The sequence below is a fragment of the Schistocerca gregaria genome, chromosome 2, assembly GCF_023897955.1.
Source record: "Schistocerca gregaria isolate iqSchGreg1 chromosome 2, iqSchGreg1.2, whole genome shotgun sequence".
Classification (NCBI taxonomy): Eukaryota; Metazoa; Arthropoda; class Insecta; order Orthoptera; family Acrididae; genus Schistocerca; species Schistocerca gregaria.
Genome location: NC_064921.1, coordinates 468,947,322 through 469,019,410, shown reverse-complemented (window position 1 = coordinate 469,019,410; position 72,089 = coordinate 468,947,322). Strand labels below are relative to the sequence as shown.

At 42.2% G+C, this 72,089-nt stretch overlaps 1 protein-coding gene across 1 annotated transcript; it reads left to right on the top strand.

The window, feature by feature from the left end:
- Nucleotides 1-14,040: 14,040 nt before the first annotated feature.
- LOC126326339 (brachyurin-like) lies at nt 14,041-50,837 on the top strand. Its single transcript, XM_049995633.1, has 7 exons — nt 14,041-14,078; nt 19,874-19,979; nt 31,606-31,771; nt 38,046-38,218; nt 43,134-43,232; nt 43,367-43,506; nt 50,533-50,837. Exons 1-7 carry the CDS (start codon nt 14,055-14,057, stop codon nt 50,704-50,706), a joined length of 882 nt encoding a protein of 293 aa, XP_049851590.1. The 5' UTR covers nt 14,041-14,054; the 3' UTR covers nt 50,707-50,837.
- Nucleotides 50,838-72,089: the final 21,252 nt, after the last annotated feature.

The window sequence follows — 72,089 nt, the reverse complement described above, 5'->3', positions numbered from 1 at the left end:
CTTTCAAAGGAACCATCCCGGCATTTGCCTGGAGCGATTTACGGAAATCACGGAAAACCTAAATCAGGATGGCCGGACGCTGGATTAAACCGTCGTCCTCCCGAATGCGAGTCCAGTGTGCTAACCACTGCACCACCTCGCTCGGTGGTTTCGTCTTAGGGCTGCTACAAATATTTGTTTCTAATCTTGATACGGCTTGGAAAACATCATACGTCGATATGCTTATATAGTATTTATTACAACATTCATCTGCCACGAAAGGAGAGTATGAAAAAATAGCTTACAAAAGAAAAGAAAGGCATATTTTATATCTAAATTGAACAGAAACACTACAGTATACGTACATAAGTAACACTCTGCAAAAGTGTAACATGAACGAATAGAAATATCTCTCGATATACACCAAACTCGCAGAGGATTACAAATCGGAAGAGCACAAATAGAGAGAGTTAACACGCATTGCAGTTTTGCAACTATTGCAAACTGATATTCGAGTGGAATGTTTTTTGCAAATAAATCGCTAACACACTTTCGTTACACATAGTCCAATAACAGTTACTATTTTACATTACGTTTCAAAATAAGCGTACCACTATCAATCTCCTGTGCGGATTTGGTCCACTCGTTCCAAAAAAGTCTCCCCTCGCAAGTGCCAAAACGCCGTTCTGGCGTGTTCCCGCCTAAATTAAGCCCTGTACTGTACTGTTTCATTCACATTTGGACGATCCCCCTATGTTCTGAAGGAATCTCGCCCGTGATGCTTGGAACTTAGTAATACATTCGAAGTGTTACAGCCGGAGGAACTGTTATCATCTTCAAATGAAATAACAAAAAAGTGGAAAAACTGTCTGCTAAATACAAAAAGTCATGTCATTTGATCTGTATGAACAATTAATTTCATTGAAAATTTGCTATAAAACTGAAATTCAGAAAATCTATGCCATTAAGGAATTCACAGAATTATTACTGATTAAATATAGTCTTGCATCCAGTTTTCCGGAGGTAATAACAGCATGGTTCCTATTTTTGATTCTTACTGCAACAGCTGAAAGAAGTTTTAAGAAATTATAACTGATTAAAAACTATCTTAGGAATTCTCTGAGCCAAGAACGGCTTTCAGACTTATCAATGCTGTCTTTAGAGGCAGAACATCTCGAAAAATTAAAATTTTCTTCTACTATGGGTGATAAGTAGACCGCGGATTTTAGGTAAAAACCTATTTTGTTCCTGAGTTCCTATTTGCATAAAAATTTGTACTTATGCGTTTCATGACTATTTACACTTAATAGCGTTAATTCTATAGGACCTAAAAAAGACTATTTCGAGTTTAGTGTCTATTTTTGCGTATTTCGGCTTTAATATCCTAAAAAGTGCCTATTTCATCATATAAGACAGTGGCTCCAAGTTTTTCTACACTATACGCCAGATGGAAAAAAATATTTTCTGCCCAGCGTGCAGCAAGGTGGCTAACTGATATGCGCTCATGCTTCGTATTTGCCTAACACTTCGGTCTTTTTTTTATTTTTTGATATCGCTATCCCTGTTAATACCAAATACTCTTTATAGGTGTTTTATTATTCATATGCAAAAAATATATCACGTATCTTTAGGTTCAAGCCTATTTTTTCCCTAAGCTCCAATTTGCATATAAGTTGGTACTTATTCGTTTCATGACTAACGAAACTGAATACCGTTAGTTCAATAAAATTGCGTATTTCGACGTTGACGCCTAATGTTGCCTATTTCGGCACCAAAATCCTAAAAAGTACCTATTTCGTTAATCTGACATAGAGTTCTTGTGTTTTCAAAGATTAGAAAAAGGAAGTAAACTTAGGGCTTTACGTCTCGTCGAAGGCGAAGGTCGTTAGAGACTGTCTACAATTCCTTTGCTTCCCTTACTACCAACAACACTCGGCACGGTTGAATGGTCATCCATCCATCCATTCACTTCGGTAAGCGAGTGGGAACCGCTGAAAGATTTGAGTTACACATCATAATCGAATGTGGGAGTTCTAAATGTTATATTTGAAAATATTTCGTTCGTAGGATTCTGGCCAGCTGTGTATTTTCGCAAAGAAACGGTTTCATAAGGCCTTAAGCTGAGCACGGATTAAAAAATCACAATGTTAACCGTAGACGCCCACTATAGCTAAATTACTGCCCTTCGCGCATATTCTCGCTGCTGTCTACAGACAGTCCTATCAAACTACTCTGTTTCGTGAAAGGAATTATATATGAATTTTCCGGTTCGAAAAATAATTTGCCAGTAGTGAGATGTTTTCATCTGAAGCACCGGTAGTTTCCATTCGCTTGTTCAGAAGGGATGGCCATCTGTCAGGTGTCAATGTCCAGCAACGAGTACGGTACTTCCCCTACCGCTCCCATGCAAAAAAAAAAAAAAAAAAAAAAAAAAAAAAAAAAAAAAAAAACCAGTCATCGTTCACTTTTTCCCAGCGAAAACAAATCAGTACATTGTGTAGCGACCGGCGTGTTAAGTGTTACTGACGTTCTAAGTGCAAAATAAATTCTGGTTTCTGTGTGAGAATACTACGCCATGCCGAAATCAGCTAGTTCTAAGTCTACTCAAATAAGGCAGTGGCTGCAAGATTTTCCGCGTTATACAACAGATGGGAAAATTATTTTCTGCCCAGCATGTAACAAAGAAGTTAGTTGATGTTTTTCTTAGACTTCTTATTTTCCTGTCACTTAGGATTCTTTTTTTATCGCTATCCTTTAATAATACGAAATACTCTTTATATGCGATTCTAAACTGCATTTCCGTTTTCTCTCGTATTAGGTTCCGAGTGTTAAGAAATGTCGCTTAACTCAGCATGCAGATGGAATCGCACATAAAGCTAATGTTGAACGAAATTCAAAATAGAAGCAAACTCTTTTAACCAATAAATCTGGTGAATTCTCCGAAAAAGAACAAGTTCTGCAGTGATTTGTGCCATGCACTTGTGGCAGCAAACATCCCTTTTCGGAAACTAGAAAACGGTATTTTCAGAGGTTTTCTTGAGAAGTACTGCCATCAGTCTATTCCCGCAGAGTCAACTTTACGTAAGAATTATCTGGATTCAGCTTACAATGCTGCATTGCACAGAATCCGAGAAGATGTTGGAGAATCTTGTATATGGATTTCTGTGGATGAAACTACTGACAGTCTTGGCCGTTACATTGAAAACCTAATTATTGGCAAGCTAGATCCAGATGCTCCATTCAGGGCTCATTTGATTTACTCAAAACAGCTTGCAAAAACTAACCAACGAACAATAGCACAGTTTGTGAACAATGGGCTTAAGGTGTTATACCCAAACGGAGTGGGTGAGAATAAGGTCCTTCTGGCCGTCACTGATGCTGCTGCATATATGATAGCAGCATTTCAACTATTAAAAGTATTCTACCCATTGATGTTGCACGTAACTTGTGTAGTGTATGGGATCAACCGCATAGCAGAGCAAGTAACGCTACAATTTCCTAAAGTAAGTAAAGTAATATTTATGGTGAAGAAAATTTTTGTTAAGGCACCATCAAGAATACAGGCATTCTAAGAACAGCTTTCAGATGTCCCATTGCCACCAGAGTCTGTTGTCACCTGCTGGGGCACGTGGCTGATAGCAGCAGAATACTATAGTACGCATCTCTCGGCTGTCCAGAAGGTGGTTGAAAATATACCGGAGGATGCTGCATCCGTAACTGCAGCAATGGAGTTACTCAAAACGGGATTTATCTTACATTAGGGCTCACTACACATTTATGGCAAGAATAATTTCACAATTAGAAGGCTCAGGGAGACCTATCTACGACAATATTTCTTTGCTTGAAGAAGTCAAAATGAAAATTAATGAAGCGCCAGGTGAAGTAGGGAAAAAAGTACTGGCAAAAATGCAAACGGTTTTTTAGAAGAACATTGGCCTGAAGGAGTTGTGTGCAACTGCCGACATACATGGAAAATCCAGCACTCCTGACTGCAGCATTCCTGTCCAACAAGTCCCGAAAATGAAGTATGCCCCTGTCACATCTGTTGATGTAGAACGTTCTTTTTTAGCATATAAATTAATTCTGACTGACAAGCGCCACAGTTTTTGACTAGAAAACCTCGAAAAGATTTTGGTTATTTATTGTGAAGCCAACTATGGTCAGAATATGTGAAACTACGAATGTGTTAATTAAACCATTGCCACATCTGTTTTACGGAGATCTTTATCTTGCAGGAACTCAAAAATATTTGGAGTTGTGTTCAACATTAATGTTGTAGATTGCTGTGCTCTGTAACTGTGTAAATATTCATTCTCCTTGTTTTAATGACTAATAAGATGTTCATACTGTCAACACTGTGTATTTTACTGTATTTTTATTTTCTCTGCATCATTTTTATTACAGCCTATTTTAGGTTTTATATAGCCTAAATGAATTACTGAAGGAGCCTATTTTAGGTGCCTAAAACACACTTTTTTACTACCTAAAAAAGTCCGCGGTCTAGTGATAAGATTGCCGAAAAAAGGCGAGAAAAGTATATATTTGAATTGTTTGGCTAACTTGGCTCCTAGGAGCATTCATTGTAAATAAATACTTACCTATGTAACCTATACTTAACCAATAAATATTTATTTTATTCAAATAAAGAGTTTTTGTTTCTTTTGTAACAAATCTTTACCATCCATTTGAGCTTCGTCACAGTCGGGTGAAAGGGCCCCGCGATAAATTTTGAAACAGGGCCCATCTTGGCAAGCTAAGCCACTGGTTTTCACTCTTGAATTCCTTTGTTGTAACATAGTTCACACCCGTTTATTCGTTGTCTTCATTTCTGTGGGAGTGTATGAGGCTTCTCGGCTCCTCACCTATTCGTTACATTTACTTGTGACGGTAATACTTTTATGTTCTTACCACATGACACATATTCTACAGGGTGTCCGAAAAGGCTTTCCCTGATTACATTAATTGATAAGTCAGGCTAGAAGTAAGATACAAATATGAAACTTGTGTCGAATTGTTTACAACTATCAAAGTTTTTTTCTGTTTTAGGTTCGCAGTACGTAAGTAGTTCATGAGGTGCAGTGCCCAAGAAGCCGTGTTAACCAATCAGGAGAAGGCACAGTGTGTCCTGTGTTACCATGAGACACCATCACCAACCACAGTGCAGAGACACTTCCAGACAACGTTTGGAAGGAATCCACCTGATGTCAAGAGCATTAAAGCCTGGTAATAGAAGTTCAAGAACACAGGATCGGTTGCTGACCTTCCGAGGTCTGGTCGACCAAGTACCTCAGCAGACAGGGTGGAAGCTGTAAGGCAGTCTTTTCTGCGAAGTCCGAAGAAATCGGTGCGCAGGGCCTCACGTGAATTACAGATGGCAAAAAGCTCTCTCCATGACATTTCACACAAACGTTTATTGCTTCGTGCATACAAAGTGCAAATCGTTCAGGCATTGTTGCCCAATGACAGTACACGTCGATATGACTTTGCAGTCGACAGGCTATCACGTATTGAGGATGGTTATCTCAGACGAATTGTCTTTTCCGACGAAGCGACCTTTTTTGTCAGTGGACTAGTGAATCGCCATAATGTGCGCATTTGGGGTTCAAAACCCCCTGGCGAGGTCATGGAGTGCACCAGAGGCAGTCCAAAGGTGAAAGTTTGGTGCGCGCTATTGCACGATCGAATTATCGGGCCATTCTTTTTCGCTGAGGCTACCCGCACATCTGCAGTGTATCTGGACATGTTGCAACTGTATGCTGTTCCTCAGCTGCTTCAATATCACCCCCATGTCTTGTTTCAGAAAAGACGGTGCACCGCCTCACTGGGGTTTGGACGTCCGTGCCTATTTCGATATGACCTTTCCTGGGCGATGGATTGGTCGTGATGGGCCAACGGTTTGGCCTCCACGCTCTCCTGATATAAACCCCATTAGACTTCTTTTTATGGGTTTATGTCAAGGACGAGGTCTACCGAACACGTGTGCCAGATCTTGAAACCCTTCGGCAACGGATAACCACAATCGTTGAATCGATCCCTCCAGTGATGTTGGCTAATGTGTGGGAGGAAATTGAATATCGCCTAGATGTGCTACGTGCTACCAAGGGTGCTCATGTGGAAGTTTACTGATGTGTGAAAAAAAAACTTTGATCGTTTGTAAACAATTAGACGCTAGTTTCATATTTGTATCTTACTTCTAGCCTGAGTTATCAATTTATGTAATCAGGGAAAGACTTTTCGGACGCCCTGTAGAATCAGTGTATAGCATGATAATTGATAAGACTAAAGAAGAACAGACACGTCAATGACCTGATGGAAAGTTCACAATTTTGTGAAAGAAAAGGGCACCAGGCGGATTTGAGCACGGATCCGCCGCTTTGCAGTTCAACACCGTGACCACACAACAACGATGTCATTGCCCTTGCAATTCGTTCGATGTTGCATATCTGGAGCTTAGACCGTCCACTGTTTCTGTTTTGCTTCTTCATTCACATTTCAGTACACCTTCCTGTTTTCATGCTTGATCTGTGTTCAGTTTTTGACGGACTATCCACTGCATCATTTTAAAGAGAACTTTAAGTAAGTGAATATCCTTACTTTAATATAACTTACGCTATGTAAGCAACGAATATCAGGAAAACAGTCTGGAGGCTTGAATGTTGTACGCTTGGCACTTTGTGCTTGGAGTTACATCTCACAGCAATGATGGGAGCACATCGTGATCTATTTAATGTGTTTACAACCAAAGAAATATTGTATGCAAACTACGGTCGTATGTGTGAGTCACCTGGATTTTGAAAGCAATATGTGATACATATGACCCCTCAAAGTGGTAGAAAGTTTCACTTATTTAGGGAGTGAAATATCTAGGGATGGAAGAATAACTAACGAAATTAATAGGAGGCTACAGAAGGGAGGCAATTTCTACCAAACAATAAAACACCTGATTTGGAATAATGAAGTTTCAGAAAGAGCAAAACTCCTTGTGTATAAGAAATATTACATCCCTATTGTCACCTATGGTGGAGAAACATGGACAATGACAGAAAGGGACTAGAGCAGACTGCAAGCGGGGGAAATGAAATTTCTCAGAGCAGTTAAGGAAAAAACAAGAATGCACAGAGTAAGGAATGTAGAGATTAGAAAGGGCCTTAAACAAGAAAGTATGAGAGAAGAAATTGAAAGAAAGAGATTAAGATGGTATGGGCATGTTAAGAGGATGCATGGGCAGAGACTCCCCAAAATTATGGAAGAACTAAAGATGGATGGGAAAAGACCTAGAGGGCGCCTAAGAACACGGTGGAAAATGAGAGTGAGAATATCTGTAGAAAGGAGAGGTGTGACCTGGCAGCAAGTGGAGGAAGAAAAGTGGTGGGAGGACCGTGCCAAATGGAGAGGACTCATCAGCACCCAGACCTGGCAGCAACTGTAGCGGGATTCGGATATAGATAGATGTGTGCGTCATAGATTCAGTATGTTTCGGATGCTGGCTGAAGTACCACAAAAATAAAAAATAAGAAACAATACCGGTGAACTACATCTTCAGCTCGTTCTACAGCACCCCTCTTCTGAAGCTTAGTACGCACTTTTTGCATTGTTGAGACCCCCTGTCGAAATTTTTGCCACGGGCACTTCGCGGCAGGCTTCTTTGACGTGCCAGACAGAGTCGTGTCCACATCTAGGTCTTGTTCAAGGAAAACAGGGAGTCGAGAGTTGAATCATGCGCTGGACTTCTGAAGGAACCTACTATATGTAAACGAAGCAAATTTGTTGAAGTAGTTTTTTCGGAAAACATTGTATTTGTAGCATAAAAAATAAAACACCACATATTTTGGATTCACATGTTTTCGCGATTGTTCTCAAATGATTGCAAGGAAACTATTGGTTTAAAATATTTGATTATTTCAAACTGTAAGTCTCACACTTGAGCCTGATGATGAGGTGGTTATCTCTCTGTTATTGGTCATATTTATTACGATACTGCAAAGCTGAGTGAGTCATTGGCCGTTATTCGAAGAATTTGGAGTGAATTAAGAGTGCAATTGCATCACTAATCTGACGGAAGTAGAAATTGACAGCCCGAAATTGTCATATTTCTAAATGCATCCTTCAACCAACTGCAGAAGTATTTTGAAATATCGTGTAATCATTCGCAAGAAATTTCTAAATCCCTTTCAAGAACATCGTGCCCATATCTTTATGATCTTTGAAAGGCCTAAATCACTTTCCTGCCAATGGAGAGACGTTTAAAATTCTTCCGTGTAATTTGAAAATGTCCAAACAAATATCTTTCACCCCAACCACACAAAGATTCGTGTTTGCAAGCATGTTTGATTCTACGAAAGCAAAAAGCTGAAAGTTGAGTCATCTGCTGCACTGCTGCAAAACTTTCTTCATATAAACTAAACAAAGCTGCATCACATGCTGAAGCAGATTTTACGTTAAGCATAAAGAACCGAAAAGTACAGGTTTCGGATTCTCATGTTTTCCGCCATGCAGTTGTTCTGAAAAGGTTGAAATCAATTGGATGCCTCTTAGGTGACTTACGTATCCCTAACCAGTTAACCAACCGGAGAGAGGAGAGCTGCACTGTAACATGGAATCTGGGCCAAGTGTCGTTTGTGGCGAATTTCCCCATGATTGGGAGGTGAAGGCTACCTTGCCGCCCTCTCGAGTCAGTACTGCTCTCTCAAGTTTGACTGCTGGCGCTAGGTGGCAATAGCATCGTTTTCACAACTTAGTTAATTCATCGTAATTCAGGTAACTAGTATGAAATATTTATAAATTATACGCACAAACCTTCCACATCAATCAGTGTATGTATTAGTACAAAGCGGTCAAAATCCCTATAGCAGTTCCTGGGATTAACTTAAAACAGATTGATTCCAAAAGGCGACTTCAGTTTACACGGGATGTTCGGAAATTACCGTTACAGACTTCTAGGACTTGTAGAGGGATGTGAGTGCATAACATTTTAAATAGGAATCCACGTCCGGAAACGTACTGTTTCTGTCCTAGGACAGTTTTAATTCCGATGTTTAACTCATCCACTTCTACTTAAGAAGTTGAATTAGGTGTGACGCAGCACAGTTATTAGGTAACAATACCACATGAAACAACGAAATATCAATTTATCACATAAGCAGATTTGTTTGTATTAGCGCTTGACAAATGCAGCTGTGGCGAGAATGATTTCGAGGTTCGAAGCCACGGGTTATTTAGACGATAGACCCCGTAGTGGCCGACCGAGCACAAGGCGTAATGCTGCTGAGACAGTTCAGGAAGAAATGGAGACTGTAGCGGGTTCGCCTATCCGCAGGGAAGTCAGCGCTCGTGCAGTCGCACGTCGCATCGGCATTCCATACACTACTATTTGGTTGGCACTTTGGCATACCTTCCGATGCTATCCGTACAAAATCCATTGCCATCATGAACTGTTACCTGGCGATTTAGTGAAGCGGAGAGCATTTGTGGTGTGGGCGTTCCAAAAGATTGCGGAAGATGACGAGTGGTTGAGTAACGTGTTGTGGACCGACGAAACTCATTTCACGCTCCGAGGGTCTGTCAACGCCCACAGCTGCAGAATTTGGTCTACCGAAAATCCTAGAACTGTCGTGGAAACTCCATTGCACGACGAGAAAGTCACGGTATGGGTTGGATTTACCACATCTACTGTTATCGGGCCTTTTGTCTTCGAGGAAATGCGTGATTCTGGTTTTGTAACTGCTAACGTGACGGGTGAGAGGTACGCCGAATTTTTACAGCATCGCATCATCCCCTGGCTGATAAACATCTTATGGAACGTACGATGGGTGGCGCTCCATCCATATTGCTAGACACGTGAAAACCCTCTTGCGCGCGTCGTTTGGTGATGATCATGTGCTCAGCCGCCACTTTCGTCATGCTTGACATTCCAGGTCCCCAGACCTCAGTCACTGCGATAATTGGCTTTGGGGTTACCTGAAGTCGCAAGTGTATCGTGATCGACCGACATCTCTAGGGATACTGAAAGACACCATCCAACACCAATGCCTCACCATAGCTCCAGACATGCTTTACAGTGCTGTTCGCTACATTATTCCTCGACTACAGCTATTGTTGAGGAATTATGGTGGACATATTGAGCATTTCCTGTAAAGAACATCATATTTGCTTTGTCTTACTTTGTTATGCTAATTATTGCTATTATGATCAGCTGAAGCGCCATCTGTCTGACATTTTTTGGCTCTTGTATATTTCTTCCGTTCTAATAAAACCCCATGTCATTCCAAGCATGTGTGTCAATTTGTACCTCTCTATCTACATTATTCCATGATTTATTCAGTTTTAAAATTCAGTCTGATTTTTGATCACCCAGTACACTACCGTCCATTAAAATTGCTACACCAAGAAGAAATGCAAATGATAAACGGGTATTCATTGGACAAATATATTAGACTAGAACTGACATGTGATTACATTTTCACGCAATTTCAGTGCATAGATCCAGAGAAATCACTACCCAGACCAACCACCTCTGGCCGTAATAACGGCCTTGATACGCCTGGGCATTGAGTCAAAAAGAGCTTGGATGGCGTGTACAGCACAGCTGTCCATGCAGCTTCAACACGATACCACAGTTCATCAGGAGTGGTGACTGGCGTATTGTGACGAGCCAGTTGCTACGCCACCATTGACCAGACGTTTTCAATTGGTGACAGATCTGGAGAATGTGTTGGCCAGGGCAGTAGTGGAACATTTTCTGTATCCAGAAAGGCCCGTACAGGACCTGCAACATGAGGTCGTGATTATCCTGCTTAAATGTAGGGTTTCGCAGGGAACGAATGAAGGATAGAGCCACGGGGCGCAACACATCTGAAATGTCACGTCATCTTTTCGAAGTGCCGTCAATGCGAACAAGATGTGACCGAGACGTGTACCCAATGGCACCCCATACCATCAAGCCTGGTGATGCGCCAGTATGGCGATGACGAATACACACTGCCAATGTGTGTTCACCGCGATGTCGCCAAACAGGCATGCGGCCATCATGATGCTGTAAACATAACCTGGATTCATCCGAAAAAATGACGTTTTGTCATTCGTACACCCAGGTTCGTCGTCGAGCACACCATCGCAGGCGCTCCAGTCTGTGATGCAGCGTCAAGGGTATCTGCAGCCATGGTCTCCGAGCTGATAGCCCATGCCGCTGCAAACATCGTTGAACTGTTTGTGCAGATGGTCCTTGTCTTGCAAACGTCCCCATCTGTTGACTCAGGGATCGAGACGTGGCTGCACGATCCATTACAGCCATGAGGGTAAGATGCCTGTCATCTCGACTGTTAGTGATACGAGGCCGTTGGGATCCAGCACGGCGTTCCATATTACTGTGCTGCAGCCATTGATTCCATATTCTGCTAACAGTCATTGGATCTCGACCAACGCGAGCACCAACGTCGCGATACGATAAGCCGCAATCGCGATAGGCAACAATCCGACCTTTATGAAAGTCGGAAAAGTGATGGTACGCATTTCTCCTCCTTACACGAGGGATCACATCAACGTTTCACCAGGCAACGGCGGTCAACTGCCGTTTGTGTATGAGAAATCGGTTGGAAACTTTCCTCATGTGAGCACGTTGTAGGTGTCGCCCCGGCGCCAACCTTGTGTAATGCTCTGAAAAGCTAATCGTTTGCATATCACAGCACCTTCTTCCTCTCGGTTAAATTTCGCGTCTGTAGCACGTCATCTTCGTGGTGTAGCAATTTTAATGGCCAGTGGTGTATGTACAGTGAAGGCAATTGGTATAAAGTAATGCGAATAGCTTCAGTTTTTCATCTAATTATTCATACGAATTGAGATACCTAAGTGTATTTTTTGAAATGTAAAAAAACCTCTTAGTATAGACTAGTACTGCTTTAAATGAACAAATCTTTAAGCCGATACCGAGATGGTAAGCGAAGCTCCTTTTTACTTCCTATCAGTAATAACAACATGTAATATGTCAGAGTTGTAGCTGTTATATATTTATTCATAGTTTAATTATATACAATGTAACGGTGAGAAGTTGGGCAGTAACTATACCGTCCATTTGCGCTAATAATGTTACTAGTTTTTATTAACACTCGTGATATGATCTATCTACCACGTCTCTACGGCATAAATTTAAATATTAGAGCAAGCATAACGATTGCGAAGTTTCTTTTACTCACAGTTATTCCTAATAGGCGCAATAACCGCAGATCTTCCTTGCTTTGTCGTATTTTGCTAAGCAATGATCAGACATACTGCCAAGTCAGATATATGATTTTAGTCTCCTCTCTGTTTTTTATCAATTACAAACACATATGTTTCCTTACTTCCTTCCGTATTATTGAATTGCCATCGAATATTTCTTTTGTATTGCCTTCACTGATTAACTAGTTTAAGTTTTTATCTCTTTCCATCAAATAGAGTTTAACTGTTTATACCATCGATTTCTCAATCAAGTAACTCCTCAATTGGCCTCACAATGGCTGAATATGCGCTGTTGGCCAACAGCTCCCGGCAGACTAGGACGGTTACCCATCCAAGTATTAACCAGGTTCAAAAATGGTTCAAATGGCTCTCAGCACTATGCGACTTAAATTCTGAGGCCATCAGTCGCCTAGAACTTAGAACTCATTAAACCTAACTAATCTAAGGACATCACACACATCCATGCCCGAGGCAGGATTCGAACCTGCTACCGTAGCGGTCAAGCGGTTCCACACTGAAGCACCTAGAACCGCACGGCCAAACCGTCCGGCAGTAACCAGGTCCTACAGCGCATCAGTTCGGTGAGCCGAAGGGAACCGCCGTTATCACTGTGGCAAGCTCGTTGGGTAGTTTTAAGATATCTTTTCTTTTTCATTTGGGCGTGGGGGGGGGGGGGGGGGGGAGAGGCGACCTTAAGATTAATTAATGTCAAAATCTATTGTCAAAATCTATTTTCCTTCATAATCAGAAGTCGGAAACGCTGTTTTCAATGTTCAGTAATCAAAGTTTTATTTGCTTTTTACTTTCTTACAGCAGGTTATCGTCAGCTACGGACGAGTGGTAGCGAAGCTAATTCCCAAACAAAAAAAGGCAGTGAATCACAAAAAAATACAAACAAAAAACCTACACACCACCGCCAATTTATTCCCTGGAGTAAAACAAATTAACAAAATTCTGCCTCTTTAAGTGTTGGCTTAAGCTTCCTAATAGCGTTTCTTAAATGAACAGTAACTCGCCACAATAACTCTGCAAGTAATGATACTTCTGCACAAGGCCCGCACTAATGGTTGCGATACGGTGTAGCTATTAAATTATTCAGGTAAAGATCTTTTTGTTCGAGGATTTCGTGGAAGTTGAAAGCCTGGAAAGAGTAACTGTCAATGCAAAATTTACGTAGATAATAATGGGACGAATTATGGTCTTTTATGCGTAGATGAAGGCCGGGGGATGGCTCCACGTTTTGCTGGTAAATAGTTTCAGTCGATATTATTTTGAATGGTTAGAATACGGGATTCCAAGTTAGTTTTTTATCGAGTGTTAGGCTGAGTGTTTAGTATTCTAACTCGATGAATTTGGTGGTTTTAGATTACTAGATAGTTCTCTGAAATACAATGCATGCGTCGTTTTTCGTACAGCTATTGCCTGGATTTACATAGGATTGTTGGTGAAGTACCATTTGTTCCGTCAGGTGAAGAAGTTGTTGACATGGAGTTGAAAGACTCTTTGGGATGAATGGCGAATGATACGGACATCAAGGGATGTAGTGTTACCAGTATACTGAAGTAGGTACACAAGAGGGGATATCACTTGTTTACTGACAAAGGTTATATGATCATTATCGTGATGTCCTACACTGATGAGTAAAAGAATCATCCCTTATCAGGATTCACCTGTGGCCAGTTGACCGGCACGTGTCTATTTCGGCGTAGATACGATATTGATCTTCAGTACTTGAAGCTTCGTAAACACTTCACGCACGTTCCCAAGCTCCTCTATCTAAGTGCTTTGGGGTGACCATATATATGTCCACGGGTGTGGGGCAGTGTGTCCATCCCAAAATGAAAGTCCTGCTCGTATGTCTGATGTTCGTAGCGGCAGCCGTCCAGGTGAGATCGCTTGTAGATGTACAGATTCCACTGTACGCTAATAGAGCTTATTACTTCTCTAAAAAATGTTCACACAAACGTACACATATGATGGTAGTACTCATAGTCTGTTCTACTCTTAGCTATTTTGCGCTTCCTTCTCAGCCCCAGTTTAACTGCAAGCGATCGGGTGCATGTGGTTTCTCGCATTTATTTACACTATAGATAATATTACATCAATCATTATATCAGAAAAATTTCTTTCAAAAGTTCTCATGTAGTAAAAGCATCGATTTTCCCCTCAGGTTCGATGTTTCTTGCCAGCTCAATAGTTAGTTTAGATGTTTAACGCTTAACTATGGACTAGTAACATGGTCAGTCTTTTCTTATGTTCTGTCTTTGCCAACAATTGTACTGTGAAAACCGGTAGAAATGGTAAAAGACCCATACTTCATTTTATACACTCTAACACAAAAAAACGCACCACGAAGGGATTGTCCGAATGGGACGGAAATCGGTATATTTACAGAGAAACAAACCACTACAATTTCGGAGACGTTGAATGATTTGTTCAAAAGAGAGCTCCAGAAATTGAGCAAGTCAGTAACGCATTGGTCCACCTTTGACCCTAGTGCAAACACTTATTCGGCTTGGGACTGATTCAGTAATTGGTAGAGTTGTCGGATGTTCTCCTAAAGTATATAGTGCCAAATTCTGTCCAAATCGAGCGTTAGATTATCAAAATGCGGAGCTCGTTCTACGTAATGCTCCAGACATTGAAGAATAATCTGGACAGTTCGAGCTAATGATTTGTCCACTCATCGAACGTTAATGGGACGTAATAGACAGGTCATTTCGTGCACAAAATCCTGCTTCGGCAACACTTTCGCTGTTATGGACGATTGTAGAGGCAGCATGGCTCAATATTTCTACAGCGTACATGCAATGACTTGTTCAAACCGTGTCACGTCGAGTTGCTGCACTACAGTGGGCACGTTATTAGGAGATATCCAAATACTTTTGTCACCTCGCTTTGTAGACCTGAACTATGATTCTAAACTCTGTTGCATCCCGGGTTGTTTAAAATGATTCTGACTTTTTTCATTCATATTTCTTTGAGATCACGCCACTTGCAATCGTAACGTTTGCTATATACTGAGTTTCCGGTCGTTGACCTGAAGTCGATCTCTGTATCCAGAATGAGATTTTCACTCTGCAGCGGAGTGTGCGCTGATTTGAAACTTCCTGCCAGATTAAAACTGTATGCCCGACCGAGACTCGAACTCGGGACCTTTGCTTTTCGCGGGCAAGTGCTCTACCACATGAGCTACCGAAGCACGACTCACGCCCGGTCCTCACAGCTTTACTTCTGCCAGTATCTCGTCTCCTACCTTCCAAACAGAGCTTCTGTAAAGTTTGGAAGGTAGGAGATTAGATACTGGCAGAAGTAAAGCTGTGAGAACCGGACGTGAGTCGTGCTTCGGTAGCTCAGATGGTAGAGCACTTGCCCGCGAAAGGCAAAGGTCCCGAGCTCGAGTCTTTGTCGGGCACACAGTTTTAATCTGCCAGGAAGTTTTAGATCTCTGTATGTTAACACTTCGTGGTTAGAGGCGGTGACCTGCTTAGCTTACGTCAGATTACGAAACAAGGCTTTTATTGTGTATTGAAGGTATAAAACTATACAGAAGCTATAGCTGGTGAATGTTAGTGGTATGGTATCAACGAACACCAGTATTGCTAGGCTATCTGAATCTCAATTGATAATGTTGAGGGCGGCCGAGGTGGCCGAGCGGTTCTAGGCGCTTCAGTCTGGGGCATGGATGTGTGTGATGTCCTTAGGTTAATTAGGTTTAAGTAGTTCTAAGTTCTAGGGGACTGATGACCTCAGATATTAAATCCCTTGGCGCTCAGAGCCATTTGAATCATTTCAATTTGATGATGTTGAGCTGAGGTAGTTTGCGACTAGCATTTCCGTTCGATAAGTGTAACTTCAATTCATGTACATTTTCAACAAGTTTGTTTCCTACAAAAAATCTTTGAAATTACCACGGGTAACAGAAAACTGAATTAATGGTTAATGGTAATGAAAGGGTAGAAAAATTTCTGGTTCTGCGATAGGACTCAGATAGTTATAGAACACACCTTCGGCAGATCCCACGAACATGTGGTCTACTTGAAGTGACTGGGACGAACGGCGACACATCACTTCCTTGGGTTAAGAAGCCAGATGCTAGATTACAAATCCGAAGGAAGAGTGAATCTTATTTCGGGTCACAAATTAGTAGATATGTAGAGTAGATTGATATTCTATCGCGTAGTTAGAATATTGAAGCAGTAATAGAGACATATTAAGAATCAGGCTGCTTCGAAATTCCTTAATGCTATGAGCAATGGACTGAACAAAACAATTTAGCAGAGAAATGCAGTATGTAAATAATCAAGGGCTGGAAGACAAAAATAATTGCATTTGCGTCCGAAGCGAATAACCGTTCATAAAAGATTAAGTATCCACCTCAATAGTCGAGGTCGCTGACGCACGCCGTTGCTGAAGCAATCGACTCAGAATTATCCGGTTCGAAATTCGTGTTGCGGGAGAAATTTTCGTCGCCAGCAAGGGGAGGAGCGGTGGGGTCGTAAAGTTTTTGATCGCCAGACTGCATTAAGTTCCAAACCTCTCCGCAGTGTCTCGTGGACTGAAGGCATCTTACAGTGTATGATGGTGATCCACTCTTCAGGTGGAAACGCTAAGCCCAGCGATCCGTTTAGTGTTAGTCGAGAATAGTTGCCTAAGTCAGGACTGTCCAACCCGCAACGAGCAGGCCTCATGCAGCCGAAAGGAAATATCAGTGCGGTCCAAGAAGTGTGCATCTAGCCTGGAATCGATAAAAGAAAGAAAGGAATCTAAAGAAAGATCGATGAAATTACTTTTAGGTAAATTTGTGAAAAACTGATTATTTTCAACCTGAAACTAACGCCACATGATGCTGTTCTCTCACTGGTCCATGCCATACTTTAACCCCCGGAGTCTCGTTTTTATAACCGGCCAATCCATCAGACGCTCTGATCTGTTATCTTACTGCTACTTCAATTGCAACTGCGAAACTAGAGATTCAGAGACATGTAACGAAACTAATTTCTGGAAATACAAGGAAACAATTCTGGTAAATAAACTTTTTCGCAGTAGTTCTGATCACGACAAGTCGTGTAAGTTAAAAATATTTCTGTGGATTGCGATTACTGCGAATGTTTGCTATCTAACAGTAGACCTACCGTAATTCTGTAATTACCGTAAGTTAAATGTGACATATTTCTGGGATTTGTAGTAACTTATGTATAAAATTATCCATGAACTCTCATATAAATTGTGAAATTAATTGCATCTTCATTTTCTTTTTGTTTAGAATTAAGAATTGTAAAGTAACATTCTTTTCCCCCGTACTCTAATGTGGATCAGGTAAGCTAAAGGGTTGCACACCCCTCGGCTGTTTATGGGCAGAGCTTTCACCTTCTCCCTTCTCTGATCATCATAGATCACAGACGTGATATACGCAAATTGCGTCACCTGTATTCAAAAGACAAACCCAAAAGTTCCTTAAGCTGCGTGGAAAGTGACCATTGTGCGTAGAAGGGAAAAAACTTTCAGTTTTGGCGGCTGAATAATCACAAGTAAATCCAAACGATTAATGCCAGTTTGGATCAAAAATAACGCGACAGAACTGAAAAGCAATAACAGCAGGAAAATATGACGCAATGTAAAATAAGATCAAAAGTAAAAATGTTTTTTGACTGCAAACATACTTTTAATGTTATTAAATATAATAATCACAACTCAAGTTCAAGGCGCTTGAGTGAAAAAAGTCAGAACTGTTCTCCTCTTCAAGTGTGATCAAGATTAGTTCAGCATCTTAATTAGTCAGGAACTCCATTATGCCCGCTGCACGCCATTTCATCGTACTTATGGAAACTTTACAAGGGAAACTGTGACTTCACCTCGTATGTTTTTGGGACATTACTTTATATCAGGCAGCGCTCTTCTCATCTTCGGTCTCTTTCGTTTCATGTACCTCGATGCAAAAAGTGGCGTCAAATGGGAAGTTAGTCAGTCTTGTGTCGTAATGATGTGGAATGAGTCAGTTTACAGGACATGTATACATGGTTAGTGTTAACATTAATGAACACATTATTATTTTAGTACTGCTCATGCAACTACACTTATACTACTGGCCATTAAAATTGCTGCATCATGAAGATGACGTGCTACAGACGCGAAATTTAACCGACAGGAAGAAGATGCTGTGATATGCAAATGACTAGCTTTTCAGAGCATTCACACAAGGTTGGCGCCTTGGTGACACCTACAACGTGCTGACATGAGGAAAGTTTCAAACAGATTTCTCATACACAAACAGCAGTTGACCGCCGTTGCCTGGTGAAACGTTGTTCTGATGCCTCGTGTAAGGAGGTGAAATGTGTACCATCCCTTTTCCGACTTTGATAAAGGTCAGATTGTAGCCTATCACGACTGCAGTTTATCGTATCGTGACACTGCTGCTCGCGTTGGTCGAGATCCAATGACTGTTAGCAGAATATGGAATCTGTGGGTTCAGGAGGGTAATACGGAACGCTGTGCTGGATCCCAACGGTCTCGTATCACTAGCAGTCGAGATGACAGGCATCTCGATCCCTGAGCTAACAGATGGAGACGTTTGCAAGACAACGACCATCTGCACGAACAGTTCGACGACATTTGCAGCAGCATGGACTATCAGCTCGGAGACCATGGCTGCGATTACCCTTGACGCTGCATCACAGACAGGAGAGCCTGCGATGGTGTAATGAACGACGAACCTGGGTGCACGAATGGCAAAACGTAATTTTTTCGGATGAGTCCAGGTTCTGTTTACAGCATCATGATGGTCGCATCCGCGTTTGGCGACATCGCAGTGAAGACACATTGGAAGCGTGTATTCGTCATCGCCATATTGGCGCATCACCAGGCGTGATGGTATGAGGTGCCACTGGTTACACGTCTCGGTCACCTCTTGTTCGCATTGACGGCACTTTGAACAGTGGACGTTACGTTTCAGATGTGTTACGACACGTGGCTCTACCCTTCATTCGTTCCCTGCGAAACCCTACATTTCAGGAGGATAATGCACGACCACATGTTGCAGGTCCTGTACGGGCCTTTCTGGATACAGAAAATGTTCGACTGCTGTCCTGGCCAACACATTCTCCGGATCTGTCACCAATTGAAAACCTCTGGTCAATGGTGACCGAGGAACAGGCTCGTCACAAGACGCCATTCACCACTCTTGAAGAACTTTAGTATCGTGTTGAAACTGCATGGGCAGCTGTACCCGTACACGCCATCCAAGCTCTGTTTGACTCAATGCCCAGGCGTATCAAGGCCGTTATTACGGCCAGAGGTGGTTGTTCTGGGCACTGATTTCTCTGGATCTATGCACCCAAATTGCGTGAAAATGTAATCACATGTCAGTTCTAGTATAATATATTTGTCCCATGAATACCCGTTTATCATCTTCATTTCTTCTTGCAAAAGCAATTTTAATGGCCAGTATTGTAGATCATATAAGCGATTCTTGTATTGTAATGATGTGGAACGAGTCAATTTAGAGGACATGTATACATGATTAGTGTTTAAATTAATGAAACATTATTATTTTAGTCCTGCTCATGCAACTACACTTAATTTTTCATCACTATGCGGCCGAAGAATACTAGACTGGATTTCGCGGCCATTAATGCCACACGGTAGATTGATTTTTGTTTGTGTGGCTGTGTGTGTTGTACAGGCGGTGCCAGCCCGCGGCCTGCCGCGACTGCCGTACAGGAGCTCCGACGTGAGGGCGCTGAGGCCCAAGGGCCCGCTGCTCCAGCCAAGACAGCACAGTGAGAAAGGTCAGTTGCAGCTCTTTACCGCTTGTCTTAGAACCTTTGTACAGTTTCCGTGAAAAGCGATAGCAAATCTACACGCCCACGGTACAGAAATGTTCTGGTTAGCAGCATCGCTGGCTGTGTAAAGCTATTCGTCATCGATGACGCAGTTGTTTACAGGGATTGTTTACAGGGGCACTGTCAGACATTTTAATCACTAAATCTTCATTTCATCTAATCTATACTCCAGAATCTGCCTTATAGTGTACAGCAGAGAGTACTTCTAGTGCCACTACTATTCCACGCTCCATTCGCGAATGATGCGAGGGAAGAACGACTGTTGTTAAGCGTCCGTATCACCTCCAGTTTCGCGGATTTTCTGGTCGTGGTCATTTGCAAGAAGTACTTGAGACAAACTAATATGTGGCCACACACCTCGTGGAACGAAAGCTCTCGGAATGTCATTACCAACTCTCTCCCTGATGCACAACATCTCTGTTGTAATGTCTGCCGTTAGAGTTGCGCTCTCACGCTTACTAAACGATATCTTGATGAAACGCGTCGCTCTTCTTTGGATCTCTCGTTTATTAAGATCTCTTCTAGTAATATAACTGTGAGAGTCCCTTACTGGGGACCGATGCTCTAAAATCCATGGAACGAGCGTTTTGTAAACCCCTTCTTCTGTAGATTCCTCCAATCTTGGCCTGAAATGTGTTATTCTTACAACTACACAAATCCGGATTGTTATTCCCAGATATGTTACGGTTGTTACTAGTTCCGGTGTTTTATCGACAATAGTACAACTGAACATTATCATTTCCTCTATTTATGCGCTATTTGTTAGATTTATTCCCGTTCGGGATCAGCTCCAGTCTCTGCACCAATTACTGATCCTATGAATGTCTTCCTGCATTTCGCCAGTCTTGTAACTTCCCTACAGGCAACAGCATCGTCCTCAAAGCCTCATGGATCTTTCAATCATATTCACTTGACATTTCACACACAGGGTGTCCCAAAAACATACCGACAAGCTTTAGGGACAGGTTCCCTACAGTAAAACAAGAAAAAATTTGCGATCTGAAATGCATACCTTAAGGGCTATGAGCATATGGTCATCTTCCATACTATGAAACAGATCTCTTCTACTGCAAGGACATTACTTTCCCATATTTTGAGAGGAGGTGAACAAGTGCTCACAGCTCTTAAGGTATGCATTTTAGAGAACATGTTTACTAGACATTTTTTCTCGTTTTCGTATAAGGAGCCTGTCCCTAAAGCTTGGAACACCCTGTAAACCTCAAATAGTAAGGGTGTAACAACATTTCGTTGGGGTAACCCCATAATTAACTTTATATATCCCCTTTTTATCCCCTGAAGCCGGCCGCTGTGGCCAAGGGATTCTAGGCGCTTCAGTCTGGAACCACGCGACCACTACAGTCGCAGGTTCGAATCCTGCCTCGGGCATATATGTTAGGTTAGTTAGGTTTAAGTAGTTCTAGGGGACTGGAGACCTCAGAGTTAAGTCCCATAGTGCTCAGAGCCATTTGAACCATCCCCTGAAGAACATGCTGAGTTCTGTCGACAAGGAAGGCCTGAATCCAATTACAAATCTGGTATAACATTGGGTAAGGTTGCACTTTTTTCATTAAACGAAGGTGCGGAATTATATCGAATTCTTCCTTCAGATCAAAGAGCTCTGCGTCAAATTACGTATCGTTGTCTACGGTGCGCTAAATCTCATGCACGAACAGGGCGAGGTACGCTTTGCAAGATCTCTGTTAGCTGGCACCATCAATCGATAGAGAAGATTTGTATTTCACAGGAAAGTCATAATGGGTAAATATAAAACGTGTTCCATAATTCCATAACTGACGTCAGTGTTTATGCGAATCTGTCTGACCGACTTGTCAAAAACCGAAGGTGATTTGCATGTTTTTAAATCGCTTTGTAACGGTCACTGATACTAGGAATGTTTAAATGACGACCTATAATACAACAAGTCTTAGTTATCACCAAATTGCCCTTTGCTTCGGGTCGCAACAATTTTTCGTTTATCGGACTCCGCCTTAGTTACGATGTCGAGTGAGATTCAATATTGTAATACCTGCATGTTCAAAACAAACATTATTTGAAGTGTCTTCTATGCAGTCAGCTGATACTCGCTGTTCCCGCTACGCGAGGATTGTAAAACCTGTTTAAAAAGCTCTTTTCCTTGCAGCAGGCCGCAGACCGGGACACCACCTCCTCCATCTTTACTCTCGCCAACCACCTCCACTCTCCCTTATCTCTCACATTTTGTGGTAACGGCCTCGTTGCATAGTAAAACTTGCCACATCCATACCAGTATTCCATATTAGCCTGAGCTCTGAACACAATGCTTTGGCCAACAACGCTGAACGGCGACCCTCAACGTTATGAAAGAAGCCAAGTCAAAATGTAAATGAATGAGATTTCTTATTAATTATACTACTGAAATACTACTGAAAGAAATTAGTAGTTGATGTTCCGGTATCAAGCCATAACAATGACAGACTTAATCAATTGAAAGGTATTTCAGGCAGTTAAGTCTGTAGTCTGGAATTACGCTGATCACAGTTACAGGTAGCTGGAAACTTCACTTACTTGTGAAGTCCTCACAGCACTTATCTCAGGGAAAAGATGCCAGGCTCCCTACCTGCCCTAATATTGTTTATCACTAAATTTCCAGGGAGAAAAAATTTACAGTTATTTGAAGTGATAAAAGTAGCACTGGTTCAGATATCTTTTATGAATGGTGCATTCCCAGCAAACATGGTAGATGGTGTAAAGAGAATTCTGAACCATCACAGCAGCGTTAAGATCAGTTAATAAAACGCCATTCCAGCAAGTCTTTGAAGCTGCACAGGTCGTTTCACGATGGCAGTCCCTCTTATGTCGCGCAGCAAATGCCAGCCATCTTTACTTTCGACCGTCTAATACATGAAGCCTAGGTGTTACCACTGAATTAGCCCATAATTCTGGATGAGGTCTTCCCGCCTACTAGGACAGCGTCAAAGGTGCCCCGTCCTACTTCGCCGGACCTCGCCCAGTAAAGCATGCTAGCTGCAACTACTTTCCCATACCTCGTCCACACATAGTGTAAAGCCTCCGCGTCTGGAAACGTTCTGCCGTCTTCTGTCTCACAAACGACCCACTACCGCGTCTCTCCCACCACTCGTTGCTCTCCAAGAGATACTCTCATTGGTTGCTTTTGACCCTACTTATTTACGTTATATACACTCCTGGAAATGGAAAAAAGAACACATTGACACCGGTGTGTCAGATCCACCATACTTGCTCCGGACACTGCGAGAGGGCTGTACAAGCAATGATCACACGCACGGCACAGCGGACACACCAGGAACCGCGGTGTTGGCCGTCGAATGGCGCTAGCTGCGCAGCATTTGTGCACCGCCGCCGTCAGTGTCAGCCAGTTTGCCGTGGCATACGGAGCTCCATCGCAGTCTTTAACACTGGTAGCATGCCGCGACAGCGTGGACGTGAACCGTATGTGCAGTTGACGGACTTTGAGCGAGGGCGTATAGTGGGCATGAGGGAGGCCGGGTGGACGTACCACCGAATTGCTCAACACGTGGGGCGTGAGGTCTCCACAGTACATCGATGTTGTCGCCAGTGGTCGGCGGAAGGTGCACGTGCCCGTCGACCTGTGACCGGACCGCAGCGATGCACGGATGCACGCCAAGACTGTAGGATCCTACGCAGTGCCGTAGGGGACCGCACCGCCACTTCCCAGCAAATTAAGGACACTGTTGCTCCTGGGGTATCGGCAAGGACCATTCGCAACCGTCTCCATGAAGCTGGGCTACGGTCCCGCACACCGTTAGGCCGTCTTCCGCTCACGCCCCAACATCGTGCAGCCAGCCTCCAGTGGTGTCGCGACAGGCATGAATGGAGGGACGAATGGAGACGTGTCGTCTTCAGCGATGGGAGTCGCTTCTGCCTTGGTGCCAATGATGGTCGTATGCGTGTTTGGCGCCGTGCAGGTGAGCGCCACAATCAGGACTGCATACGACCGAGGCACACAGGGCCAACACCCGGCATCATGGTGTGGGGAGCGATCTCCTACACTGGCCGTACACCTCTGGTGATCGTCGAGGGGACATTGAATAGTGCACGGTACATCCAAACCGTCATCGAACCCATCGTTCTACCATTCCTAGACCGGCAAGGGAACTTGCTGTTCCATCACGACAATGCACGTCCGCATGTATCCCGTGCCACCCAACGTGCTCTAGAAGGTGTAAGTCAACTACCCTGGCCAGCAAGATCTCCGGATCTGTCCCCCATTGAGCATGTTTGGGACTGGATGAAGCGTCGTCTCACGCGGTCTGCACGTCCAGCACGAACGCTGGTCCAACTGCGGCTCCAGGTGGAAATGGCATGGCAAGCCGTTCCACAGGACTACATCCAGCATCTCTACGATCGTCTCCATGGGAGAATAGCAGCCTGCATTGCTGCGAAAGGTGGATATACACTGTACTAGTGCCGACATTGAGCATGCTCTGTTGCCTGTGTCTATGTGCCTGTGGTTCTGTCAGTGTGATCATGTGTTGTATCTGACCCCAGGAATGTGTCAATATAGTTTCCCCTTCCTGGGACAATTAATTCACGGTGTTCTTATTTCAATTTCCAGGAGTGTGTATTACTTCTTACATGGTTCATGACAGTGCGGAAGTTTAGCACAAAATAGTCATTAACTACCGCCGCACTGTAGGTGAACGGAAGACAGAAATCTTGGCGACGTGACCACCCTCGTCGAATTTCCTGCCAAGAAGGGTGTTTCACGTGCAATATATTCTCATCCGCAGTCTGCTCGTGGTGCAGCTATACACCACCATAGCGCGTGCGCCTCGTTCTCACTTTCCTATCTCCGCACTCGGTCAGATAAATCACTCTTAGCCAGACAGGTCGCAAACACAGCCGGGAGGAAGTATGGCCAGTCTAGGCGCCTACTGCCAACATAGGATCATAGCGCCGTACACAGCACAATGTTTACAATAAGAGCCATGAGGAACTTCATTACGTAACACAAAGCTTAATTTGGGCCTGGTTCAAAATGGTTCAAATGGCTCTGAGCACTATGGAACTTAACTTCTGAGGTCATCAGTCCCCTAGAAATTAAGACTACTTAAACCAACTAACCTAAGGACATCGCACACATCCATACCCGAGGCAGGATTCGAACCTGTGACCGTAGCGGCCGCGCGGTTCCAGACTGAAGCGCCTAGAACCGCTCGGCCACATGGGACGTCCAATTATTCGATACATACATTCAATTTCATAGATTTGTCTTAGGAGCGCCTTTAAAAAGCTTCTGTTCTCTACTTGTCTGAAGTGCTTCCTGTCCACGTTTCAATTCCGTACAAGGCTACAGTCGAAACTAATGCCTTACGAACAAAAGTCATTGATTTTGATTTTATATTGTATGGTAACAAATTTATCTTTTTCACAAACAGTTTTCTTGATTTTCATAGTCTGCATTTTATATCATCTCTGATTCGGCCTCCGCCAACTATTTTGCTGAACAGGTAGCAAACTCGACTACTTATAGTCTTTTACTTCCTAATCTAATTCTATCACCATGATTTGATTTAACTTCACTACATTGTATTACCCTGGTTTTAATTTTGTTTGTATTGTTCCTATAAACTCTTTCCGAGATGCTATCAATTTCAGTCAACGTTATTGCAAGTCTCTGACAGAATTATGTCGGAATTAGCAGTCATGGACTGTGCGGCTGGTCCCGGCGGAGGTTCGAGTCCTCTCTCGGGCATGGGTGTGTGTGTGTGTGTGTGTGTGTTTGTCCGTAGGATAATTTAGGTTAAGTAGTATGTAAGCTTAGGGACTGATGACCTTAGCAGTTAAGTCAGAAAAGATTTCACACACATTTAATTTTTTTCCATTATGTCGTAGACAAACGGCAAAGATCTTATTTCTTCCTCTCACTTTTAATTCCCCTTCCAATTTTTTCCGTGGTTTCTTTTACTGCTTACTGAATATAGAGATTGAGTAACATTGGGGGGAGGCTACAGCACTGTCGCACTCCCTTCTCAGCCACTGCTTTCATTTCATGGCGTTCGATTCTTCTAACTGTAGTCTGGTACAAGCCATAAGGGCGGTATGACCTCACGGGTTACATTTCTCTGGAACTCAGACTGATCTTCCCGAGTTATGCTTCTACCAATTACACCATTTATTTGTCAATAAATAGTTCGAGTATTTTGCAAGCATGACTTATTAAACTGATATTCACATCTGTCAGCACCTCTCTTCTATGGAATTATTATATTGTTAAAGTCTGAAGGTATTTATCCTGTATTATAAATATTGCACACCAGGCGGATCAGTTCTGTCACGGCTAGCTTCCATGAGGTTGTCTATAATTCTGAAGGAATAGCGTCTACTACAGGGGACTTTTTTCGAGTTAGGCCTTTCAGAGCTGTGTCAAAATCTTCTCGCAGTATCATACACTACTGGCCATTAAAACTACTACACCAAGAAGAAACGTAGATTGTGGTGTCACCGCCAGACACCACACTTGCTAGATGGTAGCCTTTAAATCGGCGGCGGTCCGTTAGTATACGTCGGACCCGTGCGTCGCCACTATCAGTGATTGCAGACCGAGCGCCGCCACACGACAGGTCTAGTCCAGACAGACTCCCTAGCACTCACCCCAGTTGTACAGTCGACTTTGCTAGCGATGGTTCACTGTATACATACGCTCTCATTTGCCGAGACAACAGTTTAGCACAGCCTTCAGCTACGTCATCTGCTACGACCTAGCAAGGCGCCATATTCTGAACAGATAATATTGTGAATCATGTACTGTCAAGAGCGACGTTCATCATTAATGGATTAAAGTTAAGTATCAAACTGATTACGTCCGCTTTCTAAATTGTAATTCGTTGACATGTTCCAGACCTCGCGTCAGTATAGTTCTTCCCTCCTCACGCCAGCCTGCGTGAGCAAGAACGCGTGCATTTCGGCCTCTACTAGTAACACGGGGTTGGCTCTTTTGCCAACACAACATAGATGATAAACGGGTATCCATTGGACAAATATGTTATACTAAAACTGACATGTGATTACATTTTCACACAATGTGGGTGCATAGATCCTGAGAAATCAGTGCCCAGAACAATCACCTCTGGCCGTAATAACGGCCTCGATACGGCTGGGCATTTAGTCAAAAAGAGCTTGGATGGCGTGTACAGGTACAGCTGCCCATGCGGCTTCAACATGATACCACAGTTTATCAAGAGTAGTGACTGGCGTATTGTGAAGAGGCAGTCGCTCAGCCACCATTGACCAGACGTTTTAGTTGGAGAGAGATCTGGAGAATGTGCTGGCCAGGGCAGCAGTCTAACATTTTCTGTATCCAGAAAGGCCGGTACAGGACCTGCAACATGTGGCCGAGCATTATCTTGCTGAAATGTCGGGGTTCGCAGGGATCGAATGAAGGGTAGAGCCACGGGTCGTAACACATCTGAAATGTAACGTCCACTGTTCAATGTGCCGTCAATGCGAACAAGATGTGACCGAGACGTGTAAACATTGGCACCCCATACCATCACGCCGGGTGATACTCCAGTATGGCGATGACGAATACACGCTTCCAATGTGCGTTCACCGCGATGCTGCCAAAAACGGCTGCGACCGTCATGATGCTGTAAACAGAACCTAGATTCATCCAAAAAATTACGTTTTGCCATTCGTGCACCCAGGTTCGTCGTTGATTACACCATCGCATGCGCTCCTGTCTGTGATGCAGCGTCAAGGGTAACCGTAGCCATGGTCTCCGAGCTGATAGTCCATGCTGCTGCAAACGCCGTCGAACTGTTCGTGCAGATGGTTGTTGTCTTGCAAAAGTCCCCATCTGTTGACTCAGGGATCGAGACGTCGCTGCACGATCCGTTACAGCCATGCGGATAAGATGCCTGTCATCTCCACTGCTAGTGATACGAGGCCGTTGGGACCCAGCACGGCGTTCCGTATTACCCTCCTGATCTCACCGATTCCAAATTGCGCTAACAGTAATTGAATCTCGACCAACGCGAGCAGCAATGTCGCGATACGAGAAACCGCAATCGCGATAGGCTTCAATCCGACATTTATCAAATCGGAAACGTGATGGTACGCATTTCTCCTCCTTACTCGAGGCATCACAACAACGTTTCACCAGGCAACGCCGGTCAACTGGTGTTTGTGTATGAGAGATCGGTTGGAAACTTTTCTAATGTCAGCACGTTGTAGGTGTCACCACCGGCGCCAGCCTTGTGTGAATTCTCTGAAAAGCTAATCATTTGCATATCACAACATCTTCTTCCTGTCGGTTAAATTTCGCGTCTGTAGCACGTCATCTTCGTGGTGTAGCAATTTTAATGGCCAGTAGTGTATATCCCATCTCACCTTCATTTACTTCTCGACTGTTTCTGTATTATAGTCCTCAAGTTCAATTACATAAAATTCTATGTTCGAGAAACATATTAAGTCTCAATTTTCTCTTATGATAACGATTACAAGTCAAAGCAATGAACTAAAATTTGTACCAAACCTGGGATACGAACCGAATCCCCTGCTCACCAGGTAGATGCGCTAACCTCTGACCACTCTGGCAGTATTGCTAACACAGCATTGTGGAGTAACGTAGTATATAAAACAAACTCCAAATCATGAGTGGAAAGGGAACCATCAAGATGGGCTGAGGCGTGTACTGGAGCGAAACACTAGTTAAACCCGAAAAGGGATGTTAGCTTCAGTACCAGTGGCGCAATAAACAGTGCGTCTGCCTAGTGAGCAAGAGGCCCAGGCTCGAACCTTGGCCTAAATATAAATTTTAATTCATTTCTTTGGTCTGTATTCATTAGCATAAATCTTCAAGTTTGTTACTTTATATAGACCCTCTACGTATTCATCTCTGAGCCTTTCCTTCTTTATTTAGTATGGGTTGCAGTCTAAACTCTCATTATTCATACATGTGCTTCTCTTGTCTCCAAACGTCTGTTTAATTTCCCTACACGTCGTATCTTGTTTTCCCATAGTCATCAATGCTTCTACAGTGTTGTATTTCTCGTCCAGCCTCTCCTGCTTTGCTAGTTGCGATTCCTGTCAGTCTCCCTTTTTACAACGGCGTTGCATGTGCTCGGGAAATATGACGCCTGTAGTTTTACCTTCCTCTTAGCCGCTTGCTGTACCAAGACAGCACGGCTAAGTAGGCTAATGTTACCAGGCCAGATCAGTTACTCATTCATGCTGACCGGGGCCCCTGCATCTACTGTAAAACTGCTGCATTTTTTCCGGGACCACATGTTTGTCCCGACTCTTCATAATCACTCGTCAGCCCCGATAGCTGAGTAGTCAGCCTGACGGATTGCCATCCTACGGGCTCGGGTTCGATTCCCGGCTTGGTCGGGGATTTTCTCCGCTCAGGGACTGGGTATCTACATCTACATCCACATCCATACTCCGCAAGCTACCTGACGGTGTGTGGCGGAGGGTACCTTGAGTACCTCTATCGGTTCTCCCTTCTATTCCAGTCTCGTATTGTTGGTGGAAAGAAGGATTGTCGGTATGCCTCTGTGTGGGCTGTAATGTCTCTGATTTTATCCTCATGATCTCTTCGCGAGATATACGTAGGAGGGAGCAATGTGCTGCTTGATTCCTCGGTGAAGGTATGTTCTCGAAACTTTAACAAAAGCCCGTACCGAGCTACTGAGCGTCTCTCCTGCAGAGTCTTCCACTGGAGTTTATCAATCATCTGCGTAACGCTTTCGCGATTACTAAATAATCCTGTAACGAAGCGCGCTGCTCTCCGTTGGATCTTCTCTTCTATCAACCCTATCTGGTACGGATCCCACACTGCTGAGCACTATTCAAGCAGTGGGCAAACAAGCGTACTGTATCCTACTTGCTTTGTTTTCGGATTGCATTTCCTTAGGATTCTTCCAATGAATCTCAGTCTGGCACCTGCTTTAACGAAGATCAACTTTATATGATCATTCCATTTTGAATTACTCCTAATACGTACTCCCAGATAATTTATGAAATTAACTGCTTCCAGTTGCTGACCTGCTATATTGAAGATAAATGATAAGGGATCTTTCTTTCTATGTATTCGCAGCACATTACACGACATTCAATTGCCAATCCCTGCATCATGCGTCAATTCGCTGCAGATCCTCCTGCATTTCAGTACAATTTCCCATTGTTACAACCTCTCGATATACCACAGTATCATCCGCAAAAAGCCTCAGTGAACTTCCGATGTCATCTACAAGGTCATTTATGTATATTGTGAATAGCAACTGTCCTACGACACTCCCCTGCGGCACACCTGAAATCACTCTTATTTCTGAAGACTTCTCTCCATTGAGAATGACATGTTGTGTTGCCTTCATTATCATTTCATTCCCATCCGGCGCGCAGGTCGTCCAATGCGGTGTCAAATGCAATAAGACCTGCACCAAGGCGGTCGGACCTACCCCGCAAGGCGCCTCCCGGCCAATGACGCCAAGCGCTCATTTCCGTAGATATTCCTCCGATGTGGTTGCACCTAATGCCTGACTCATTGTATCGTGGGAACTTGTCGTTTATTTAATGTACAAAATTACTTATCTATATCTGTTCCTGAATTCAATGCAAGCTCGTTTGTAAACTGCCTTGATGACCACATATTTAAGAAAAAAATACAATAATGCACCTGTAATCTGACTCGTTCCACATCGTTACGGTGACCCGTGAAACACTTTTCTAACTGTTGTGTACATCGTTCTGCGTAGTCAGCGCGTACACAACTTTCCCTCTAGAGCGCGCCCCGCTAAGCACAACAGCGCAGGCGCAGCACTCGTCCGTCTCCGCACTACGAGATGGCGCTGCCTTAGAGACGGACCAAATTCTGCTTCCGCCGATCCGCGTATCAATATGTAACGCAGCCAATGAGATTTCTGCTAATGTAGAACCTTTTCTCCTCGCGGATCACACTCGAGCAGTGATACCTGAACGCGCGAGGTATTATAACCAGTGTACAGACCTCTGATTAGTGAGTCTGCATTTGTCTGCACCAGTCCATACCAGTCTGCATTAGTCTTTACCAGTCTCTAGTCAAGTTTCAGTCTGCACCTAAGAAGATTATCATATTCCTGTACATAGCCATGAAGATAAATGTATAGACATTTTGTCAAGTGTCAGAGATATGTGACAATAAGATTAACGTACCAAGACCCAAGGAATTTCAGATTGTCAGTTGTAAATAGCATCCAGAATCAAGTTAAGTAATGTTTATGCTTCTTATTATTTTAAAAAAATGTGTGTGAAAATTAATCAAGTTCTGTTTAAAGATGATTACCGTCAATCTGGAACTCTAAGCGTGCAAGTGGCATTTCTATCGTCTAACCTAACGGCAGAAGATAAACACGCCACGATAAGACCACGAGACATATTGCTGACACTCGCCTACTTCGTTAGAGCGACAAGTCAAATAATCTGATGGTGTGTGTACCGAAGGTCTTACAGTACGCACACCACACTAACATACTAGCTTCGGTAGAGAATTCGTCCTAACGTAAGATCGGAACTGGTGTGAAGCGCTGACAGCTACATTTCTGTGCCGCAGATGAGGCCGACTCGGCGGGGAAGCAGCCGCGCATCATCTACGGCAAGCAGGCGGAGGAGGGCCAGTTCCCGTGGATGGCGGCCCTGCGGCTGGACTACGTAGCCTTCTGCGGCGGCTCGCTCATCACGCAGCAGAGCGTCCTGACAGCGGGCCACTGTGCCGACGGGTCAGTACCACGTCTGCACCTGCACCTTGACCTCTACCTATGTTCGGATCCCCTTCACCAGTCTCTCAAATCCACAACTCCGGAAGACATACTAACGTTCTTATAGCCCTTTTCTCCAGCTTTGCAAGTCCTCGGTTTCATAGAAGGTAATCTGAATGGTTTCAAAAACAAACTGAAATTTAGCGTCATATTGGTGCGTTACCGTTGATCTTCAAAACAAAATAAAAGCATGTTGCTCCACTTCTATATACATCTACAGGGTGTTACAAAAAGGTACCGCCAAACTTTCAGAAAACATTCCTCACACACAAATAAAGAAAAGATGTTATGTGGACATGTGTCCGGAAACGCTTAATTTCCATGTTAGAGCTCATTTTAGTTTCGTCTGTATGTACTGTACTTCCTCGATTCACCGCCAGTTGGCCCAATTGAAGGAAGGTAATGTTGACTTCGGTGCTTGTGTTGACATGCGACTCATTGCTCTACAGTACTAGCATCAAGCACATCAGTACGTAGCATCAATAGGTTAGTGTTCATCACGAACGTGGTTTTGTAGTTAGTGCAATGTTTACGAATGCGGAGTTGGCAGATGCCCATTTGATGTGTGGATTAGCACGGGGCAATAGGCGTGGCGCGGTACGTTTGTATCGAGACAGATTTCCAGAACGAAGGTGTCCCGACAGGAAGACGTTCGAAGCAATTGATCGGCGTCTTACAGAGCACGGACATTCCAGCCTATGACTCGCGACTGGGGAAGACCTAGAACGACGAGCGCACCTCTAATGGACGAGGCAATTCTTCGTGCAGTTGACGATAACCCTAATGTCAGCGTCAGAGAAGTTGCTGTTGTACAAGGTAACGTTGACCACTTCACTGTATGGGGAGTGCTACGGTAGAACCAGTTGTTTCCGTACCATGTACAGCGTGTGCAGGCCCTGTCAGAAGCTGATTGGCCTCCACGGGTACACTTCTGCGAATGGTTCATCCAACAAAGTGTCAATCCCCATTTCAGTGCAAATGTTCTCTTTACGGATGAGGCTTCATTCCAACGTGATCAAATTGTAAATTTTCACAATCAACATGTGTGGGCTGACGAGAATCCGCACGCAATTGTGCAATCACGTCATCAACACAGATTTTCTGTGAACGTTTGGACAGGCATTGTTGGTGATGTCTTGATTGGGCCCCATGTTCTTCCACCTACGCTCAATGGAGTACGTTATCATGATTTCATACGGGATACTCTACCTGTGCTGCTCGAACATGTGCCTTTGCAAGTCGAAGTGTTCGTACGCTTCTCAACACCAGATTCGGTGACCGATGGATTGGTAGAGGCGGACCAATTCCATGGCCTCCACGCTCTCCTGACCTCAACCCTCCGGAAACGCTTAATTTCCATGTTAGAGCTCATTTTATTACTTCTCTTCAAATCACATTAATCATGGAATGGAAACTCACAGCAATAGAACGTACCAGCGTGACTTCAAACACTCCGTTACAGGAAATGTTCAAAATGTCCTCCGTTAGCAAGGATACATGCATCCACCCTCCGTCGCATGGAATCCCTGATGTGCTGATGCAGTCCTGGAGAATGGCGTATTGTATCACAGCCGTGCACAATACGAGAACGAACAGTCTCTACATTTGGTACCGGGTTGTGTAGACAAGAGCTTTCAAATGGCCCCATAAATGAAAGTCAAGAGGCTTGATGTCAAGAGAGCGTGGAGGCCATGGAATTGGTCCGCCTCTACCAATCCATCGGTCACCGAATCTGTTGTTGAGAAGCGTACAAACACTTCGACTGAAATGTGCAGGAGCTCCATCGCGCATGAACCACATGTGTCGTACTTGTAAAGGCACATGTTCTAGCAGCACAGGTAGAGTATCCCGAATGAAATCACCATAAAGTGCTCCATTGAGCGTACATACTGATGAAACTAAAATGATCTCTAACATGGAAATTAAGCGTTTCCGGACACATGTCCAAATAACATCTTCGCTTTATTTGTGTGTGATGAATGTTTCCTGAAAGTTTGGCCGTACCTTTTTGTAACACCCTGTAGATGAAGGTAGTATCTGTTCCCGAAAGAAGAGATACCACTGATGAGCGTGCAGCTTCTCTAGAATGAAATAATAATTAAATCGACACCCTAGCTGCAAACAGGCGTTGATATACATCATTGGGGACATGTTGAAAATTTGTGTCCCGGCCGGGACTCTAACTGTATATCAAAGCCTGTTTGCAGCTAGGGTGTCGATTTAATTATCATTACTTCCCTTATAGCTGGTTCTTGAAGCTTTATATGTAGACTTTCCCGGCATGCTTTTCGTCTACCTCCAAGCCAATTCTGGTTATTCAGCACCACCGTGAAACTCTCCCGTCGTTCAAACAAACCAGCAACATTCGTGATGCTCTTCTTTGTATGCGTTCCATATCTTCTGTGAGATCTCCTCTGGCACGAGTCCCAGACACTTGAGCAATATTCTAGGATGTGTCCCACGAGTATTTTGTAAGCAATCTTCTTTATAGTCTGAATGGATTTCCTTAGTATTCTGCCAACGAATCTTAGCCTGCAACATGCTTTACTTACGACTTAGCCTATCCGATCATTCCAGTTCAAAGCTCTACAAATTATCACACCTAGGTATTTGTATGAGACACTGATTCCAGTTGTGATTCGCTGATATTGTACTCATAACATAGTATGTTTCCCTCGTTTTCTGAAGTGCAGTTCTACAGTTTTGAGCATTTAAAGCAAGTTGTCAGTGTTTACACCACTGAAATAACATCAAGATATGACTGAATACTCGTACAGCTGTTTTCAGAAAGTGCTTTACTGATATTTTCTACAAGGTCATTAATATACAACGAACAGCAAGGATTCCAAAACATTTCTCTGGGGCAAAACGAAGTTAGTTCTACACATTTGAATGACTCTCCATACACGAGGAAATGTTGCGCACTTCCTATCAAATATCCTCAAGCCAATCACGAAGTGATAGTTTGTTGTTGTTGTTGTGGTCTTCACTCCTGAGACTGGTTTGATGCAGCTCTCCATGCTACTCAATCCTGTGCAAGCTTCTTCATCTCCCAGAACCCACTGCAACCCACATCCTTCTGAATCTGCTTTGTGTAGTCATCTCTTGGTCTCCCTCTACGATTTTTACCCTCTACGCTGCCCTCCAATACTAAATTGGTGATCCCTTGATGCCTCAGAACATGTCCTACCAACCAGTCCCTTCTTCTGGTCAAGCTGTGCCACAAACGTCTCTTCTCCCCAATCCTATTCAATACTTCCTCTTTAGATATGTGATCTACCCATCTAATCTTCAGCATTCTTCTGTAGCACCACATTTCGAAAGCTACTATTCTCTTCTTGTCCAAACTGTTTATCATCCCTGTTTCACTTCCATACATGGCTACACTCCATACAAACACTTTCAGAAATGACTTCCTGACACTTAAATCTAGACTCGATGTTACCAAATTTCTCTTCTTCAGAAACGCTTTCCTTGCCATTACCAGTCTACATTTTTTATTCTCTCTACTTCGACCATCGTCAGTTATTTTGCTCCCCAAATAGCAAAACTCCTTTACTACTTTAAGTGTCTCATTTCCTAATCTAATTCCCTCAGCATCACCAGACTTAATTCGACTACATTCCAATATCCTCGTTTTGCTCTTGTTGATGTTCATCTTATATCCTCCTTTCAAGACACTATCCATAGTTAGTGTACCTCTTATACTATATCACCTTTTCAGAAGTCAACAAATACTACGTCTACATGATTAAACTGAGCCATAGCTTTCAGGATTTCATGTGAAAGAAGTATGAGTGCATTTCACATTATGGATATTTTCGGAACCCATGCTGGTTGGCATGAACTAGAACATCCTGTTCGACATACCTCATTGCATTTGGGCTCATATGTTCCAAGATTCTACAACAGATGTCAGTGTCTTAGGACGATAGTTTTGTGGGTCGTTTCTGCTATCCTTCTTGAGGAAAGTGTGACTCGTTTTTTCTTCCAACTTTTTTCACTTTTCCACTTTTTTCCATGGACCTACGGTAGATTTCTATTAAAAGATCGCTACCACAGCCATAAATTCTTTATAGAATTTGATAGAGATTCCATTGGACACTGGAGATTTGTACAATTTCAGCTGTTTGCCTGCGGAGCGTTCCAGAGGATATGGTCGATATTCAGGATACGACAGAAAAGATCATTAGAAGCAAAAATTTCTAATAATCGTGGGCTCTAAAATGCGTAGCTTACGAGCTATGAATACTTGTTCAGTAGAAGCGATGTGTTTCAAAGTAGCGAAGATGAACAAGTTCTCGTAGCTCTTAAGGAATGCACTTTAGGACCCAGTTTATTGGTCATATTTTACTTGTTTTAATCCATATTACCGCTCAAAATACGGAAAGCAAAGAGTTTATAGTAGAAGAGATTCGTTTCACAGTATCGCAGATGAAGAACTAACTGCTCATAATTTTTGAGGTATGCACTTCACAGCCAATGTTTAGCAGTCAATTTTTTCTTGTTTTGGTCCGTACTAGCTCCTGCCAAAATGTGGCAAGCAAAGAGTTTGTAGTAGGAGATATTTGTTTCACAGTATCTCAGGTAAAGGACTGCTCATAGATCTTAAGATACACGTTTTAGACCCAATGTTTACTGGACTTTTATGCTACTAGTGATCGATCCTATCATATTCCTGAATATTTACCATTTCTCCTGGGACATCCTGTATATCACTCATCTTCCCAGTGGTGAGAGTATTCACTGGGGCAGTACTGCTGAATTTTCCTCTGTAAAGGGTCATTTAAAAAGGTAACTCAACACACCCGATTTCGCTTTGCTACTCTCAACTTCCGTTGCTGTATCGTCTAGGAGTGCCTGAATACTAACTTTGATACCACTAACAGCCTTCACACACGACCAGAATTTCTTTGGGTTCTGCGAAAGAGTTCTCTATAATATTCCGCTATGGCAGTCTTTGAAGCCTTCGCGCATTTCTGTCTTGACAGCCAAAAGCGCTTCATTCAGTGTATGTCTATCTACAGGACTACAGTGGCAGCACCAAGATAGCGTAACCAGAGAAAAAAGTGACTATTTTCTTGCTATCATTTCGTGAAAGAACCACTGTTGGTTTCGGTGCATTTTGGAATGGCCAAACTGATTGCCGATTAGTTGCCGGCTGCCAGCGAATGCACCACACCTGACTTTCGTCTGCTACGGAGTTGTTGTAATCAGATTTGGCATTTTCTCGTTTGACTGTTTTGAGGATTTCCTTACACCAATTGAGACGAGCCTCCTTGTAAGCTTTGGGGTGATTTGAGTGGAATACCTTAACAACAGATCTTTCCATATCTGAATACTCATACAGCATTCTTCGACAAGCTGTCTCACGATAAGTCACCTGTCACTAATCTTCAAGTATGTTCCACCCAGTATCGATTTCTTTTAACAATGACCTATTTAGGGTCGAACTCCATGGAATTGTCGCTGTCACAGGCACAACCACTACGAAATTCTGCAAAGAAACGATAATAGATTTTTCTAAAACTTATTGATTTCCAAAAGTTTAACGAAGCGACTCGAGACGTTCTTGTTGGTTTAGACCTTATGCGAAATACGTAAAGAAATCGTCCAACAAAAATTTTTACGTGAAATTATCATGGTTTTTGCAACATATTAAATGATAACCGTAGACAAACTGTTCGACCAATTCCTAAGTAAAACAAAAGGTTCCCGAGACACCTCGGTACCTATAATTATGTTTAGAGGTAGCGAACATGTTTCGGAGAGGATTCACAATGTTTTGAGTTCAGTACAGCATTTTCATAAAAACAGAATGAGATTGATGGCTTCTGTGCTGTAGCTAATACACACTCATAACATCCAGAGAGAAAGATAGAGCGAGAATTCTGTGACATACAAATTCAGAGGCTTAGTCCTTGCCATCAATATTAAGCAGTTTCATATACTGTTGGAGTCGGAATCCAAACGACCAAGCAAAAAATAACACGCTGCACAAGGAATTCAAAACAGTAGAGCTATACTCATTAATGGCACTCATGTGATGGCCAAGTTAACAAAAAATCTGATATCTCTCATAGGCTGTATTTTTCGTGCAGTGTTTGTCTAAGTAGGGAGTTCGCTAAGATGATGAAATTTTTGAACCCTATGAAACACTTGACAGGCGTTCCAGAAACTTCTGTAATGATTTTGTCTTGAGAATGTTTCCTCAGATGAGGTATCTTGTCCGCAGGGTGCTGCAATTCGCGATCAACCTGGGTACTATCTCATCGGACTTATATCCTGAGGACGCGCTCTCGCTGGTATCTATAGATGCCGTCGTACATCCCGACTATTCGTCCGATGGCAGCACCACAACTTCTGACGTCGCCGTTGTGCGTCTTTCTGAAATGGTTACGCTTACAGGTAAGACAATACTCACATAACAGATTACTGCAAATAATTATTTCTCTCTCTCTCTCTCTCTCTCTCTCTCTCTCTCTCTCTCTCTCTCATATCATCAGCCAATTCAGTCATTAAATGAAGTGGCCTCTTCGAGTGGTGGATTCAGGTAGGCTTTCAGCAGTCTTCTCCAAGTGGGACGGTCTTGGGCAGTTCTCTGCCAAGTGCTACCAGCGATCTTCTTGATGTCTTTGTCCCATCTAACACAGCTATTGCAATCATAGGAATACAATATATTCCTTGTATGTGACGAAGTCCTAAAATCCGCTATTGTTCGATTCTATGGTAATGTACCTCTAAATTTTCAGTATTTTGAGACTGTCTTCTACGATCCGAGTGTATGATTAACATATCAGTTTGTTGATTAATCTTACGTTGTGAGTGACTTCTACTAATATTTTAGCCTAACACCATTTACCCCCTAAGAAAACTATTTGCCCTGACTGTAGCAAATGAAAGCATTTACGGTCAGGGAATTCCAGCGCTTCATGAAAGATGCAAAAATTTATCTTTATCTCTTCTGAAATGGGTGAATTAATTTTAATAATTACGGTAGAATTGCGACTGACATAACAACGTAGCACAATATTTAAAGAAAATGGAAAATTCCCACACGTGTTGAGATGGACAGTTTTTATTTATTTATTGAACAGTTTCGATCATAAACGATTATCCACAGGCAAAGGAATGATCACCTTAACTTCCCTATGGGTTTACAGTCATGACATTTCCTAATTAATCATCACAAGTTTAAGCCTGCATGAATAATTTCTGTCCTCGTAAATAGCATTTTAGTAATATCAATAACTAACACAATTTGTTTATAGTAGAGTACCGGATTCAAAAATGTTTATTCGTGTTTACAACGATGTTGTCGAGCGAGGCAATGTTTCCAGTACACACTTTTCGTCGAGAGCGTGCAACTATACAAAATATAGATACAGCATAAATCATTGTTCAGTTTGTATAATGCAGTTCTATGTGCACAAGTAGAATTTCATCGAGCATGGAGATGCCGTGAGAAAGACAATGGACACACATTTGTGAGGAGCAAGCTTCACATCATATTCTGGTTCTCCAATTTACGTTTTCTGTGGTTTCTTCCAAATCTCCTCCGGTGAAAGGACAATTTCGTTAACAAGCGCATGGAAGACCGTCTCGCTCTTGGCCAGTCCGAACCTGTCCATTTCTGTAATGGCCTCGACATCAATGGGACGATACCCACCAACCTTCCATCCTTCCACGTTCCACGTGCGAAAGTATGAGACAGATTAAGTCAGCATGGTTTGTAAGCTTTTCGTAATCAGCTGATGCAACGTATTCAATCAGTTGACAAAGCTCCAACATCGGAATTTTGGCGTTGGGCAACTGCTAAACGCTAATTTCTTGTCGTTATAAATACTTTACCACTCAACCACTAATATTGGGGGCATAATCCTCAGTAACGGGTACGACAGTCTAAGTCCCTCAACAAGCTGTTTCAGTTGATCTCTTCTACATAAAAGGAAATATTCTGACTGATTCACGGACTCATCATCGCCCAGAGCAAACCGCTAAGGATAGAAACTTAAAATTTGGGACGGGTGTTGATCTTATACTGTAGCCGTCCTGTAAAAAGAGATTTTTGAAAATTCCACCCCAAAGGGGGTGAAACAAGAGAAGAAATATTTTTTGAAAATATGTCGCTACTGAGGCAATTTTGAAACTAGAACTACGAAAATTGTTATCAGGTTTGTCGGTCAGAAATAAGGAAATACGAGTTCCAGTATTTTCAGAAATAGTATGTGAAAGTTTTCTGAAATAAATTACTGTTAAATAACCACTACAGCAATTTAAAGCTACATCTATGAAAACTGGTATTTGATTTCTTAGTCAAATTCAATGAAGAGCCAAAGAAACTGGTACACTTGCCCGATATCGTGCAGGGCCCGCGTGAGCACGTAGAAGTGCCGCAACACGACGTGGCATGGACTCGACTAATGTCTGAAGTAGTGCTGGAGGGAACTGACACCTGCAAACGTACATCTGCTCAATACAATTTGAAACGAGATTCGTCCGACCAGGCAACTTGTTTCCAGTCATCAACAGTCCATTGTCGGCACTGACGAACCGAGGCGAGGCGTAAAACTTTGTGTGGTACAATCATCAAGGGTACATGAGTGCGCCTTCTGGTCTGAAAGCCCTTGTCGAAGGTGTTTCGTTCAATGGTTCGCACACTGACACTTGTAGATGACTCAGCATTGAAATCTGCTGCAATTTGTGGAGGTAATGCACTTATGTCACGTTAAACGATTTACAGCATCATCCTCAGCTAAGACACGTTTTGGTGTTGGGAATATGTTGAAGGCCTGCCCCTACTCACCTATTCTGGCTCTGAGACTCAGATTGATTACACATTATGGGCTGTTACTGGCAGTTCCATGAGCGTCTCCAAATCTTCCTCAATATTCTCTTCAGTCGTCGTTGGCCCTGGTCTTGGAGGATCTTTTTCCGGCTGCAACGATGTCAGACATTTGATGTTTTACCGGACTCCTGATATTCACGGTACGCTCGTGAAATGGTTGTAAGGGGAAATCCCCACTTCATCGCTACCTCGGAGATGCTGTGCCCCACCGTTCCTGGATCGACTGTAATACCACGTTCAAACTCACTTCAATCTTGATAACCTGCCATTGTAGCAGCAGTAATCAATCTAACAACTGCGTCAGACACTTGTTGTCTTGTATAGGCGTTGCTGACCGCAGCACCGTTCTCTGCAGTTTACACATCTCTCTATTTGAATGAGCATGTCTATACCAGTTTCTTTGATGCTTTGGTGTATAAAAAAAGGGATGAAACAAGGGATGAAATGTTGTATAAAATACTTCATTGTAAAAGCATTTTTAAAACTAAGGCTATGAAAATTTGTATTTGGCTACTCGAGTGGAAATTAATAAAATACATGTTTCCGTGTTTTTAAAAATTCAACCCCTAAAGAGGTGAAATCGGGAATGAAAGATTTTATGGTAATATTTCATTATGAAAACACTTTTGAAGCTAAATCTCTGAAAATTTGCATTTGGCTTCTCGGTTAAAACTAAATAAATACATGTATCAATGTTTTTGGAAAATCAGAACTTAAGGGGACCAAGAAGGAGATAACTTTTTATGATAATATTTCGTTACATTGCAATATTTTTAAAGTTAAATTTATTAATTCTGGTATTTGACTTCTCTGTTAGGAATGGACAAATATGTGTTAGAGGATGAAAGTTTCTATGGAAGTTACACCACAAGAGCTCAAAAGACGGCATTAACAAATAATTCTGACTCCAGCTACCAGAATCACTTTTTGGTCAGAAGTACATACGGAAAATACCATGCACCTACGGGCTTAATTAGCGTGAAATGATTAGGACGTGTTGCCATAAGTCAAAGAAAGCTATTTAACTATTTGCACAGTGTGTAGATCTACACATGAGTATTGGGTGTAACAACATTCAAATGTGATTAAAGTAAAACAAACCAAGAAGTCAGTGCAGACGATGCGGTTTAGTGAAGCGGCAGATGTTAAGTTAGTTCTATATAAACATGCACTTCAAAAGCGCATGAGGTCAAAAAATAAAAACAAAATTACGTGGACATGAAGTCATCTTTTTAAAAAAAAATGACAACTTCCATAAAGTAAACGCTTTGGTGGATGGGCGGTAACATTGACAGGCTGAGTAGAGAATCTAGTATTGCCATTTCTAAAGTAAAACGAGGCTTTAAATAATTTTGATCTTGTGTGCTTTTGAAGTGCTTGTTAATGTAGAATTAACTTAGACAGCCAGATGACGGGAACTTGACTCACGACACTTATTGCTGAGGATTATGCTCGTAATATCTGTGGTTGTTTGTTAAAGTATTTACAACGATTATCTAAACAAGCGCTACCTGCTGTCCTTAAGATGGACAATATTGGATCATTAATTCGCAATTCTTGCTGATGGGAACCTCCACTTTTCACAGCATCAGAAACATCCGTAATATATCTGATGAGTAGCCAAAACTCACATACCAATGTAGAAACGTACTTCAGCGTCGCTTCCCATTGCGTGTCTGATGCAGTGTGATGAACCATTGGTTCATTTGTGAGTGTTGGCTAGCCAATTCCTTTTAGCATACGGAGACTGCCTGTGAAATGAGCATTTACTGCTACAAAGTTATGTTCCTTTGGTTACAAGACATGTTCTTTTAACCTGACGCTATAGTCGGCACATTCTACCCGACGTGTAATGTACCATCTAAGTGTAGCATTGCTTGACCGATGGACCAGCTGCACCCCGACACGTTTATTGGTCACCAAGGCCGCTACTTGTTATTCCAAAAATATTGAATGTATAGACTGATTAAACGTAATTTAAAAGAAAAATAGCCAGAAATATTGTTACTCATTTTACAAGCATCACTGTTCTTGGAGAAATTCACAATGATATCCTCAGAAGAGCTAAAATATCTGCAAGAAAAACTACTACTTTTTACGTAACGTTTCGGTGTGTCGACTACATGCCATTCCATCAACATCTCCACGGATATCTTTCCACGGGGCGAAGCAGCGGTCGCTTGTAGGCCATTCACAATAGTATCAAAATATTAAGTCATCAGTAGTGAAAAAGCAATATAACCAATAAAGGAAAAGCATTGTATTTCATATATTCCAGAGGATTCAGAGGAACATAAGCAATATAGTGCTTTTCATTTACCATGATTTTGTTCTACCTGGAAGCGACGGAAGAATCAATAACAGACTATAACCAATTTCTAGCAGATATCTCTAACTTTTAGTTTAGTTTTCACAACCGTGGACTTGTGGCGGTGCTGTGGATGTAATGGAGATATGCTGACGGTTTGTTCACAGATAAAATCAGGCCTGTGCGATTGCCATCTGCGTCACAAGCTAGCGAGACATTCGCTGGATGGGCTGCTGTGATCAATGGTTGGGGATACCGCTTTGACGGTAAGTGAGCCTACACCCTTCAATAGCACCTGTCAACAGCTAACTTCTGTTTGGTACTGGTATTTAATTTCTTACATGAAAAAAGTCCGATTGGAAGAGTTACGGATTCAAGCAGTTGTTCCGCACTCTTGCAGGTATTCAAATGATAAGTACCTACCTGCAGTATGCTGAGATGACAATCATCGAGAACTCCGAATGTGAAGAGACATTCCCAGGAGCGATAAGTAATCATCACATTTGTTCCAAGGCATCCAACGAAGCAAGTCCTTGTCCAGTAAGTATGAATTGAAAATCCAAGCCTCTAAAGTATCACGCATTTACTTGGGTAAAATTCTCTTAGGTTTCTTGTCTTACCAACCAACAAATCGTCTCCAATTTTTTGACAGCCTTTGGAATGACCTCTTTGAACAATATTCCTCACGAAATCCTTTTTACCAACAACAGTGACATCACAAAAGCTTCATTAATCACACTAAAGGAAACTCGGAAGAAATTCACGCTAACAGAAACCGAATATGAAAGCATATTGCCATCTACTTAACTGTAGCCGAGAAATGTTTGGTGTTTCAACAACTTCATGGAAAGACATGTAGTAAACATGCCATAAAATAGGACTGATTGAAGCTATTTAAATCCCTTATTTGTCCCTGCATTCAAAATTAAGCTACACTTATAATATCCTTGGCTGTAACGCTACTATTTCCATCTGTACAAATGTTGCAAACTCGTCCTGTTTAGGAACTGTTGTAATTGGATGAGCAATAACTCGAGAGGCCACAATTCAGTAGCACATGACGCAAACAGTTTGCGGTAGAGCTCTGGATCAACGGAACGATCGACATGATCAGGAAAAAATATCGAACAGTCGCAGTTTTTTCCACATTCAAGGAAGAGTTTCAGGACAGGGGGACAGTGCTACAGATGTGAAGAACGGACTCAAATTTGTGTCGAACAATGATACATGTGTCGCACTTTAAAGATGACTTACTCGGAGTTGAAACTACACATAAGTATAGTTATAAGCAGGGACGCGATGAGCGCTGACTTGTGACACCCATCCCTCTTTTTCGTTCTTGGAACTCTAGAAGGTGATATCAACACCGACAACAATCAAATAAGTTTGAAGCATATTCCTTCTGATATGCGACTGAGTTAAAAATTCTCTTCCATTAGTGAAATGTCTCGTATTCGTTTTACCACATGCGGTCAGCGTTCCGTATTTTCATGACATTTCTCAGGACGAATCCAATCAAATTGATATATAGTTAACAGCAAACCACGTTATGGAGTAAATTAACTGTGGGGCTGTTAGAAGGTCCAGATGTGTAAGTAGTTGCCTACAGGTAATCAGAGGATGTGTAGAGTCGATGACCCTCGTTGTACATATTTATGGAATGAATAGTTTCTGTTTAAGTGTAGAATTTCCCCAAACCTTTACACGTAATTATTACTGAACAAAAATACGCAAAATTGTTTTCCACTTTTATCACCAAATTTAGTAATAAAAAATAGAGCAAAATTTCCTGTTTTTCAACCTTTAAGCATTTGTGAAATTTGATTTTGTAAACATGTATACACATAAATTTTTCATAATCCGGGTTAAATATCACCCAATTCCCTATAACGCACTAATTGGAGAAGCTGTTCCATCCTCTAGAGAATTATTTGAGTTGTGTAATAAGTGACTGTCCTTTTACAGAAAGCCAGTTTTATATTTAATGAAAATTTTGTGTACCATTCCTTTGCCTGAGGCAACTTTGATGAACTTGAGACACACATCGCCAACAAAGAGAATTATTTCCAGTTTATTAATATATAATGCGGTGCTATTCGTGTTTAACAGGAACGACGATGCGTGAAATGTCAAATTCGGGTTTACTACTGCAGAATTTCTTTCCATTTGTTATATACTAATAGAGCTTTCTAACATACCCCCTTCCAAACTGATATAATAACCCTTCGTCAACGGTGCGCAAACACAAATAAAAAGGTAAAACAGTTAGACCTTAAAACAACAGGTACTTACTGAAGAACCTGTACGAATTGCGTGTCTTAAGGGATGAGGATGTATTTAAGGACGGGGATGTATTTCGGAACTATTCAAAGTGCAAAGTAATGAGGGTCTCTTGGTTTCATATTCTTTTGCACTCCATCACCGAAGAGGATGCAACCGTGGTCTAGGGGTGCCGGCACGGTAACTCAGCGTGTTCGGTCAGAGGGTTTAGCTACCCTCTGTAATAAAAAAAACTGAGTGAACGGTTCAACGAACAACCTGAACGGGTGTCATGAGACGTCGGCCTCGATCATATACAACGAACAAAATAGAACAAAATGAGATCATCCACGAATTAAAAAAAAAAAGGGTAGCATCTTGGATTCATAATCAAAACGTCTTTGGTCCCGGGTTCGATCCCCGCCACTGCCTAAATTTTGATAAATAATCAGCATTGGCAGCCGAAGACTTCCGGCATAAGAAGTCAGCCTCATTCTGCCTACAGCCTTGTCAAAGAGGGCGGAGGAGCTGATAAAGGTTCAGGGCACTCTCTTGTCCTAGGGGTGGGAAATTGCCCCTAAAGGCGGAAGAATCAGCAATGATCAACGACATGAGGATGCAGAAGGCAATGGAAACCACTGCATTAAATACACGTAACTTGCATCCACAGGACACGTGGCCTGTAGTTGAAGAAGTGTCATTATGATCTCTACATTGGCAAAAGATTCCGGAATAGTCCCCCATTCGGATCTCCGGGAGGGGACTGCCAAGGGGGAGGTTACCATGAGAAAAAGATTGATCGAAAGGATAATGTACTACGAGTCGGGGCGTGGAATGTCAGAAGCTTGAACGTGATAGGGAAACTAGAAAAACTGAAAAGGGAAATGCAAAGGCTCAATCTAGATATAGTAGGTGTCAGTGAAGTGAAGTGGAAGGAAGACAAGGATTTCTGGTCAGATGAGTATCGGGTAATATCAACAGCAGCAGAAAATGGTATAACAGGTGTAGGATTCGTTATGGATAGGAAGGTAGGGAAGAGGGGGTGTTACTGTGAACAGTTAAGTGACCGGGTTGTTCTAATCAGAATCGACAGCAGACCAACACCGACAACGATAGTTCAGGTATACATGCCGACGTCGCAAGATGAAGATGAACAGATAGAGAAAGTGTATGAGGATATTGAAAGGGTAATGCAGTATGTAAAGGGGGACGAAAATCTAATAGCCATGGGCGACTGGAATGCAGTTGTAGGGGAAGGAGTAGAAGAAAAGGTTACAGGAGAATATGGGCTTGGGACAAGGAATGAAAGAGGAGAAAGACTAATTGAGTTCTGTAACAAGTTTCAGCTAGTAATAGCGAATACCCTGTTCAAGAATCACAAGAGGTGGAGGTATACTTGGAAAAGGACGGGAGATATGGGAAGATTTCAATTAGATTACATCATGGTCAGACAGAGATTCCGAAATCAGATACTGGATTGTAAGGCGTACCCAGGAGCAGATATAGACTCAGATCACAATATAGTAGTGATGAAGAGTAGGCTGAAGTTCAAGACATTAGTCAGGAAGAATCAATACGCTAAGAAGTGGAATACGGAAGTTCTAAGGAATGACGAGGTACGTTTGAAGTTCTCTAACGCTATAGATACAGCAATAAGGAATAGCGCAGAAGGCAGCACAGTTGAAGAGGAATGGACGTTTCTAAAAAGGGCCATCACAGAAGTTGGGAAGGAAAACATAGGTACAAAGATGGTAGCTGCGAAGAAACCATGGGTAACAGAAGAAATACTTCAGTTGATTGATGAAAGGAGGAAGTACAAACATGTTCCGGAAAAATCAGGAATACAGAAATACAAGTCGCTGAGGAATGAAATAAATAGGAAGTGCAGGGAAGCTAAGACGAAATGGCTGCAGGAAAAATGTGAAGACATCGAAAAAGATATGATTGTCGGAAGGACAGACTCAGCATACAGGAAAGTCAAAACAACCTTTGGTGACATTAAAAGCAACGGTGGTAACATTAATAGTGCAACGGGAATTCCACTGCTAAATGCAGAGGAGAGAGCAGATAGGTGGAAAGAATACATTGAAAGCCTCTATGAGGGTGAAGATTTGTCTGATGTGATAGAAGAAGAAACAGGAGTCGATTTAGAAGAGATAGGGGATCCAGTATTAGAGTAGGAATTTGAAAGAGCTTTGGAGGACTTACGGTCAAATAAGGCAGAAGGGATAGATAACATTCCATCAGAATTGCTAAAATCATTAGGGGAAGTGGCAACAAAACGACTATTCACGTTGGTGTGTAGAATATAGAAGTCTGCCGACATACCATCTGACTTTCGGAAAAGCATCATCCACACAATTCCGAAGACGGCAAGAGCTGACAAGTGCGAGAATTATCGCACAATCAGCTTAACAGCTCATGCATCGAAGCTGCTTACAAGAATAATATACAGAAGAATGGAAAAGAAAATTGAGAATGCGCTAGGTGACGATCAGTTTGGCTTTAGGAAAAGTAAAGGCACGAGAGAGGTAATTCTGACGTTACGGCTAATAATGGAAGCAAGGCTAAAGAAAAATCAAGACACGTTCATAGGATTTGTCGACCTGGAAAAAGCGTTCGACAATATAAAATGGTGCAAGCTGTTCGAGATTCTGAAAAAAGTAGGGGTAAGCTATAGGGAGAGACGGGTCATATACAATATGTACAACAACGAAGAGGGAATAATAAGAGTGGACGATCAAGAACGAAGTGCTCGTATTAAGAAGGGTGTAAGACAAGGCTGTAGCCTTTCGCCCCTACTCTTCAATCTGTACATCGAGGAAGCAATGATGGAAATAAAAGAAAGGTTCAGGAGTGGAATTAAAATACAAGGTGAAAGGATATCAATGATACGATTCGCTGATGACATTGCTATCCTGAGTGAAAGTGAAGAAGAATTAAATGATCTGCTGAACAGAATGAACAGTCTAATGAGTACACAGTATGGTTTGAGAGTAAATCGGAGAAAGACGAAGGTAGTGAGAAGTAGTAGAAATGAGAACAGCGAGAAACTTAACATCAGGATTGATGGTCACGAAGTCAATGAAGTTAAAGAATTCTGCTACCTAGTCAGTAAAATAAGCAATGACGGACGGAGCAAGGAGGACATCAAAAGCAGACTTGCTATGGCAAAAAAGGCATTTCTGGCCAAGAGGACTCCACTAATATCAAATACCGGACTTAATTTGAGGAAGAAATTTCTGAGGATGTACGTCTGGAGTACAGCATTGTATGGTAGTGAAACATGGACTGCGGGAAAACCGGAACGGAAGAGAATCGAAGCATTTGAGACTCGGTGCTATAGACGAATGTTAAAATTTAGGTGGACTGATAAGGTAAGGAATGAGGAGGTTCTACGCAGAATCGGAGAGGAAAGGAATATGTGGAAAACACTGATATGGAGAAGGGACAGGATGATAGGACATCTGCTAAGTCATGAGGGAATGACTTCCATGGTACTAGGGGGAGCTGTAGAGGGCAAAAACTGTAGATGAAGACAGAGATTGGAATACGTCAAGCAAATAATTGAGGACGTAGGTTGCAAGTGAAACTCTGAGTTGAAGAGGTTAGCACAGGAAAGGAATTCGTGGCGGGCCGCATCAAACCAGTCAGCAGACTGATGACAAAAAAAACAAAACCGAAGAGGTTATTAGTGTGAACTCTGTTGAAGTTCCCATTTCATTTTAAGCTATCAAGAGTTGAAGAATAACACACTACGAAACAGTTCTGTCGACAAAGCTAGACATTCACTTCACTTGCCTAGGCACAATGTCATTACAGGCTTCCACATGGTACAGTGCACTAGTTAAAGTATACAGCAGTAGCAGCAGTAATATTAGTAGAAGTAGGAGGAGTGGTTTTATTCATCCGTAGATCACTTTTGGAAGGACACTGAACACATCATGATAGCACAATTTAAGAACGACAACAATAGCGTAATTCATGTGTACGCGCGTTTACAGCCTTACTAATCTAGATTAATAACGATGGCCTTATGGTACGAACCATGCCAACATTTGCCCGAAGTGATTTAGACAACCAATAGAAAATCTTAATCAGGGTGGCCGAATGAAACTGGGACCTCCATCCTCCTGAATACAAGGCCAATCTGTCTAAAGCAATGCTATCTCATTCTGATTATCCCTGGCTTTCAACACAACTACCCAATGAAGTTGTTTCACATGGTATAAGGCTAATGCTACACTGTTCATTCATTTCTCACTCTGTCACTGCACACACTACACACACTGTTTCGTTTCATACTGTTACACACACTATCACCTAACATCAGAACCACAGTGATGCTGATAGGTTTCCATTTTGTGTAACACAAATTCCCTTTCCCTATCCCAAATAACTGAGCCAGCTTCTCCATATAATGAGCGAGATGTTGAGCTCCGAAAGACGATAAGGTATTAGTATCATACATAGCACAGCTTTGGGAGTAAGGTCCCCAGAAAAAAACCTTAGCGTGAAAATGTTATGTGAAATGACAGAGGTATTATATTTATTATCGTTGTTATTATTTACTTGTGCTATATACCGAGCGAGGTGGCGCAGTGGTTCTGGAGGACGACGGTTCAAATCCGTGTCCGGTCATCCAGATTTAGGTTTTGCGTGATTTCCCTAAATCACTCCAGGCAATTGCCAAATTCCTTTGGAAAGGCAAGCACGATTTCCTTCCCCAACCTTGATACAATCATAGCCTGTGCTCAGTCTATAACGATCTCGAAGTCGATGGGACGTTAAACCCAATCTTCCTTCTTTTTTTGTGTTGCATTTTTGTCCAACCCCTACTCTTTGTTAGCTAAGTAATCCTTAGCTGTGTAGCATGTATTGCTTAACATATTATTTGTCACTGCCTTTTTAAGAAACTTCGTTTTAGTAATCTTTTTAATCTCCTCGGGCAATTTATTGTCTAGTATTATTCCTTGGTAGAAAATGCGGTTTTGGGTTTCATGCTTACTCTTCTTTCTAAATCTAAGTTCAATGCGCATCTTGTTCCGTGGCCATGGACTCAGATGATTGTGCAACAGTTATTAATGTTACTTTTTATGTGCGCCGACTTATTGAAAAATGCACTAACATGGTGAAGTTACAATCACCAGTGTTTTGGAAAGCTCTTTACAATGAGGTCGACTGCTACTTTTGGTTGATATTCTGATGTTACCGCAACTTTGCTTGCGGTCAGATGTAATTTCATGCAGTATTCAAGGACTGTGCCAGTCACTCCTTTCATGTAATGAATTTGCCATGTTCCCGCAGGGCGACAGCGGCGGCCCCATGTTGGTACAGGAGGAGGATGGCGAGTGGACCGAGGTGGGTGTGACGAGCTTCGTCTCTGACGAGGGTTGCGTATTCGGATACCCGGCGGGATATGCTCGCGTCACCACGTATCTCGACTGGATCAACGAGAACTCCATTCCCGAAGGCCGCTGAGAACGAAATACTACCTGTATCAAATACTTTTTCACTTTTATATTTGTTACACTAACGTCAACTGACAAAATGTGAAATGTTCTATTCTTAAATCGGCTTCTATATCATTTTATGTATACCATTATTGAATAATTACACTGTGAACCTCATTTCAGATATACACCTTTTCTTTTTCCTAGTTTTCATGGTCGTTATTGTAATCTTCTTTCACATCGTTGTCCTGCTTACAGACCTCAATGCCTTTTTATATACAGAGAGGAAATAAACTTTAAAACTTCAATTCGAACCATATGGTGTACAATGTAGAAGAAGGAAGAGTTAAGGTATTAAAACATCCTGTTGATGTTACTGACACGGATGACCTCGATAGAGAGCAGTTTCCGAAGAGTGATTAATTAACCCCTGAGGGGTGAAATGAAATTTTCTACGGGATAAAAACTAAAGATTTTGATTGTGTTTCGGTCACAAGTTTAATTTTAAAATGTCATTAATATTATCACCATTTCGTAAGACAGTAATAGCGATTACATAAGTGATTAACCATTACACATTTCTAAATACTAGCTTGAGACACAATGTGGTGCATGCTACAGCTTGTAACATCTTCCTCACATAGTCCATTCACTACAAGCATAATTTGTACGTTGTACCAAGCATCTATGGCAGTAAAATTGAAACATATACATCACATACACTTCAAGACCTCATGAAAATGCTTTCGTCGAGTTGTAGATTGTTTGTTCCCACAATAAACCAGAAATTTCTTCATTATCAACAAGTATATGAATTAACTGTGGCACAACACGACAGTAACTGTCTAATGGCTACAACGCTGCTGTAGTGCCTAAACAGAATTATAATTAGCACACTTTTCCGCAGCTTTGATCGTGTATGCATTCTTCACAAATAATACACGTAAATCCCCCTCCACCCTCATTTCTCGCACCTATCTCCCTCTCCCTCTCCTCCCCCTCTCTGTCTGTTCGTACCCTCCTGTCCACCTCTTCATCTCCTCTTGGCCTCTTTCTCCCTATCCATTTCCTCCTGCCCCTTCTCTCTATCTAACTCCTCCTCCTCCTAACCTCTCTCTGTACATCACCCCCTCGCCCCCTTCTATATCCACCAACTCCTCCCCCTCTCACCCTATCCATTGGCTCTGATCCTGTCTCTCTGTTCATCACATCCTTTTCCCAGCTGTGCCCATCCACATGTGTAACCGTGCAACACAGGTTGATAAAGCAGGCTGACAGTATTCTCACAACACACCTATTGTGGATGGCAGCATTTATGTCAGGGGCTTGAAAATCATTTTTGCTCCTGGTTTATAGAATGTCATGCAAGGCAGATCGATAAATTAGACCAATACTTTTACAATACAACGTGCCTGTTATGCAAGGCAGCCTACATGTCGATGAGTGGGAAAACAATGTACTTCCACTGACATCTCTCCTGCAGAGTAGGTCGATAAGGCATACAAATACTAATTCCCATACAAAAAAATGGCTCTGAGCACTATGGGAATTAATATCTATGGTCATCAGTCCCCTAGAACTTAGAACTACTTAAACCTAACTAACGTAAGGACATCACACAACACCCAGCCATCACGAGGCAAAGAAAATCCCTGACCCCGCCGGGAATCGAACCCCGGGAACCCGGGTGTGGGAAGCGAGAACGATACCGCACGACCACGAGATGCGGGCTCCCATACAACATGCTGGGTATACTAAGCAGTTTAAGCAGCAGGGGCTGAAAGAAAAACTTTTTTCCAGTATCTCCACTCTTACAGGAGAGCCCACAGGCTGAAATCGAACTAGGGTTTAGGAGGAGATCTCGACACCCACTCTCTCTTCCAGCTCTCGCACCCACTTACATTTCCACCTGCCGACTACCCCTCTCCCTCCTCCTCATGCCTCCTAGACATCCCTCTCCTTTCCCCTCTCTCTGTCCATCTACTCCCCTGCACACCTTCTCTGTTTCCATCTCTCCTTACCATATTCTCTCTGCCTGTCTCCTCAACGCTTTCTACACATCTCCTTCTTCACATTCTCTATGTCTTCTCACACCACCTCACTCTCTGTCCACCTCCTCCTCCCACTCTTTGTCAGTCCATCCCCTCACAACCCATTTCTGTATCTCCATTCCTCCTTCCCACTGTCACTGCTTCTCCTCACCCCCCCCCCCCCCCCACTGCCCATCTCTCACCTGCAATTTTCTATCTCCTCCTCTCACTGCCCATCTTAACCTACCCCCCTCTCCCTATTCATTCCATCTTGCTCCCTCCTCTGTCCAATTTTTCTACATTTACCTGTTTATCTCTTCCTGCTCCTATATCCCTATCTACTCTCACCCCCTCCGCATAAGCACCTCCTCCCTCCTCTCTCTTTGCCAACCTCTACCTTCCCCTATCTCTGCCTACTTCCTCTTCCTGCCCCTCTCTGTCTGTTACCTCATCCTCTACCTATGCTCATCCCATCTGGATCCCTCCACTCTCTGTCTATTCCCCCATATCCTATTCACACTCTTCTGTCTTGCTCTCTCTATCTACTCCTCGCCGTCTATCTTGGTCCACCTCAGTGTCACACCTGTGTTTATCCCCACATCCTCACTCACATTGCTCATTTTCTCCTTACCTCACTATCTGCCCATCTACTCCTCCCCCTCTCTGTCCATCTCTTCTTCATCTCCTCTCTGCCCATCTCCTACTACCCTTCTCCCCTCCATCTCCTCCTCCATCTCTCTTCTCATCTCCTCCCATCCCTCTATTTATCCATCCCTCCTGCCCTTCTCTCTCTTACCTTCCCCATATCCATCCAACTGAAACTTCCCACAGTCATACCATGCTGCAGATGTATCCCCTGCAAAACTGGGTGATAATGCTAGCTGATACTACTACACAAGACGCCTCTCACGCAGAACAGCCTACTCAATAGGGTTTGAAACGGTTTTTCCCTTGCATCTCACCAAGCGAGATGGTGCAGTGGTTAGGACACTACACTCACATTTGGGAACACAATGTTCAAACCAGAGTCTGGCCACGCTGATTTAGGTTATCTGTGATTTCCCTAAATCGCTTCAGGTAAATGCCAGGATTGCTCCTTTGAACGGGCCCAGCCTATTTCCTTCCCCACCCTCCCATTATCTGAGCTTGTGCTCCACCTCTAATGACCTTGTTGTAAACAGGGCGTTAAACATTAATCTCCTACTCCTCCTGCTTGCATCACCACACTAGGAAGCTCTAACCCTGACAGTGCTGATACTCCTGAAGTGCGTAGTTTGTGTGCCATATCCAAATATGGCCGAAATCGATTATGGAGGAGATTCCTGCATGCTGCTTGATAAATATAATTGCTGTTATTATTTTTAGTGACAGTGGTCATGCACAAAGCGTTGGCAGTCTAAAAGTGTCCAATTTCTGTTAGTTCTGAAGGAAGGAATGCGTAAATCAAAAGGAACTGTAAGTATAGTGCACTTATTTTAACTTGGTTGATTTTAAATGGGGATGCACCTTGTGGGTGAAGTACGTGTAGCTAGCAGGATGAGTCGTGCAGAGGAAAGACATTCCATACCAAGCATCCACCCTCAGTGAGGAGTTTCAGGAAGCAACTGCAATGTACTGAGAATTGTTTCTTCTTTCTACTAAAAAAACGGTTGTTAAAAATAAGCATTCCCAATTGTTGTATTGACTCATTAGTTCGTGGTTTAATGAAACACCTACAAAAACTAAATATCATTTACCACTTTAAAGTTAAAATTTTTCAAATAAAATTGCTTTATACTGGCAACCACTGATATATGGGTCGTGTGAGTATTGCCCCAAGCCAGCACGCTCTCCAGATATGCCACCCAAAGAAAACATCACTCATAGATTACAGAGAGATTGTAACGCCAGCAGTGACCAACAACAGAATGATGATACCTGGTACAGATTTAAAGCACTCCAGAATGACGTATACTATCTGTCAACCAAGCTCAGTTCTATTCAATGCCCAGTTGGGTTACAGTCGTTGTTGCTGCCAGAGGTGGCAGCTCAACGTACCGAATTTCGCTCTGTTTATGCACTCAGATTGTAAGGTGTCAGGCAAATCCAACACCTTCCATGAAAACCCTGACATGATAAGCAAATCCAGTAGTATGTCACATAGCTCTGAATAAATTGTGACATTAAATTAACCAAAGTAATACGTGTAACGAGTGAGCAAATGGAATACCACAGACTAACACAAGAATTCCTAAATGCATGTCGTACCTTCCCACTGTGAGGCAGACGCAGTTCCGAGGGGAGAAACGAGGACAGAAGCCGAGAGCAGAACCGTGTTAAGCTAGAAGGCCCTACGATAAGGGACGGACTGGACACCCACGTCGGCAGCCTACCTCTAAGACTACCACCTGCACGTTTTAGCGTGAGACTTTTTCGCGTCCCTGTTACGTCAAGGACCATCCCCCAGCCCATGTTAAAAGCTAGAGCCCTCCAGGAAAACAGTATAGATCTTACGATAACACAAAAAGGGTCACAACCACCCGCAAGTTTTAGCGTGAGACTTTTCCCGTCTCAGGTACGTCAAGGACCACCCCCCAGCCCATGTTAAAGGATAGAGCCCTCCAGAAGAACAGTATAGATCTTACGATAACGCTAAAAGGACCACACCAGCTGCAGGTTTTATCGTGAGACTTTTTAGCGTCTCTGTTACGTTGCAAATTTTAAAAACATTGCCCCACCACGAAAAGTATAACGTTTCTGATTGGATAGACAGAATTTTTGTAGGCGGAGCTTAAGGTTAACATTGAGACCCTGATTGGTCAGATGAAAACACAGCCAGATAGTTTTTTTAAACCAACTTCGGTAAATTGTAGTAAGGAGAAGTTAGGAGAGAGTTGGTTCCGAGACGGCGAGCTGGATGGCTGCTGCGCCGGCCGCTGCCGTCCTGTCGCTGCTTAAACACCGACAAGGTAATGAACGCACGCGATGCCGCATTTTTGAGAGCATAAGGCTTCACTCAGAACTGCAGAAGTCTCATCTGTTACACCCCCTTTTTGCGCAATACTAGTGTCTATCGTTAATTAAAACTCATGGTGTTCACATTTGCCACTTGAAGTAAAAATCTGAAACGCGATGATTTCTCTGTTATATAGTTATTGAGAAGCCACATCAGCCACTGTAATTTACGACAAGGTAGATAAGTAATTAAAGATAATTGAGGGTCACTGTAGACCATTTTGATAGTTTGCTCTTTTGTGAAACTTAATTTAAACCCAGATTATAAATGTGATATGGCATAGGTCATCCTTCGATCGATTGTAGAACTTGGAAACCCATTCAGTGAATATTTGTTCACATTTTTGTTGAACGCAGTTGGTTTTTACCATCCTGTATTAAAACATTTCCTTTTATCAATAGTGCAATTTATAAACGATGTTTTGTGAGTAGAATAAAATTTCCAATGGTAAACTTAACTGCTTTTTCGACGTTATTTTACCAGCTAACTAAAAATAGGAAAGCCTTGAACCCTTTTCACTAAATTTAGTTAGTATTAAGTATTAAGATTCTTTTACAGGGAGTGCAGTGGAGCTGACGCTGAGATCATTTAGTATTTGGTTATATCATCGCTAGTCTCACTGAACTCTTCTGAATTCTACATGTCATGTGTGGTCTGGCGTCTCCTTACCAGCAACAGGTCCCAGGTTCAAACTAGTCAATTCTCTAAAAAACATGCTCAGAGCGTCGTTGCGCGAAAGTGGTAGGGAGACACGATATAGAACAAACAGACACCACCATGAATGTTTAGAAGATCACCTACAGATTTGCTCACATTATTTCCATTATATTGTACATACGCAAGAAGATGAATTTCTTTATTTACTATCGTTTCTGCCGTTGCGCTTATAACAAGTGGTATTCATTCACGCGTTGTCATTAAGAGAAGAACGGTATCCTCCACTGACCCGCAGACGAATGACGATGTGTCTAAACGACAACTTTTTGTGCTCATGTTTAGTAGGCAATGCGAGTTACCAGCACTTAGTACCAGATGCCGACTGATGTCGCTACCATGTTAGTTCCGTTCGTGTCCCTTCTAACTCCCCAAAAGTAGCAGAAGTAAATTTACCCACCCAGATTTCCATATACAGTAAATTATTAAGTCACGCATGCTGTAAGATTCAAATATGCAGGAAAATCTCCGAAACAAACTGTCGGACAACACTGTACACGACAGTTTCAGTTCGTTTGCCCCACTCCTGACAGTTGTAAACTCATTGTGAATTCCAGGTCAACAGTTACCCGATAGAGACATCGACAATGTCTGGAGCATCGACACTGGTTCAAATAATCGTATAGAGACTTATGCATACAAATTACATACTAAAAGAAATGTGGATCTAAAAGACAGGACACAGCCCTAAGCGATTCCCTAAAAACATTGCGTTTTATAGTACATACACGTACATAAATACTATGTAACTCAGTACATACAGAAAGATACTTCGGGCTTTAGTTATTCCTCCTCCCTTGTCCTCTTCCCGACTGAAGCACTGGAAAAATATCTGTGTATGCACTACAATCCTTACGTCTTGTTGCAAGATATAATGGGTACTGTATCCGTTTCACAGTATGTCTTGAACATTAGCTCTTTAACCTGCCCCATAACATTTATCGAAAAGAATGTACTTTACCGTCCACCACTTCTTACGTAACGTTACTAAGCATATCTGTAACACCCTTGACATTAAACCGTAATCTTCTTTCCTTAGTTCAGCAATCACTAATGCTGATCTCGTAAATCACCGTGTTTTTTCTTCTAACACATGAACGGTTTGTGCTACTATTAATTATAACAACTGGATTCTTGGTTCAAATGGCTCTGAGCACTATGGGACTTAACTTCTCAGGTCATCAGTCCCCTAGAACTTAGAACTACTTAAACCTAACTAACCTAAGGACATCACACACATCCATGCCCGAGGCAGGATTATAACCTGCGACCGTAGCGGTCGCGCGGTTCCAGACTGTAGCGCCTAGAACCGCTCGGCCACTCCGGCTGGCCTGGATATTCTGTCTACGTCAGTAGCAATGCTATGGCGACTCCAATCCGCATCTCCATTGTGCCCTCTCCCCCGAAAATGAAAAATGACGTCAGAGGTGTCATCATCCTTGTCAGTGATGTCATGCATACGTCATCTATAACCTTGTACTTATATCATCATCCATATCAGTGACGTCATCATCCTTATAAGTGGGAAGTCATGGCCAGACTCATATCTAGCCAGTCATAGCGTAAAACGAAAAATGAATATCAACGATAAATCCAAGCCGTTGGAAATAGCCCGATTGCATTTATGGAAAATTAAAAACCCTCTGACAAACCCCTTCCCTCCGCCTATCGCCAGCCAGTTATAGTGTGGTATTAAAAATCTTAAGAATGGCGATGCAGCCCAACTTTGTTAGTGGAAAAGTTGAAGCCCCAAGCAGTCAGAGTATAGCATTAAAGTGATTCACAAGAACGGTGTAAAAGTACATTATTTTCGAGGACACATCAAGTTATACCCTTTTCCCCTCCTTCTCTCTGTCGAAACCTAGTGCAGCATTAAAAATGCAAGATGATGAAAAAAGACCAACAGTGCTTTACGCATACCCCTTCCACTTTCCAAGGAATCAGAGCGCGGTATCAGAAAATGGCTTCAGATATGCAATAAAAAGTCAAAGATATGCATTATGTATGCAAAATTCTGCACACACACACACACACACATACAAAGCTGCACAGTCACACTTAATAAAATGTTCCGGAATATTATGCTGTAGTCGACCGGATATCGCCTTTTAACTCAACGTTTCGTCCACGTCTGCGGAGGACATCTTCAAAGGGGATTGTAGTTTCTTTCAGTGCCCGGTTCACACGTTGGCTCGCTACTGACTGCAGATAAATCCCGTTTACATGTGCTCCCACCCAGCAACATGATGACACATGCTTTAAATAAACGTGCGCCAAGTGGCCGTTGTCAGGTGCCTTCGTCCGCTGTTGCTGTCAGTATATGGTGAAAGAGTGGCACACATCTTCTTCACCATCAGGATCCAAATGTCATTCAGTTTCAGACCCTGGTCCTTCCTACTGAAATTCCTGGGATATTTTACAATCTACATTGCCTCTCTGTTTAGGCTTTCACGGTATCCGCTTGTGGCTGCAAACACTTGAGACCTATCAAAATGAGTGTAGTGATCTCCTGTCTGCAAAACATATTTCGCAACAACTTATCTGTCAGTCTCCCGACTTTTACAATTGCCCTTTCGCTCTGCTGGTCGTTTGTTGACCCAAGTGCACGTCCCCACAACTACACGGAATTCCATAAATTCCTGTTTTTCCAGCAGTTTGCAATCATCCTTGGCCACTTTTACGTGATCTTCCCTATGCATTTGTAGATTCCCGCAATGTTCCTTTTTTTTTTTTCAAAATGTTTCCTATGCGGTCAGTAAAGTCCTTAACGAAAGGAGGAAAACTTTCGATTTCACAGGCGCTTGTGCATTGCTATGATTTCTGCGCGGTAGTCTTAACGCTCTCTCTTTACCTCAGCGGACGAATAACCATTATTGAGCAATACATTCGTGAAATGTTTTAATTGCACCTCAAGCAGCTGTGGTGTGCAGATATTCCTTGCTCTGTTCGACGACGTTCTTATAATGCCTCGTTTTTGTAGTGGGTGGTGGTTCGAATCCCGGTGTAGGTAACAGACTGTGTGTGTCGGTTTTCATTTAACTGTGTGGCCTAAACAACCATCTTCATTCTTGAACAATAGTAGATCAAAGAAATTTTTCGTCTCCCTTCTCCTCCAACGTAAATCAATTCTTCGTATTAATCACGTTGAAATGCTAATGAAAACGACTTAGTTTCTCTCTGTCATTCCTCCACAAAACATACGTTTTATCAGAAGTAGTGGAACCAAAGTTCGGTTTATAACATTTCAGCAATTACAATAAGAAAGAGGAGGGCATTGAAATGGAATAATATTTGGATCCTGGTGATGAAGAAGATGTGTACCACATGCGTACAAAACGTTGAGTTTAAATGTGAAATCCCTTCAACGACGATATAATAGCCCCTTGTGAAATTTCACATTTTTCAATCAGAATGCATAGCGTTCCACCTCCCCCTCTCGTCTCCCTTAGTCGGAACCTAGTTATAAACGAAAGAGCTAATTTCAATGACGCTCCATCTCGACTGTGGTCAACTCTCTCTCTCTCTCTCTCTCTCTCTCTCTCTCTCTCTCTCTCTCTCTCTCTCCCTTTCTTCCCTCTCTCCCCTAGTTTTAAAATACAAGAGCCGATTAAAAAGTAGCTCTATCTGGGCTTTCTCAGAAGTATGCAAAGTATTTATCAAAAAATGTGTCAAAGCATCTGAATTTCCCGAAGTACTGAAAATGTGTTCTGAAAAACGTTTGTATTATTGGCCTCGGTTCACGGACTGGTCACAGTTCTATCATTAAATTTCGTATGAAGCTATACACGATTCACTAAGGAGTATTAGATCGAGCATGCAACATATTTACTATAAATAAACAAAAACCAACATTTCCTCATAAAATGTAAATAACCCATTACGAATATGAAGTAGTGAAACATGAGTTTCACCTTAAATACTATTCGTAGACCTTGAAGGCATGAAATAAGATCAACTGTTGTTTTATATCCCAGTCGCTTACTCTCTACAACATATGGCTCCACTGTTAAAAAGCAAAAATAATCAGCCTCTATACCACAAAAGTCGCCCGCACTAATCAACAGATGTCTGCACTGCTAAAAACGTTGAAAATTCGATGTATGGCTCACACATAGTTTAAGACACAACAGGGACTGAAATTAAATTTCTATGGTACTTGTCCAATATCACAATATTCTAAAATGTCTACAAAAAGTGCGGTGTTTATGTCTTTAATCACAGTGTATACATCAAGTTATTTTCCACATATATCCATCTATAGAACATGATTGTGAACTCCAATGTATGTTTCACTAAACGTCGCCCTATACTCCGCCACATCTCAATCGGGGGCGTGCAGATCCCGTGGGCCCAAGCTACCAAGTACCTCGGGGTCTGTTTGAATAAGAAACTATTCTTCCACCGCCACGCAGAATACATCACCCATAAAGGGTTAAAGCTGACAAAAGCCTTGTGCCGAGAGCTGAAATTAGATACCAAGTTCCGACTGTATCACTCCGTTGTCCTACTCTCACTAACATATGGTTCGTCTGCGTGGGCCACGAGTAGTAGGTCCCGGATATTGAGGCTCCAGCGCCTACAGAGTAAAGTTCTCAGGTGGAGTCTTCACGCCCCTCCGCTCACCAGGATAGTCACTCCGCATGAGGAGACTCATACGGCCCTTCTCAAGACGACCCTTCGCCGTAAGGCTCGGCAACTATACAGTAAAGTGGACGCCCTCCGTGAGACGGTAGCAGGACTGCCAACCATGGGCACCACAGTTGGACCTCGCTGGCACCGACACCCCGTTCCGCTCACCATCCTGGAGGACTCGGATTCGGGCTATGACTGACTTTAGGCCCAATACGACCACGTTTTTCTGTCCGTTTCGTCCAGTCACTAGCAGTGGTCTGTTCTCGTCCAGCCACTTTTGTCCGTCACCATAGAGTTGGCGCATTACTGCACCCCTTCCACCGTCGGAGGATGGCACGGAACTTAAAGTTCCACCGCCACACCTTCAAAGTGTTATGCTAGACTGTTATTCAGCCGTTGCTTTGCGCCTCCCCTCACTTGTCCACCGAGACAGTTGGACCGGATCTGAACCGGTGAAGCTGTGTAATAGTACACTGCCACACACACACAAAAAAAATCCAAAGTATGTGTGGGTACGGGGGAGTGAAGATAAAGTGTAATTAGAAAAATGTAATCTGTAGCAATTGTTGCAACTGATAGAGACTTTGTTGAGGTTAAGTTCAAAACGCCGTAAAGCTGAAATTAGTTATTTTACCTCTCATATATTGCTTTTCAAATCCCAACATGCTCTAAAATGCATCGGCGGTGCAAGAAACTGTAATGTTTAGTTTGCAAAAATATCGAAATACGTGAAGTGTATTCAATCTTATAGTGTGTTCTGTCACCATTCAACGCTCTAATTTTTTAATTCTTTTTTATCGGCTGATTGTAAGGGTAACGAAGATAATGCATCACACGAAAAAATGCAATAGTGACAAGTACTACAGTAACTGCTACTGCAAATGGATGTATGGCTCGTTAAAAAACCTGTAATCAACCAAACCATCATCTAATGAAGATACCGCCACACGCAGGCTGCGATTTTTAGTGAAGCAATGACGGACTAAGATGTTCAATTTTAGGAAAGAATAAAGTTTTTTTATAACGATATGTCATTTAACTGCAGAACGACAGGTATTATTTACAAACACAGTCTTGAGAGGCGACCAAGAACCGTAACAGTGGGAGATGTAACATCTCCAAAGACAGTGACAGGGTCGATATCCCGGAACAAATTAAAATTATTTATCATTTATGGTATTACATGTTAGACTTATCACACTTTGCATGGCATCTAAATTGTCATTATTATTTCCTAAAATACTCGAGGGGTAGGATGCATATTGGCAGTACTGATAAAAACTCTTAGATCAAACGCAGCACTCACAGGAAATACACAAGTGCGTTATACGTAAGCCTGCTAGTATAAAAAAAGAGCGACATTCTTTTTTTACAAGAGTGCTTTATTTTCCACTGCCAAAAGAATACAACAATATATATTAACACTCCATTTTACAATGTCAAAACTTCATTCTCTATCTTCTGCTAAAAAAAAGACAATGTTTTCATCGTCTTTATCTCTTTTCTTTCCGAATAGTTCTCCCAACAACTAAGAAGCTGGTCTGATGGGAGGTTGAAGTACACGTTTCCTGAACCACATCTGTCTCGCTTCTGCCAACATCTGAAGATATATTTTGTATCCAATGTTAGTCACAGTTGGACTACAATGTAAAATTGAGAATAATGTCTCATTAATATTTCTGTTAAGTAATGGTGCGGGACTACATAAATATTGTTATTTTTCGTTTCTCCTCACTGAATATGATGGAAAATTGTACTTCTCACATCTTCCTCTCCTCTGTCAAAACCTTATGAGATTTTCGTATCCAACATTACGCAAAGCTGGATTATGGGCTGAAATTGAGAAAAAATATCTCTGTTAAATAATGATGAGAGGCAATATACACATTGCTTTTTTACAGTTTTACCGACCGAGTCTGATGGGAAGTTGATTGTTTAAACAGATTGTAGCTTCAGATGTTTTGACACTGTCTAAACATTTCCTTCCAAAGATCTAGTCCGATTCATTTCTTCTGCTTAATCTGGTTCGCAGTGCCTTAAAACGTATTTTAAAATTTTCAGCAGACTTTATAATCCTTAAACCTTCACCAGCAGCTTTTTTCCCCAGGTTCAGACCTTTGGCAGTCAATTTTCCACGATTCGGAAACACAAAGATCAACACCACTGAGTCAATACTGGTCAATGAACAATGACAGTCAGTGATAAATGATGGTAAGCGACTATCGCTGGTTAATGATCAAAGAAAGTTAGTGATCAACAGTGATCAATGACGGTCAGGGATCAGAGATAGTCTGTGTCCACAGACGGTCAGTAAACAGTGATGTTTAGTGATCAAAGATGGTCAGCGATCTGTGTTAATCAGTGATACATGTGGTCAGTTATCAACGGCAAGAACAATTATGTGATACAATGTAGGTCTTACCTTGTTGCTGTGTAATCAGTAGTATGATGCAATTAATTGTGATCTGTGTTAACTCTGATACTCACTAGACATCAACTGACAAGATAACTAACAAGATAACTCACACCGCTCCTCTTCCAAGTTTTCTGTGCAAAACTTGGCTGTATGTGAGAAAATTGAATACATTAATTTAGAAAACTTTCTCTTCACGTAGCATATACTTTAGATAACGTATGCAATTTCTGAGCAAAACTGACAGTTGGTTGGCTCTGTGTTGCGTATGTGAACAGTGTCCTGAAATGAAACTAAAAACTTAATGAAATTTAAAGTTTGCAATAAAGAAAACGAATGTAATTAAATGCCAAAGGAAACTAATTGCATGCTCGGTGAAAACTGTATAACTAAAACTCAGTGTCGAAGTAAATAAAGAACGTTACGTGATATAAAGTGCAAAATGTGAAGTGGAATAATTACAAAAATAAATTACTGCTCTGCTCACAAGAAAATAATGGTTTAAAATTACCAGTACTGTTCGCTGTAAAGAAATGTACTAGCTAGCACGACACCTGGCAATTCTGACTACATATTATTTGCACAAAAACGGAAGGTGATATCTGCCCTGAAATAAAAGTGACTTACCTCTTGTTCACAATGCTGTTTTTTGTGTCTGGAATATTGATATCCTCGAAAACGAATACAAATCAACAGATGGAGCTGCTAAAGATAAATAATCTATACTTTTTTTTTCAGAAACGGTATGTTGCTTCGTGTGCGTAAGGTGCAATGGATACACGATAAAAATTCAAAACTTTACTATAAATCATGGAGGTGGATTTTACTTTAAAGAAAATCGTTTTTAAGAAATAGAAGTCTGATTATTGAGAAAAAGACACCACAACATAAGAAGGCTAACAGTTTCCTCATTACAAAAATTATAAACATCAAAATTTCTCCAAAATTTTCTCCATCAGTATAAAGAACAATAAAGTATTATATATGTTTTCACCTCCATAATGAAATATACTAGATAGCTTGTCCCACATTCACTGAAAATAAATCTCCTTCTTTGAAAAACTCAACTGCATGCTATAGAGCCTCAAATAAGAATGCCCCAGTGCTCCCCAACTGACTGACAAACGAGTCAAAGATCTTATTCACTACTACTACAGTGCCCTCATTCATCTTTCTCCCAGTATAGTAAAGGTGAATTAGTTACAATAACAGAAAACATATGGAAATCTTACAGTTTTAAATACAGAAAACCACTGCTCTTAGCCAACAGTATCTCCATAACACAATAATAGTATTTCTCTCACAACACCTGTCTATCCAAGATGTCGAGCAATAAATGTAAATGTTCTTATTGGGTTCGCTATGGTTAAATTTTAATAGAGCTCTAAGAGCTTGCTGAAGTGGAGGTAGGGCAAGGCCACAACAGCACACATGCTTTGGTGGAGATGAGAAGTTCCAGAGGAGACTCCCTTCCTATCAGCATTGGCTGAGTTAATTGCGAGTACTATTACATACAATACGATTATATCCATACCTACTTCACCATAGTCTTCTCTCCAATTTATACATCACAGTAAACTTCTAGGCAATAATATAGTGCAGGGGGAATACAGTTATCCCTCCAACTATTGATTTGGCAAGTTTCAACTTGCATTTGCTTGTCAGAGCAAGTCTCAACCAGCTTAGTCATTGTCATTACCCGACTTGCCGACGTCTGCGCATGGGCATTAACACAGTCTCCAATCATGCTATATTTCCCTGTGGAAATGCTTATGTGTAACTTGAATATAAAATATTGCATTCATCTCCTTGTTGAGCAGTACAGCACAAATCAGAGCAGATTCAGAGCAAAGACAATTGGACTGTCAAAATTTTATCAGTCAACTGTAGAAGAATTCATAAAAAAATTTATCGCACTCAAATTATTTTCGGGTCCAAGGGCTAGATTTCCCCCTAATAAAAAGCTCTAAAATATTTAGCGAGTTATGGAACGTGAACTGGAATGAAAGTTTAGATGCCTTAGGATGGGAGTGTTCATTGCAGTCGACAAAAATATTGTATCTAAAGAGGTCGATTTGTAATGTGACTATGACATTATCTGCATGCGTGTAACAGGTCAAGATGAACTCAAGTTCATTGTTGGATGTTTTTATCGACCAACCGATACCGCTATGACAGTTTTAAAGTCATACAAGTATCTCGGAATTACCCAGATAATGCAATATTAGTTGGAGGCCAATTTAACATATGGAGTATAGCATCTATGAATTCATTGAGATGGTATGACCAGGCAATCTTGTTAAGTACCTCTGATCACATTTTCCGAAAATTCTTTTGAGAAACTAGTTCAACAGCCGACAACAATGGAAATATTTCAGACCTTGTAGCTACGAAGAAGCCTGCCCTTATCATCAGTGTCAGTTTAAATATAGGAGTTAGTGATCTTGATGTCATCATAGCGACAACGGTTACTAAAGTTAATAAGTAAATCACGAAAGCTAGGGGGGTATTTTTCCCAGAAAGAGCAGATAAGTAGTTGCCAGCAATCTAGTTAGACAATAAAGAGACATCGTTTAGTTCCAGCCTGATGGAAGTAGAGGAATTATGGGAAAAATTTAAACGGATTGTTAATCACGCCCTGGAGCAGTATGTGCCGACTAAGTAGGAAGCAAAGACAGTTGCATCCATGGTTCAACAGAGAATAAGCGGGTGACGGCAGGTAAAACTTTTCGTGCGTCTGTAAAAAGATCAATGGACGACGCATACAGTAACTATCACCGTCATACTTTAGCAAACCATCAGGCCAAGAATCCGAGAAAATTCTGGTCCTACGTAAAATCGCCAAGTGCTTCGAATGCTTCTATCAAGTCACTCGCTGACCAGTCTGGTGTTGCAACAGAAGTTAGTAAAAGTGAAGCTGAAGTGTTAATTATCCCATTTAATAAATCATTCACGCAGGTGAGGTAACGGGCGAATTGTGACGCCCTGAAAATATTCTAAGTTCGGAGTTGGCGTGGTCGCACAGGCCGCTCGCCCCGCCGGGGCCCGTCAGCAACCACTAGAGGGGTAGCCCCAGCGCAGGGTCCAGCCGCGTGGCTGGGAATTCCATTGTGACACTGTGTCGATGAAGGAGACACGCTGCGAGTGCCAAATATGGCGAACTTTGTGAGTTACCAGGTACGGATGGAACCCCAATTCGGTTTTACAAAGAGTGCACTGTGGCATTGGCCCCTTATTCACCAATCTCTCGCACAGCACGAAGTTCCAAGGAATTAGAAAAATTAGCAGCTTACTTCTGTACAGAACGAGGGTAAAAGAACTGACTTGCAAAATTACAAAATACGAGGGATTTCAACAAAATAAATTACGTTTTAGTTTGTGTCCGTTAGCGACGGAGCTAGCGCGGCCATCTTGGTGTCATGGCATTCCGCCGCTCAGTCGGCATCCTGCCGTGCTAGTGTGAGGTTCGTGCTGTACTCCGTTGAGTTACTGTGACACTTTGAAATGTCAGCATTAATTGAAAATGCCGCAAAGTGTGAAGTGCGTGCTGTAATAAGGTTTCTGACTGCAAAAAAACTGTACACTGATAGAAATCTATCGGCAGCTTTGTGAAGTGTATGGGGACAACATAATTACTGAAGGTGGAGTGCGTCAATGGGTCATAAAATTTAAAAATGGCCGAACTAACGTTCACGACAAAGAGCGAAGTGGAAGACCCAGCATAGTGACTGCCGAACTTGTCGAAAAAGTCAATGCCGCGGTCCGTGAAAACCGTAATTTCACAATAACGGAACTCTCTATGAGTTTTCCACAAATTTCACGAAGTTTGTTGCACGAAATCATTACCGAAAAGCTTGGTTACCACAAGTTTTGTGCAATATGCATACCAAAAATCTTGACAGAGATTCACAAAAATCAGCGAATGGCTGCAGCGTTAACGTTTTTGGACGCTTACGAAAAAAATGGCGACTCATTACTCGATCGCACCGTTACCGGTGACGAAACATGGGTTAAGCATGTGAACTGCGAGACAAAATTGCAGTCAATGCAGTGGGGGCACACAAATTCCCCCCAAAAACCCAAGATATGCATGAAGACAATGTCGGCAAGGTAGGTGATGGCGACTATCTTTTGGGACAGAAAAGGTGTGATTTTTGTCGATTTCCTGGAAATAGGGACTACAATAAACTCTCAAAGGTATTGCCAAACTCTGCACAACCTCAGAAGAGCAATACAAAACAAGCGCAGGGGAAAGTTGGTCTCAAAGATCTTGCTGATTCATGACAACGCCCGGGCCCACACGGCAAATGCCACTCGTGAAGTTCTCTAATCTTTTAAGTGGGAGTTGTTTCCTCATCCGCCGTACAGTCCCGACCTGGCACCGAACGACTTCCACTTATTCCCAGCCATGAAGAAGTGGTTGGCTATGCAGCGTTTTGATGACGACGCACAGCTTCAAGAAGAAGTAACCACGTGGTTGAAGGCGCAGGCGGCCGAATTTTACGACGAAGGAATTTCCAAGCTCGTCCATCGCTACGATAGGTGCCTTAAATTAAATGGCAACTATGTAGAAAAGTAGTATTTAAGTGTGGCTTTTATCTGTATATAATAAAAAAAATTCCAATACTTTATTTATTTTTAATTCCAAAACGTAATGTACTTTATGGATAACCCTCGTAATATCCAACACCGGCGTGTTGCAGAATTCTTGAACATATTCTCATTTCGAATATAATAGTAAGTTCTTTGAGATGTCCACAAATCAGCACGGTTTTAGAAATCATCACTCATTTTAAACTCAGCTTGCCTTTTCTCACATGATATCTTGTGAACTACAAATGAAGGGCAACAGGCAGATTTCAAAATCTCATATCTAAGCACAGCGTTGCAAAGCGATGTGAAATCGAACGAGCATGTAAGGATATTAGTGGAGAAAGCGAACGGCTGACCTCGGTTTTTGGGACAGTTGTAACAAAGTATGGTTCGTCTTTAAAGGAGACCACATACGTAACGCTAGTGCGAGCCGCACTGTGTGACCCATTCTTGAGTACTGCTCGACTGTTTCCGATTACCCACCAGCTCGAACTGAAAGGAAGACATCGAAGCAATTTAGAGGTGAGCAGCTAGATTTTTTAGCGGTAGGTTCAGTCAACAAGCATAATTCTGGAGATGCTTCGGGAACTCAGATGGAAATTCCTGCACGGAAGGCGACTTTCTTTCCGAGGAACACTTGTGAGAAAATTTAGAGAACAGTCATTTGAAGCTGACTGTAGAACGGTACTACTGCCACCAACGTGAGTTTCGCGTACGGACGACGAACGTAAGACAGGAGAAACTAGGGCTCATACAGAGGCATGTGGACAGTTGTCTTTACCTCGCTCTGTTTAAGATTGGAACAAGAATGGAAATGATTAATAGTAGCACAACGCACACTTCGCCACACACTATACGGAGACTTCCGGAGTATGTATGTAGATTATATGTACATGTAGATGTAGATGTGGGAGACACCCTCAACTAGAATGGAAATATGCCTATATTCATCTCCTGAACCAAAACTGTTTTGCATTTCAATGCATGATACGCCAAACATAACGTTAGGTCGACATAAATACAATACGACGAACATATGATGTAACACTAGCGTCCTTAATTGACTGTCAATTTTTAATCAACGTCCAGATAAGCTCAGAGAAGTTTGATTCTCTAATACTCGTAACGAAGATTATAATAAGTGTTTCCCCTGTGGTGGAGGCTTGAATCTTTGGATTACCATGTGTTTGTTAGTGACTGTTGTGGAAGGTAAAGATTTTGTAGAGACAACATGTTAGAACAAAGACGTGTTTATTACAGCGAATGACGCAGCTAAAACTGAATTACGTCTAAATCTAAAGGAAGCAGTAACGAAGCAGAAGTGCATCTTCTTCTGAACAGCAAGTGACTAGAGGGTTTTTGCCAATGCTCACCTGTGTAAAATTACTTTCCAAGAAGAGATGGGAGTACCTTTCTTTCCATGCAAAAGTATCCCTGTTTGCGTTAAATATGTACCCTACCTTTCCTTATTTACTGCATACCATAATCCTTCAACCACCACCCCATGAACCATGGACCTTGCCGTTGGTGGGGAGGGGTATCTGTTGAGAAGCCAGACAAACGGGTGGTTCCTGAAGAGGGGCAGCAGCCTTTTCAGTAGTTGCAGGGGCTACAGTCTGGATGATTGACTGATCTGGCCTTGTGACACTAACCAAACCAACTCTGCTGTGCTGGTTCTGTGAACGGCTGAAAGCAAGGGGAAACTACAGCCATAATTTTTACCGAGGGCATGCAGTTTTACTGTAAGTTAAATGATGATGGCGTCCTCTTGGGTAAAATATTCCGGAGGTAAAATAGTCCCCCATTCGGATCTCAGAGTGAGGACTACTCAGGAGGATGTCGTTATCAGGAGAAAGAAAACTGGCGTTCTACGGATCGGAGTGGGGAATGTCAGATCCCTTAATCGAGCAGGTAGGTTAGAAAATTTAAAAAGGGAAATGGATAGGTTAAAGTTAGATATAGTGGGGATTTAGTTAAGTTTGGTGGCAGTAGGAACAAGACTTTTGGTCAGGTGAATACAGGTTTATAAATACAAAATCAAATAGGGTTAATGCATGAGTAGGTTTAATAATGAATAAAAAATAGGAGTGCGGATAAGCTACTACAAACAGCATAGTGAACGTATTATTGTGTCGAAGATAGACACGAAGTCCACGCCTACCACAGTAGTCCAAGTTTATATGCCAACTAGCTCTGTATACATTGAAGAAGTTGTTGAAATGTATGATGAGATAAAAGAAATAAAGAAATTATTCAGGTAGTGAAGGGAGATAAAAATTTAATAGTCATGGGTGACTGGAATTCGGTAGTAGGAAAAGGGAGAGAAGGAAACGTAGTAGGTGAATATGGATTGGGGGAAAGAAATGAAAGAGGAAGCCGCCTGGTAGAATTTTGCACAGAGCACAACTTAATCATAGATAACACTTGGTTCAAGAATCGTAAAAGATGGTTGTTTACATGAAAGAAGCCTAAAGATACTGATAGGATTCAGAGAGATTATATAATGGTAAGACAGAGATTTAGGAACCAGGTTTTAAATTCTAAGACATTTCCAGGGGCATATGTGGACTCTGACCACAATCTACTGGTTATGAACTGTAGATTAAAACTGAAGAAACTGCAAAAAGGTGGGAAATTTAAGGAGATGGGACCTGGATAAACTGAAAGAAGCAGAGGTTGTACAGAGTTTCAAGGAGAGCATAAGGGAACAATTGACACGAATGGGAGAAAGAAATACAGTAGAAGACGAAGGGGTAGCTCTGAGGGATGAAGTAATGAAGGCAGCAGAGGATCAAGTTGGTAAATAGACGAGTTCTGATAGAAATCCTTGGGTAACAGAAGAAATATTGAACTTAATTGATGAAAGGAGAAAATAAGAAAAAACAGTAAATGAAGCAGGCAAAAAAGTATACAAACATCAAAACTGAGATCGACAGGAAGTGCAAAATGGCTAAGCAGGCATGGCTAGAGGACAAATGTAAAGATGTAGAGGCTTGCCTCACTAGGGGTAAGATAGATACTGCCTACAGGAAAATTAAAGAGACCTTTGGAGAAAAGAGAGCCAATTGTATGAATATCAAGAGCTCAGATGGAAACCCAGTTCTAAGCAAAGAAGGGAAAGCAGAAAGGTGGAAGGAGTATATAGAGGGTCTATACAAGGGCGATGTACTAGAGGACAATATTATGGAAATGGAAGAGGATGTACGTGAAGATGAAATGGTGGATACGATTCTGAATGAAGAGTTTGACAGAGCACTGAAAGACCTAAGTCGAAACAAGGCCCCCGGAGTAGACAACATTCCATTAGAACTACTGACAGCCTCAGGAGAGTCAGTCCTGACAAAACTCTACCATCTGGTGAGCAAGATGTACGATACATGCGAAATACCCTCAGACTTCAAGAAGAATATAATAATTCCAATCCGAAAGTAAGCAGGTGTAGGCAGATGTGAAAATTACCGAACTATCAATTTAATAAGTCACGGCTGCAAAATACTAACGCGAATTCTTTGCAGACGAATGGAAAAACTAGTAGAAGCCGACCTCGGGGAAAATCAGTTTGGATTCCATAGAAATATTGGAACACGTGAGGCAATACTGACCCTACGATTTATCTTAGAAGCTAGATTAAGGAAAGGCAAACCTACGTTTCTAGCATTTGTACACTTAGAGAAAGCTTTTGACAATGTTGATTGAAATACTCTCTTTCAAATTCAGAAGGTGGCAGGGGTAAAGTACAGGGAGCGAAAGGCTATTTACAATTTGTACAGAAACCTGATGGCAGTTATAAGAGTCGAGGGATATGAAAGGGAAGCAGTGGTTGGGAAGGGAGTGAGACAGGGTTGTAGCCTCTCCCCGATGTTATTCAATCTGTATATTGAGTAAGCAGTGAAGGAAACAATAGAAAAATTCGGAGTAGGTATTAAAATCCATGGAAAAGAAATAAAAACTTTGAGGTTTGCCGATTACATTGCAATTCTGTCAGAGACAGCAAAGGATTTGGAAGAGCAGTTGAACGGAATGGATAGTGTCTT

Excerpts from the sequence above, each read along its gene's own strand:
- LOC126326339 (XM_049995633.1), top strand. The coding sequence starts at position 14,055 with ATGTTCGTAGCGGCAGCCGTCCAG. Across the intron at positions 31,772-38,045 it reads GCGGGCCACTGTGCCGACGG|GGTGCTGCAATTCGCGATCA; the intron begins GTCAGTACCACG and ends TCTTGTCCGCAG. Across the intron at positions 38,219-43,133 it reads TGAAATGGTTACGCTTACAG|ATAAAATCAGGCCTGTGCGA; the intron begins GTAAGACAATAC and ends GTTTGTTCACAG.